A 72089-nucleotide genomic window follows, 5' to 3' on the forward strand; every position below is an offset into this window, starting at 1 on the left:
TCCTGACACCGCCCAACCTGTCCCTCCACCCCCACTGCTTCCTGCAGAATTTACAAACATGAACTCTGTGGGAACAGCCTGCAATCTATTGAAATTATGGAGAAATTTTTCTATCTATTCAATGGGAGCCTATTAAAAATTTAAAGAACATTGTCTCAAGTAAACTTTTCAGTGATGATTGGTTTACTCGCATCCACCAGTTTCTTTCTTATTAAAAAAACCTCGAAAGCTCTCTTCTAAATTCAGAAATCATATATTCACTACTCTTCTTTGGTTTAAAATGTGTGTAGATATAACCATACAAAAATCGTTTATTTCACTATATTGACATTTTGAGGGGGGAGGTGTGTATTAGGAAATACATGTTAGGTCTGGAAATTATAGTCATAATTTATTCTAAGTTTAACAAATTCAATACTAGATTTTAACTTTCTAGAATTATATTTTTTTAATCACCCAAAATTTAGAGTACAGTTTTTTTCTTTTCTTTCTTTTTTTTTTTTTGCTTTGTTTTTAAAGAGTAAAAAGATTAATTTACCTGAAATGTTGAAATCTCACACCTCGGTCTTGGCTCCCACAATCTCATTGCTTAAAAAATGCCTGCTTGCTGCTGAAACACTGTGTTAAGTGTCATGACCTCGATGAGGGCACCAATGATCGTACGTACTACTAAGTCTTATCCTACTCACTCCCTGACAACATTCTGTTTCCTGAACTGCAGTATCTCATTGGGAAAGACAGACATGCTAGGCACCTACTCTGTGTCAGGAACTTGCTCAACAGTGAAACCTCAGAAAAGTCTTAAGTTGAGATAAAGAGCGTCATTTTACAGATTAAGAACTGAGTGTTAAATTATATAAATAACCCAGGGCCTGACAGTTTGTAATATGCAAACACAGGATTTAAACCTCTTACTAGTGAGCTGTTTATATTTATTCATCCACTTAGAGCTCTGTCAGCACTAAATAAACTGTTCTATTTATCTGTTTATACTCAACTCCAAGTGCAGCCCATGACACATAATAATTACTTGATGAATCTTGGGTGATTGACTGAATGAATGAAGTTTTTTTTTTTTCTAAATTGAAGTCTTTCACAGTAAATTTATAGAGATTTACAATGTGCTAAATCTCAAACAGATAACATTTATTTCCAGTACCCCTATCCTTCCTATTTCAAGGTTTCCTCTAGAGGTTAGTAGTTTTTTACCTTTGACACCAAGTTAACACATAATCTTCTTATTGTGAAAAAATGGAAAGGTTATCATGACATTTGATGGAAAAAGTCAACTGAAATAATACATTCTGTGAAATACAACTGTCAAAGCAGAAATCCAACACTGTTCTTTTATTTCTTTGCAAAACATATATACATTTAGCTACAGATAATTAACATTTATAAAAGCCATAAAAGCTCACTTGCAACTTTTGGCAGGTAATTAGTTGGATGAATTGATTAATGTACATCTTAATCACTTATAATAGAGTGGCTTAGTGTGGATGTGTACCTGTTTTGCAACCCCGTACAGAAAAATTGTCACAAGTTTAGTGTTATGTCAGTCCAGCTTCTCAAAGAAACCCATGAAATCTTCTATGATTATGACTCATTGCATAAATATCTTTTCAAACATAATACATTTGGGACATAAAATCTGAAGTGATATGTGCTATTAGAATTCCAAGTTAATAGTGAACATAAAATGATGGTATCCAAAAGCGCATATGTTAGATTATGCTACCAAAAATTAAGTGATATGTCACTTACCTTGTGTCATTTCCATTGAGAATTTAAGAATCTATTATGTTTATATGCTATGGGCTACTGAAGGCATGTTAAAGACTCTATTATGCTTATATGCTATGGACTACTGAAGGCAGTTAAGATAATTTTTGAAAATGGTTTTAAGAAAGGAATTCTTTGAAAATTCCTAAACTTGGTTTTGGGCCTTTCCAGATATTTTCCTAGAACTTAAAGATATTTGAAGACTCCTTGTAGATGAATATATATATAAAGTATTTAATGGGAAGCTAATTACTGAAGAGATTTTTAGAAAGCTAAAATCAGGACTTTCATAAAACTATTCCTAAAACCTGGGCCAAAGATTTTATTAAATCATTAATTAATGAGGGAAACACTAAGATGTCATAGCTGCCTGGGAGGGGAACCCAAAAAGCACAATTATATAGGCAGCCAGAAATTGTGACAGTGAATTTATGATTATTTCCACAATTAGATCAATATTTACAGGACAATAATCAACAGCATTCCATGAGATAGAATTCTTGCATTTCTTTGCATTGGAATTATCTCCATTATTATCAGATTTCTATGACTTGCAGAGTTGTAAATAGCTCAAGGACAATAAAGATAAAAAATATGCTATATGGTAAGCTTGACAGGATACTACAGTCCGTGATGTTTTTGCTCATTTCAAAATCTTTTACAGTATGCCCTGATACTTGAATAACACATCTTGGAAAAGTATTTTTGGTAAACTATTAGTTGAGTCTCTGTGGGACATGGGGTGTCAGATGCTATGAAGGCTCTAGAGAAGGCAATGAGGCTACTTTGCATGAGATAAGAGAAGACTGCATCTGGCTTCTAAAACACAGTGTTTGAGGTAGAAAAATGGGGGAGCCCACGAATGGGGAAGTTGTAATGCTCAGTGGGCTCCCCTCACCGACTTTTCTGACGTCTGAGTTTCAACACACCGAATAAAATGACAATACTTTCTGTGTCTGGATTTGCAGGAAGAACCAGTAAAAGAAGAGTTCCTAGTTGTGGTGGTGTAGGAGAGGGTCAGAATGGGCGAGCTCAGAGATAGAGGAACAGAAAGAACCTTGAGGGAAGGATTGGCAAAAATCTGGAGGAAGTGTAAGGCTTATGAAGGACATTGTGGAATCAGAGCTGTGAGGTAATCCTGCTGATATCCAAAGGATCAGAGAGGTGCCAGTATACATTTGGATTAGATATAAAATGTTGTAATCAATACCTATTACACAAGTTATTTGAGTGATAGAAGCATGCATGCTTTTTATAGTTTTGAAGGGGTTACATGGAATACTTTCCATGTAAAGTATCTCCTATACTTTTTGTAGGTGGTTTGTTTGGTACACACGAGGCCCTTAGTGAATGTAAATGTTCTCCCTGGAATTTCCATTTTCTTTTTTTTTTTTAAGATTTTATTTATTTATTTGAGACAGAGAGAATGAAAGAAAGAGAGAGAGAGAGCACATGAAAGGGGGGAGGCTCAGAGGGAGAGGCAGACTCCCTGCCGAGCAGGGAGCCCGATGCGGGACTCAATCCAGGGACTCCAGGATCATGACCTGAGCCGAAGGCAGTTGCTTAACCAACTGAGCCACCCAGGCACCCTCCATTTTCTACCTTGATACTTTCACTGTGCCAATCTCAGGACGCTTGCAATGCTTTGCCTTCTCCTCTCTGCTTATCTAGTATCTTTCAACCAAATTCTGGAAGCACCATGGAAGTTACTTTAGTGGACTTTAATCTTTCAATTGTCTGAAACTTTGTTGCCCTTAGAACAATACAGCTAATGATAACAGTGTGCTCATCCCAGTTAGACCATAAGCTCCTAGAAGGTACAGAAGTACATGTAATATTATTTTTGTTCTTCAGTAATATTTATTCATTTGGGGGTATGAGTCCTTATGAATAGACTCTAAAGAAAATGACAGTCATGGCCAAACAAATATCTGTTCCTTAATCATAAATATGACAAAATAAAGGGTTTGCTTCCATAAATTTGCATCATAAAGGGTTATTTAACATTTATTAAACTTATTTGTTATGTGATGTCTGTATACTAGACATTGTCACATTCATTATCTCACTTGATTCTGTTTCTTTTCTTGGAAGTGCAGTTTTCAAGAGATGAAAATAGATGCAAAGTTCAAATAGTCATTAAGGGGTCATGCAACTGTTGAGTGCCAGTGTCAGAAGTAGTAATCAACACCTCTGATTTCTGTTCCCTCCCTGCTACATTTGGATTAAGTTTGAATAAATAAATGGCAATCTCAGGGCATGGTGGATTGTGTATCTAGCAGACAATCAGCCACCATAATAGATACCTTTGTATTTTTCTATTCCCTTTCTTTTTATTCAATATGCCTCTTTATTTTCCCTTCACCAACAAGATAATGTGAATGAAAACAAAAGCAGGATTCTAATGATAAACTTTATATTTGACCTTAAACAAATCAATTAGCTTGTGTGATGTTATCTGGAGAATCTCAGCATCCTTAGCTGGATCAGGATGCTAGTGATAAAACATACCTCAGGAGTATGTTAATAATCAACAGGTGTGTGGAAATCCAAAGAATTATTTTTATTTTCCCATGTTCACTTTCCTTTCTCCTTTGTTACTCTTTATAGCTGGGTCTTCCAATGCCACTGAAATGGACTACCTAACTCTCTGCTGACACTTAGAACTTAAATAGTTTAGATGATGATCTAAATTAGCCTTGGACTGTCTCAGTCCCTAGAAAGTGTTGAGAGTCTCCTCTAATTGTTGCATTTCACAAGATGTATTCTTTGAGTTGACATCTTCCATCGATTGTCATGCTAACCTTCTCATTCTTCACAATGAGGAGATAATTATGTGTTAACCTGGTGTCTAAGGTAAAAAACTGCCAACTTTTAGACTGAAGCCTTGCTATAGGATGTATAGGAACCTGAAAATTAATGTTCTTATCAGTTTGAGGTTTAACACTTTGTAAATCTTTAAGAAGTTACTTTGAAAAGGCAGACAGATTCAAAACACTGAACAAAAGTCGCTTCAAATGCAGATATTTTAATTTATTTTTAAAATAGAAACTGGTTTATTTACACAGAAGCATTTTTTTAATGATTTTATTTATTTATTCATGAGCGACAGAGGTGGGGAGAGAGAGAGAGAGAGAGGGAGAGAGAAGCAGAGGGAGAAGCAGGCTCCCAAGGAGCAGGGAGCCCAATGCGGGACTCGATCCCAGGACCCTGGGACCATGACCTGAGCCGAAGGCAGACGCTTAACCATCTGAGCCACCCAGGCGCCCAGAAGCATTTTGACTATAGTGAGTAGTTGTTTTGATACATCTATCAAATCATGTAAGCCATTATTCTAAAATTCAAAACAAATTAGGGCAGTAGACCCATAGCATATGACCTAAATCTAATCTGAGTTTGATTGCTGGCCGTGCTGATTGTAAGTCCTGTGGTTTGGGAAAAGTCAACCTAAGCTTTTGGGTCTCCATTTCCTCAACTGTAAAAATGAGTAACACCATTAACTATTAGATTTCAGCTCTAAATTCCCAGGCTGCAACAGAGCAAGTTTTCCACGCCCTAAACTGTGAGTAGTTTGACATATGAAGTAATAGCCAGAGTCTTGAATTATCAGTTTGTGTGACTTCAGCCTCACTTGGGGTCAGTGCTCCTTTTTCGTCAAATGTCCCTTGGGGTCCCCATCTACCCTCTGCTTGACAAATTTTCTTTTCTTTTCTTTTTTATTCTAATTACCGTTTTGTTCTACTTGGAATGCTATTCTACCCCCACCCACAACAATGCTTCATCTTTTTAACTAACACATTCCTCTATTATTATTTAAGAAGTTTAAATTTTTGTTCTTTGTAAGCATGTTTATGTATATGTGTGTTTGACTATAAGAAATGTCCTTCTGCTTTACATTTTTGATGCCCAAATATACAAATTTACTCAAAATATTTCTTTTGAACTCTTAAAGCAGTGGTAGTTTCATTACAAAGTATGGTGTGTTTTAGTTTTCTATTGATGCATGACAAATTACCAAAAATTTAGTAGCATAAAACGACACATATATATTATCTTACCATCTCTATGAGTCAGAAATCCAGGCAGAGTTTGGCTGGACTCCCTGCAAGACTGCAATCAAGATGTCTGCCAAGACTGGATTCTCATCTAAAGCTTTCTTAGGTCATGTGGGAATAATTGGTTTCCAAGTTCATGTGGTCTCTGGCAGAACTCAGTTTTTTGTAGGCCGCTGGAATGAGGGCCTAAGTTTCTTTCTGGAGGTGGGCCAGAACCCACCCTCAGCCCCTTGCCACCTGGTCCTATCTATAGGGTAGCTCTCAATGTGGCAGCTTGCTTCGTTAAAACCAGGAATGGCGAGCATCTCCTAGCAAGACAGATGTTGGTCTTATGTAACATAATCCTGTCTACCTAATTGCATACAACCAGTCACCTTTACCATATTCCATTGGTAAGAAGCAAGTCACAGATCTTGCCCACATTCAAGGGGAAAGGATTATGCAAGAATACCAGGCAGCTAGAGTCTGTCCACCACAGTGAATAAAGGTAGGACATCTCAAAAGTTAAAGATTATTCACCATATTTCTTTTTCATTGATTAGTGAAGGCCAGATTATTGATAATCTTATAAATTCCATGGAATAGCATGAGCTATATTAAAAAGACAATGACATGCCATTGAAGGTGTTAGGTAACAAGATATCAACACGGGCCTATATCTTAGGAGGATTGCTGATTACTCTCTGAAGAAAGTAGTTGAAGGAGGACAGACTGGCAATAGAAAAATCAGTTATACTGCCCATCAATCCATGGAAAAGGTAGTGTCACATCAGATCAGGGAGCGGTTACATAACTGACAAAGAGCAGATGGAGTGAGATGCTGTTCTGAAAATAAAGTTGACAAGGTTTAGTAAAGAAGGTTGAACATGTTCCCAGACTAATATTGGTATTAAGATGAGTGAAAAGAACAGAAAGTCAGGAAAGGGGATGAGAAGTGCCAGTCAGAGAGAGGAAGAAATCTTACAATATGAAACCTATGGATGATAGTGTTTTGAGGAGCAAAATGCCACAATTGTTTACTATGACTGAGATATATAAGCAAGATAATTAATGCAGAATCCATTGTTTTACCAATAAAGACATTTTAGGTAGACTTCATTAGTGCAGATGTTTCTTACATTACAGTTCTAAAGCCCTTCTGAAGTTATTTATAAGTTCAAAAACCTAATATTGCAAATTAGTTCCTACAAGTACGATCTATTTTCTTCAATTTATGGTGAAATTTCACTGTAGGACAATTCCATCCAGCATTGAATCTTGAAGATCAATCTGCATTGGCACCTCAAAAAGTTGTAAATGCTGCACAGCATTTTAGGAAACAGCACAGTTGAAACACAAATTATTTGTTCCTCTGGAGATTTATTGGGGATCGAAATTGCCATTTGTCCTATAGTGACAAGTACAAGTCTAGCATTTCTCTTTGAATTCTCTTGCAAGCTTTTATTTAAGCGATTACAATTGCAGCATAAGGCATTTCTGGAGATTAATGACTGCCTGGGAGGGGTTGCTCTCTGGTCCACTAACTTCAACCAGTCATTAATTTACATCAAAGGTCCTGCATGAAACTTATTATTACTAATATGAGCTGAAAATAAAAGAAACATACAGTAAGTGTATTGATTTCACCCTCTCCCCCAGGATGATGCAAAGTCATTGCATTTGTATGAGGATCTTCAAGAAAAATGAGGTCCCTGCAAATAAGCCAATCACTTGGCTTAGTGCTATTCTTGCCAATCTAGTTTTGCTTACATTGAAACAGTGAATTTAAAAAGGAAATAGGAGAGCAGAAGTCCCCAGACCTAATCCAAGCATCTTGATCCTACCAATATGTGTTAATATTAACTATAAACTTTGTTAAACAGAACAGATTAAAAAAAACACATTGCCCTAGTTTATACTGAGATCTATCCTCAATTTGCCAGAAATATTTCTATAAGATGCATATTTTGGTTTTATCTTTTAAGAGATATAAGCTATTTACTCACTTTAAATATACTAAGTCCTAAATTAACCTATGAATGCTAAAAATAACTTTTGGTCCCAAATATTTAAGTGCTTTTTAAAATGTTTTCCATAATACTTATTGCTAGAAATCATCATGAGAAAGTGCTTCTAAAAAGCAGAATATAATAATCAAGTTTCATTCTTTAAATAGATCTTAAATATTTTTTGGACTACCAGATACTTCAATTTATGGGATAAAAGTCCTGGACAAAAATTTTATATGATCTCTTGTACATGTGTGTGTGTAGGGCGGAGAGTAAAGAAGGCTGTTATATCCTATCTTTTTAAAATAGACCACGATATATTTCAATAACATTAAACTTTCATCTTTCATCTCATAAAATATTTTATACCTTCAAATTTCTCTTTACAAAAATTAGCATTAAGCTAAATATGTGAGATGCCAGAACACTCATGCTTTTATCTTTTACATAGAAAATTTTAATTATGAGACCTGATGATATTAATAAAATATACACATGCATATAGATATCTAATCCACACATATATCTGCACATGTGTAGACACACACTTGCCTGCATGTGTCAATGTGTATATATGTGCACATGTGAACATGTATACACACATTTACGCAAACGTGTTTAATTAACTCCAAAATGCCCAACACACACAAGCTACATATTCACTGAAATCATATTAAGTTTTGCACCATAGACTTCATTTTATACATAACTTATATTCAAAGTCACATTTGCACTGATTTATTACAAATCAGATAATCAAAAATAAACATACATTTAATAATTTGTTATACGATATAAAGTTAATTTTTTAATGACTGTATAACTTGAATTTGATACTTTCAATAGTTTATCTTTTAAAATATGCTCTCTATATTTTTTAAATGCTTATTAACATGTTCATTTCAATTAAAATATGGAATAAGTTGTTCTCTAATAGAAAGTGAGTCAGATTCATCTGATCAGTTTAACAACAAAGATTTCCTTAGACCTATAGTTAAAATAACAATTATTCTCATACATGGAAAAACCTAAATCTGGAGCTTCACAGTATTGCAGAAATGTATTTGAAACCTATGGTAAGATAAAAGTATTTTGTCAAAATATATCATGATGGTAAAAGTCTGTTGAAATTAATGTTTAGATTTTATAAACTCTTTCTGATTATATAAGATTAAATGAGATGCCCCAGAGTAAAAAAGTCACAGATGTATTTAAATAGCCATTTGATAAGATCTTGTTAAGCATTTTTGATAGAATTTGCAGAATCTAAGAAAAGAAATGTCATACTAACTTGGTAATAGATGATTTTGCAAATAATATGGTTTTCAATTTTCTTTCCAAATTATTAAAGTAGATTCTCATCATTGTCTCTCAAAAGATCATTACAAAGAGTTGTGATGATAATTCATACTCATTTTGGCTCATAACTTGGAAAAAATTCAAAAATTTGATTGGCATTGCTATAACAAAACTCATTCAATTTAGATCCATTGATTTCCATCAATAACTTTTCTTAGTATTTATATCTATAAAAATAAAAACAATCTCATTCTAAAAATAAAGAATAGGCAACCAGGGAACACGTTAATCTACGAAATAAAAAATATAGATATAGTAAACAAGATTAAAAGAGAAATAAAAACTGCACAAGTTTATTTGAAAAGAGTAACAAAATAGATAAAACTCCAAAAAAATTGATCACAGAAATACAAATAAGTTCAAATAAAAATTATCACAGACAAAAAATTGGACACGTTGACAAAGTGGGTCTAGATGCTTATATTCAGCCACAATTTTAGACAAATGTGATGACATAATAAAAAAGCCTCATGCATATAAGTTTAGATGAGGCAAAGATTAAAGAAGGACATAACTGCAGGTAGCCAAGATTAAAATATAATAGGTATTCTCTGGGCACCTGGGTGGCTCAGTTGGTTAAGCGACTGCCTTCGGCTCAGGTCATGATCCCGGAGTCCTGGGATCGAGTCCCACATCGGGCTCCCTGCTCGGCAGAGAGTCTGCTCCTCCCTCTGACCCTCTTCCCTCTCGTGCTCTCTATCTCTCATTCTCTCTCTCTCAAATAAATAAATAAAATCTTTAAAAAAAATAAAAAAAATAAAATATAATAGGTATTCTCTATTTGAGTTTATCTCAACAATTTTGAAAACCTACATGAAAGGATAAGAAATTTTAGAAAAATGTAACTAACCAAAAGTGACTAAAAAATAGGATGCATCAATAGTAGTATATATAAGAAATTTAAGGTATAATTAAACATCTCCCCACAAAAAGAACACCCATCCAGAGGTTTAACAGGACAGTCCTTACAAGTTTCAAAAGCTAAAAAGACATATAATACTCATGTATGGGAAGAGTTAATAGAGTTAATTTAAAAGAGTACACTGAATAAATACATCACATATCTTCACATTTATCTTAAATTTCAACATTATTTCAATAAAAATCTCAAGTTCGTGGAATTTTTCAAAATTAATTTAAAATATGCATGGAAGTCTCAAGGCCTAAGTATAGCCCAGTTACATCTATGGGGGGGAGGGATTATTGAAAAGCATAAAAAGAGATATTTGTCCTATCTCTAGTGCTATTTATTACTAAGAAATTACTGACATAGAGATAGAGAAAGTGATGAATATTATGATAGAATTAAAAGCCCAGAAACAAACGTACACATCTATAGAACATTGGTTTATGCGGGAAGAGACAATGTCAGATCAGTGGGGAAAAGGAAGTCTATTCTACAATTTGAGCTAACTAAACATCATTTTCATATGAAAATCCAAACAAACAAAAATGATTCCTATCTTTTTTTTTTTTAATTTTTATTTATTTATTTGAGAGAGAGAGAATGAGAGATAGCACGAGAGGGAAGAGGGTCAGAGGGAGAAGCAGACTCCCTGCCGAGCAGGGAGCCTGATGCGGGACTCGATCCCAGGACTCCAGGATCATGACCTGAGCCGAAGGCAGTCGCTTAACCGACTGAGCCACCCAGGCGCCCAAAAATGATTCCTATCTTAAAACATACATAGGTATCAACTGCAAGCATATTACCAGTTAAATGTCAAAAGCAAAATGTTTTAACATTTAGGAAAATACAGATAAATATCTTCTAGCTTTGTGGTAAAGAAAACAATCTTAACAAAAAGGACTAAAATACAAGAGAAAAGATATACTTGACAATATTAAAGCATGAGCCTTGTGTCCATCAAAAGACACTTAAAATAACTAAAAATAAATGCTATAAACTGAGAGAACACATTTATATAACATATATAACTAACAAAAAGTTAATATCGAGGAGCAATATGCAGCAGACTATTACAGAAAGTTAATGCAACAGAGAAAGGAAATGGGCAAAAGTATAAATATACATTTCACAGAGGAGAAAACACAAATGACCAATAGAAATATGATGAGATGTTCAATCTTGATAGTAATCAGGAAAATGAAAATCAATATCATATTAAGGTATTTTATTATCACTCAACTGGCATTAGCAAATATTAAATCTGACAATATAAAGGTTAAAGAAAATGTAAATCAACAAACTCTTAAGATAGCAGGTAGAAGCATAAATTAGTGTAACGGGTTTGGGATAAGTATTTGACATCATGTAAAGTTCTATAATCACATGCTTTACTAACATCTCTACTCCCGAAAGAAACTTTTGCAAGGTGTTTATCAGGAGACTTGTTTAAGACAGTTCCAAGAATAATACAAAATATGAAAGTAACACACCTGCCATTGGTAATATAATGAATAACAAACTGTGATATATTAAATCAATGGTTTTCAACCTTTAGTGATTTTTGTTCCCCAGGAAGTTTTGGCAACATCTGGAGACATTTTTGTTTGTCACAACTGGAGGGGATGCTACTAGCATCTAGTAAGCAGAGGTCAGGGACGCTGTTCAACATCCTATCTTGTTACAGGACAGCCCCCCACAGCAAAGAATTATCCGGTATAAGATATCTGTTGTTCCGCCAATGTTGAGAAACCTTGCATTAAAGCAATGAAATATACAGACGAGAAAATAAATGAACTACAATGAATTATACCTACATTACAATGATATGGATGAATCATGACAATATAGTATGGAATGGCAGAATTGTAGACCCAAAGATTATTTATAATATGTTCATGTTTTTTATAAATTTTTAAAACATCAAAAACTAAATAATACATGTGTATGTGTGAGTAATATATTCATGTAAAAACTGTATAAAACAAAAGCAGAATTATGAATGTAATTAAAAAATGTATCAGTTGGGAAGGGGAGAGGGATAGGATGGGAACACAGAGGTAGATATAAGCCAATTTGCAAATATTGAAGCTCTCATTATTGGTGATGAACTCACAGGTGTTCATGAAGGAGACAGAAAGCCACCCTGGACCTGTTAGGAGAGGACGTTATTAACCGTTATTAACAAGGATCATGACTCATTCTAACTTTCATTGTATTTTATTAATATCCCCCCACTTTCACAATAAATTCATACATTTATTCACTCTTTGCCTAACATCAAAATACAGAAACACTGACATCAAGAACACTTTGTTAGCTTGGAAACAAATAAACATTAGTGAGATGTTAGATCCTTCAAGCCTCAAATTGCTTTTCTAACATTTGTCTTCTCTTTAGTTTGTATATAAATTATTTTTGGAAACAAACTAGTTAATACGATGACTAGTATATACTGATAATGTCTATCATGTTTTATTTATTTATTGAATCAGTCAGCTAGTCTGACTTTCCTTACACGCAGAATTGGAAACTGAAAATCTGGAGGTTAATTTATTTTTCCGACCTAAAGATAATTCCTTTGGTCTAGTCACCAGTTGGTGGAAAGACCATAATTCCTCACTTGGATGCTTTTGTGCATTTGTCAAAAACCAAATGAGCATACTGGTATGAGTTTATGGTTTTCTTTAACAATACTAATAATCACTTAAAAGATATTAAAATTCTGTTGAAATATGGTTTGACACCAAACTAAACTTAAACTGTGTCAGGTAAGTTAGCTTACTAGAATTTGTAAAGCAAGATTTCTGCCTAAAACATAACCATACAATTCATTAAATGCACACCCCAGTCTTGGGTGAACAAAACTCAGCCTGAATTAAACAAGTTGTTTGATTACTGTCCATGAACACAGACAGTTGTCCATTGGTAACACCCTTGGGACGATTCAGAATTCATTTTATTTACTGAATGGCACCCAAAGTATTATTGTATATTTATTCATTTCAAATAACTAAACATGATAAAATTTTCTAAATGAGTCGAGAAGTATGGCATATTATGCCCTGACTTTACTAAATTCCAGATTTGATTTGATTTTCCAGTGGGTAGGGGAGGGGGGAGCGTGTAAAATCTAGGAACAGTTACTAAATACTAAAATTACCCAGACCAGAAGTGCCAAGTGAATTTGTGTATGCTCCAGATGCAGAAACAACAATAATAACAGGAGCATGTCAGGAATGAGACAGGAAGGATTTTCTTTTTACAATAGAATAAGAGCTCTCTAATGCTGGAGTACTTTCAAAGGCACCTCTTCTTGTTACCTTTTATTAAAAGGTAGAAAGAGAGGGTTACGTGCATTACAATAGTTTATTAAGTTTACTTAATGACAATTCTGACAGAACCAGGATCGGAAAAGAGTGGCACCTAAACTCTTTCATTTATGAATCAACAGCTAAAATATTCCAGGGATTGTGGCCTTGAGACAACAACCTTGCTATTTTCTCTATGTTAAGTGTCCACACCATAAACCTTTTCTTTCTTAATATTTGTAGGTTATGATTTTTTTTGCTTTCTATTGAAAGGATAAATATGCTTTTTAGTCAAAATTTATATGAAGATCCTCCAAAACATATTTCAATAGGTAATAAACATTACTCCCCACTAAGCAATTTTTCACAGTGACTTGGAGAAACAATTTTGAGTTATCACATGGAGTCATGTTTTCATAAAATTTATTTATGCTTGAAATAAGGTTCTGTCACTTAGTCCGTTTATTCTATTCTTAGATTCCCTCTCCCCCGTAAACATTAGAAAGGCAACATATGACTGGGTCTTTAACATTGAGCTCAACTTTGAGTATGATAGAAAAACCAGTGCAAAACTGGGATGAGAAGGCTGTTAGGGCAAGCTCTACTCTGATACTTACCGTAAGCACAGGGATTTTTACATTTGTGAGTTATTGTGGTCATGTTGCCAAGGGCAGCATCTTTAATAAGGTAAATGCAGGTTGTGGGTTATAGTAAAGAAGATTTCAGTTCTGACGGGGAGCTTTCTAGCACTCCATCAAAGACAAGGTTGTCTGTGGATATATCTCCATATATGGAGATGTTCAAGCAGGAGTTGGAAAAATCACATATTTGCGAGAATTAAAGGGAAATTCTGAGACCCTTTGACTTCCTGCTGCAATTTATTTTCCTTTCTCAGGAGAAACAGATGGGATTAAAAACCATTGTCTGCTACACTTAAACAAAGCACATTATCTTCATGCACCTACCTAGGTAAGAAATGCATCTACTAATGAACTATCTGCAAACTTTCTAAGAATTAGCCTTCTTTGGTTAGAACTCAAACTTGAATTTTGTTGTGGTTCTTGCTGTTGCTGTTAATCAGTGGGGAGTAATGTCACTGGTGTGCTGAATGAGGTAAGAGACTTTTGACTGGATGCAACTCTGGCTGTACAAATTCTTCTCTACGGAAGAAAATCTGTAGGTTTCCAAATCCAAAATGATTGTCCCCATGGGGTTTTGGTCTAGGCTTCTGGCAAAATCTTCAATGTCCACCTATCTAGATCCAAAACATCTTCCACTTTTACAGCTACTCAAACTTAAAGAAATTTGTCCCAGACTGGAGACCTTAGATTTTGGCAATGAGCCAGTGCTCATTCCCAGTCTGGGCTGTGCTGACTCATAAATAAGATGCCTTTCCTCTAAGAAAGAGAATGGTTATTGTCTATACATAAAGACAAAAGTACAAACTCTCTCCACAAGAGAAATATCTGGCCACCTTGGGTTTCTCAGACTGTGGAAGTCCTTAAGATTATTTGGTTTCTAAACTTTGAATTTTTAGCATCCCTTTATAAACCGCATTAGTTTCCTATTGTTGCTGTAACAAATTACCCCAAGTTCAGTGGCTTAGAACAATGCACATCTTATTCTTGTACAGTGTTGGAGGTCAAAAGTCTAAAAATGGCCTCACAGGGTTGCATACCTTTTAGAGGCTCCAGAGGAGAATCATTTTCCTCACCTTTTCTAGCTTCTAGAGGATGACTCCCTGCTTTGGCTCATAGCATCCCTTCTCCACCTTTGGCATCTTTTCTCCTCTCTGACCTCTGTCTAAATTTTCTAAGACTCTGACTCGTCTGTTTCCTTCTTAGGACTCATGATTACATTGGGTCCACCCATGTAATCCAGGATCATCTCTACCTCTCAAGATCTTTAACTAATGCACCTCTGCAAAATCTTCTTTACCATGTAAAGTTAGGTAACTATATTAATAAGTTTTCTTTCCTTTTTTAAGGATGATTTATTTTAGAGAGGATGAGAGAGAGAATGGTGTGGCAGCAGGAGGCTGGGGAAAGGGGTAGAGGGAGAGAGAGAGAGTCTCAAGCAGACTCCAGGGTGAGAAAGGAGGCCCACGTGGGGCTCGATCTCATGCATCTGTGACCAGGACCTGAGCTGAAATCAAGAGTTGGATACTTAAGCAACTGCGCCACCCAGGTATCCCCATGAGGTTTTTTTTTTTTTTTTTTTTTTTTTTTTTGCTTTGTTTTGTTTTGTTTCCAATACTGAGCTGTAGTCAATGCAAACTGAGAGGTGCTAACAACGTTATTTGATTATATGTGGGTAAAATCTTGTTAAGGTGTAAAACATATGCCCAATGAAACTGAATTTCTCATGAGAAAATAAAATATTAGCAACTCTAAATATAGTACTGCCTATACTTTTTAAAACCTGGAAAACCCTTTAGGGGAATATAAATAGTCCATTTGGCGAGGGAGCACAACATGGAGGGAAAGGATTCTGATTCTAAGAAGGAATTCTAGTTAAAGTCACTGAATGCAAAGAATAGCAGAGAGACTTGGAAAACAAGAATTTCATGGCAACGATGCCATATCGCAACTGCCTTTAGGTGCTATGCATTTACTTATCTGTAAAAGTGTGATGAGAAAGGGACAAAATGTGCTAGAAAAAAAATTAAGTTTAAATAAAATTCAACAAGGAGGCAAATTGTGCATGCCAAGATGTGCCCCTTTAGCATTTTATGCAAACTTTCCTGTGCTTCCTAGTTATAGGGTCTTCTATAGAAAGTATTGCTATTAATGTGCTAATTTAAACCATGACAAACACATAGACATAAATGGGAGTAGTGCAGCCCCTATAAGGGACTTTCTGCATAACGCTTATATTACACTTTTAATTTTGTCCCTGAAACAATATTACAAGATGAGTCTGTTTACTGGCTATTAGGCTGATACACATATAGTAAATGTAAGCAACATCTCACATATGTTATTGTGTGTACAGTATTAAAGTGTCTTCCCTTAGTAGTGTCCAATATTTTATAAAATCAGCAGTCTGAGTCTGTAACATAAAAGCAACATTAAGTACTTAAGGTTTGCTAGTTGCAAGAAAATTATAAGATGTTTCATTTCTTGACAATAGTCTGGAATCAAAGAGTGAGTTCTATGCAGCACAGCAGATGATCATACACTTAGAAGTTTAAAACAATGCACATTTGTCACCTCACTGTTTCTGTGAGTCAGAAGTCCAGGCACAGGCTAAGTGTGTCCTCTGGTTAGGCTGTCAGAGGCTGCAATCAAAGAGGCGGGCAGGGTTGGGTTTTCAGTAAGGTTCAATTCAGTGAGGTGTTGCTACTAATCTCCTTCAGCCTGTTTGCAGAATTTATTTTCTTATAGTGCTAGGATTCATAACAGCTTGTTTCTTCAAAGTCTATGAAGGAAAGAAAGAGAGAAAGACTATGGCAATCTTCTTGCAAGACAGAGATTAGTATCATCAATGGAGTGACATCCCATCACCTTTGGTATGTTCTATTGTTTGGAAGTATGTCACCAGGTCCACCCACACACAAGGAGAAGGGGTTACACAAGACACCAGGAAGTGGAATCAGGGGGCCACCTTAAAGTCTAAATTCCACAGGGAGGAAAACTAGACATAAAGGAAAACACAAAACGCCAACACCACGGCTCATGTTTCCTATTGAAGAATTTGTATAATTTCTATAATTTGAAAAATGCATTGTTAGCAATGCAAATGTTGGTTGCATATTTTGGCTAAGTCTGTACTGGAATCATACTTTCTGTGAGTCTGTCTTGATGTGTTGGGGAGTACACTGAGAAGGAAGGATTTAGGAAGATAAGAACATTCAAAACATATTTTTCAAAACGATGTCCTGTAGTAGATTCTAAATATCTAACTTTGATAAATTAATTCACTTAATAAAGCCTTTGATTTTCTCTAACATAATTTTTGTCATCTTAAGAGGAGTACCTTAAGAGAGAGTACCATCTTAAGCTCCTGATATTCTTTTATATCTTGATAATGAGTGGTGAATTTGATGAACAGTTTCTAGAAGACAGAACCAGTGAGACAGCATTAGGCATGCACAAGAGTGCAAGAGGGAAAAACAGAGGTTTCCAGGTGCCATGATCATGCTGTTTTCCTTATCTTTATATAGTAGTTGATGATATGTAAGGAGAGTTCCTTCTCATTATCTCTAAACAAAATTCTAAGCCATATAAGAATATGATTAGCAGGGGCGCCTGGGTGGCTCAGTCGTTAAGCGTCTGCCGTCGGCTTAGGTCATGATCTCAGGGTCCTGGGATCAAGCCCCACATCGGGCTCCCTGCTCGGCGGGAGGCCTGCTTCTCCCTCTCCCACTCCCCCTGCCTGTGTTCCCTCTCTCGCCGTGTCTCTCTCTGTCAAATAAATAAATAAATCTTAAAAAAAAAAAGAATATGATTAGCAGTCAATATATTCATTTATTTATCCAACAAATGAGTCTAATGGTGGGAAGTGAATGTAATGTGGAATATTAACAGAAACTGTGATTTAAGTACAAAGAGGTAAATGTAATTTCTGCTGGAATCCCTAAAAGGGACAATGAGATCAAAAAGCCTAGGTACCTGGAAAGACTTCAAATGATGAGGACATGCAGAATGGTCCAGCTGATTATTCAGTGGAATGCAAACAAAATGAACAAACACTAACTTTACACTTGCACTGTCTATTCTTGTGGACTGGGAAATATCCCAACATTCTTTCCTAAGTACTCAACAGGGTTTTTTGTTTGTTTTGCTTTGTTTTTAGTTTCATAGAGGTAGATTCAATAGGCTTATAGGGACAGAATGAAGCTAAACTTTTCAGTAGATCAAGCAACACAAACCTTTAGGTAGAGGTAGGATCTGAAATCAATGGGATTCTAAGACTAGACCTCCACTGCACTGCTCTGCTCACCAGCTTCTTAAATACTTTCAAGCAAGATCAAAGAATCATGTAAAATATTTTTCAGTAGTCAATATAACTGGAACAGGATTTCAACAATAAAAAAATTGGTTCTAACATTCTTATGCAGATGATCATACCCTCCGGTATTAGTTTATGTAGCAAAATATTTTTTATTTTTTTAAAGATTTTATTTATTTACTTGAGAGAGAGAGAGCACAAGCGGAGTGAGGAGCAGAGGGAGAAGCAGACCGCCCCACTAAGCAGGATACCTGATGCAGGGATCTATCCTGGGACTCTGGGATCCTGACCTGAGCTGAAGACTGACACTCAACAGACAGCCACCCAGGCACCCCAGTAGTGGAACTGGACTTTTCTAGTACAGTCACCTCTGGAGTTTGGTCTCCAAATGGTATGATAGTCATAAAGATAGCAGGGTTGTTTGTTTGTTTTTTGTTTTTTGTTTTTTTCCTTCATGGTCTTGCATTTGCTACCAGAAAAATTAAAAGACCTGTATTTTACAATTGTATAGAAAACATTTACTGCCTAATACGATGATATATATTCTCAATAGAAAATAAAGTGAAATGATAATAAATTCCCATCTCTGTTAGTGGTCATTTTCCACAATGTCATTCAGCAGAAACAAAGACACTTGAAGATATTGAAACATTTATCTCAACAAATATAAGGTAATTTCAAAACAGTTTTTCCAAGAGCTGACTTTTCAGCCTAAGAAAATAAAACAAACAGCATAGATAATATAAACATTATACATTTAAAATTTATAGGAACCACACTTTAAAAGCATTAATTTTTAGTTTAACGAAATCACAATGCAGTTGTATTAACATAAACCTTAAAATTTCTGAGTAAAGTGTTATTCCTCTTTGAAGCAGTTGGCCAGGCAATACACATCCTCTGACCTTGGCTAATGATTGTTTTGTATACCAAATTGAGAACTCGAATTTTCCCACGTGATTCCATAAGCTAAAGTCATTGAAGGTGGGGAGGGTAGTCATTTTTCAACTTTTAAAATTTTACCAGCAGCATTTCACTGTTTGTGAATTTGTTTAATTTAACTGTCTATAAAGGTGTTTTAGGAAAACCTCAAAGGCAGAAATGAAGAAGTATTTTATTTCCTGTTTTATTTTTCTTATCCCAATTCATACTTAACTGCCATTATCATTACTGACATGGTTCAGGTTGGCATTTAGCCATGTAGGGAGCAATAAATCTGTGATTTGAGCAGATTCTTTGAAAGCAAACGTGAAGAATTTTTGTGAATTTACTGGGACAGACATAAAGTGAATATCATCTTAAAATACTTGGGAAACGACCAACATATTACTAAAGGGGAATGAGAGAACAAGAATGAGCCTTGGGTAAGCAGAGAACATCATAAATCATGTAACATAGTTCTGTGCTTTTATCCTTGGATCCATATGTTCTCCTCAAAGAAAACCGATGTATAACAATTTAGCATTATTTTACACAGCCCAAAGAAAGCCTGGAAATTCCTTTATAACAGATAAGTGATACCATTTATAAACTATAAATACATTCTGGTTTTCTCTTCTAAGTTTTGTTCAATTCCATTTTTAAAAATTACTTTAATCTTTTTCAAGAAATACTCTGATCTTGAGGATGAGGCAAAGGATATTAAAATGCTTTATTAGAAATTAATTATTTTATTTTTTAAACATCCTCCTTTAATAAACTATAAGGACCTTGTGGACAAAGAAACTAAAATTTGTATTTTGTGGTGATCCTTCTACCTTGTTATCTTGTATATATAAAATATATCATTGATTTTCATTTGTATAATTGGTAATTATAATGTATGGTATATTCATACACACATATATATGCATATATACTACATACAAATATGCATTTTTAAGAATATTTATATCACTTCTTTCAATAACATCTGTCACATGTTTATCAGTGCAAGTCATCAGATCCAATGGACAGTTATTCATGGTCATCAGTAATATTTCTGTTTTTCTTCCTTCTGGAAACAGGGTCCAATTAGGCTTTTCTGCTCTCTTCAAATGGTCATGTGCTTGTTTTGGTCAGTGAAATGAGAAGAGAAGTAAAAACATGTATTATTTAAGAAGAGAAATGTTTGAACAAGTATGTGATTCTTCATATACCTTTCCCCCACCACAACCCCCAATGGCATTTCAACCAGTGACATGCTAGTCTTTATTAGCTAGTCTATGAATAAGACATGGATCAGAGTCCCTCGTCAACCCAAGGTGAGGATGTAGGAAGATTGAAAATTGTCAATCTTTTTCTTTTCCTTGAGAATTTTCAGCATTTTAACTTTAAGCTTCTGAAATTTTGGCTTTGTTTCTGTAGCATACCTTAAACCATACAATGACCAATGATCAATACATGCAAAAAACTAACCAACCTGGTTTAAAATATATTAACTTTATTCCACTGACTTCTACAAATATTATCTTATGGTCCACATGAGCCTTGTATTCATCTCTTAAGTCTGTTAAGAGCAACAGTCTAATCCCTCATTTCATTTTCTCATGTCTACCATTTTAACATTAATATAGTTTGATACCCACATGGTTGAGTTAGTTAGGAATCCACAAAATCATAGTACTTAGGAAAAAAACTCTACTAGATTTGGTGGTGAACCTGTGTTAAACTAACATTTTCCTCATATTCCCAGAAAAAATTACTTCACCCCAAGGAGATTTTACAGTATTTCATACCTTTGTCTAGTCTCTACTTCTGATACATTTTCTTCTTTTGAACACTGACAAGGACTCACTCAAACTGCTAAGCCATATAGACAATGGAAGTTTCGAATTGTTAGCTGCAGAAACCTCCCATCTTACCATCAACTGATCTCACATTTATTCTGTACAGATATTTGTAGAACGACAGAGGTCTTAGAATTCTCGCCTGGCTTATTGTTGTTATTATTTCCCTTAATTATTATCTTTTTAATGTTTCTCACTTTTTTATTTTCTCATTTTGACTCTTCAAATATTTTGCCTTTAATATGCATTTATTAACTTTTCCCTAAAACTGTTATAATTTACTGTACTGCCTCTTTATTCTGCTTTTAATTATAATGAAATATAAAGGATTATCTAATTTTATGAAATCACCTGAAAGGTTTATAATGATAGACAATTGTAACATATACTGATTTTAAGAAGCAATAAACCTGGGACACCTGGCTGACTCAGTCAGCAGAGTATGTGACTTTTGATCTCAAGGTTGTGAATTTGAAACCCATGTTAGACATAAAGATTACTTTTAAAAATTTTAAATTAAAAAAAATGTTTTAAGAGTCACCTGGATGGCTCATTCAGTTAAGCGTCTGTCTTTTGGTTTCCACTCAGGTCATGATCTCAGGGTGGTGAGATGGAGCCCAACTTATTGGGCTCCTTGCTCAACAGGGAGTCTGCTTGAGATTCTCTCTCTCCCTCTGGCCCTCTCCTGCTTTTGTATGCTCTCTCTCTCCCTCTCTCTCATAAATAAATAAAATTTTTAATTTTTTTCAAAAGAGAGAGTAAACTCTGATGACAACATGAAGCTTACTGTAGTTATACAAAAAAAAAATAATAAAAAAGAGGGGAAAAGAAAAGAACACAACCAAGAACTTTAATAATTAGAAATCAGTTGAATTTCATTAAATTTCTGGAATTTTTCCTTTAACTAACTGAATGTAGTTGATAACTATTGTCTCTTATGTCACCAATCATGTGATATAAGGCTTTTACAATGGCGAGGCCAAGTTGGAGGGCCAAAAGAGCTGGCAAGTTATCAGAATTAAACTTCCAAAAAAGAAAAGAAATAAATAAAGTAAGGAGCCTATTGGAACAATTGCAAGTATATCAAGCTAAAAAATGCAGGTACTTGATTCAAGGGATCAAAGAACTAGACAGGAATGTGGTGATGAAATGTTGGTCTTCAAAGAAGGTTGAACTTGTACTAGGTATGAAAGCAGAAACAAATATTTCTGGTATAACCAAATTCAAATTTAGAATATCCAGGCCTGAAAATAGATCCAGGACACTCTGCGAAAGAATAGCCATGAATCTCTGTTGTTATCTTTGAAAAATAAGCAAAAAATCAATTAGGTGAATTCCATCTTGGAAAAAGTTTTCTGAAGTTTCTCCCTCATAAACTGACAAAAATTGTCTTCTATTTGTTCAGTGTTCACCCCCACTAATAATAATCATTTGATTTGAAATGACCTCTCACCAAGGAGGTCAAAACATTTTATATATATGACTCAATTCATCACAGGACCTTATAAATAGCCATTAAAAATGAAGTGCTCTACGGAAGTTAAAACATTGTTCAGCCAATACTTTTTGATTTGTGTGTGTGTGTGTGTGTGTGTGTGTGTGTGTGTGTGTGTGTGATTTATATGAGAAATTTTTGACCTCCAGTTACAGTTCTGATCCTTAGGTGATCAAATTTAAGATGAGCATATGATTTCTCCTATCGACCGTCAATTTAAAAGAAGAACAATTTATAACATATCTCTAGTTTATCCTGTATTTCTTAAACCAGAATGAGCTCCATTACACTTTCATAACTCTCTCTGAGACCAAACCTGTCCTTCACTAAATATTCCACCAGAATACCTCAAGGCAGTGGCTTTACCAACAAATGCCTACATGCCTGTTGGACTTTGCCATTCTAGATGGGAGCCCTTAAAATCTGGGTCTATCATCCATTATCAGCTTTACAAAACCAAGATACCTAACAGCACCCATCCAACCTACCAGTTCTTATTTTTGCATAGTTTTAGAGTACCAGCAGAGCAGGGGCAAGGTATCTGGATGTCTGAACATAGCATCTTTAATTTATCACAATGTCCTGCCACATTTGTGTCCTGTGAAATTAAGAATGGTAAGGATAGCGTATTTTCATTTCTGTGGTTAAAAGCAGTTGCTAAAAAATCACAAATAAAGGATTTCCAGGTAATTTCTAATTCAAAATTAATTATGATGAGCTTTTTTTAGTTAAAAGAGATAGAAACCTCATAAAAACTGATGAATAGGATATTTTAATGTCATAGTTAAAACATCTGATTAAAAATACATCAGTGTTTAGGTGAGTATAAAGAGAAAAAAATGTATTTGTTTCATGAACTTGTTAAACTAAGGCTTTGGGAACTGACTAGTCTAGCATGAAAGCAGAATGGCATGTCTAGGACTTAGAAGCAGCATGATTCCATTCGGAAAGTTCGAGCAAACTAAATTCCCTAACCCCATGTTCACATAGACCTCTCTGAAATAACTCATTTAGGTGAAAGGTTAATGAATGTTATAATCTATAAACTCAATTGGGATGCAATGTCATTTCTTTCTCTTTCAGATGCTGTTGATCTAATGGCATGAAATTTAAATTTAGTTAAAATAAATGATAATGGAATTACATAATTCTAATTAAAGTGATGCACCTAGTAAACCTGCAAATGCCCCAAATGTTTTCTTGCAATTGAATTACACTTTCATCAATTAATTTCCATTAATGTAAGGTTAGAGAAATGCTATATTTTATTTGCCCTTTCAACACAAACAGAGACCCATGGTTACGTCACTTAAACTGACGTACTAAGTATGTCAGAACATATGGCAGGGCCTAGTTTGCTGGTCACCATATCCATTTATACTTCCCACAGGGCACAGCTAGACTGCGTTCCCCAGTCTCCCTGGGATTAGGCATGACTACACTAGTTTATAGCCAAAGATATGTTGGCAGAAATTATGTAAACCAATTCCTGACACTGCTCACAAAATCTTCTTATGAGCAATATTCTAGCCATTTCCCCCTTTTGTGGAAAGCTCAGGAATGAATTGAAAATGGCACAGCCTTAAGATTGAAAAACCCAGGATTTGTAATGTATGCTGGTAAGAGAAAATCATGTAGATCAGAAGAAACATGCATTTTGAACTTTATGTGAATGAGATAAATGGCTACTGGGTATGCTGTGGTTTGGGTTTTATTTATTACAGTTGTTACTATTACCCCAACTAATACAGATTGTGTCAACACTTGGGTCCAAAATCTTACCATTCTTTCTATATGGTTAAAGATCCAAAGGTGAATGTCCATGGAAGGGAAGAAACAATTCATTTTTTTTCACTTATATTTCAGGATGCCAGAAATAATTATATTTTTGTAACATATCTTACCTTCATTAAGTTCATTTATGTCACAGTGAAACAAAGCTGCCTTGGGATTTTATCCTCTGAAGTCCACACATTTTTCATCTTTGTGTCTTTGGCACCTATCAGTTGATGAGAAAAATAATTTCTTTTCAGAAAGAATCTAGACTAAGAGTGCTATTACTTACCAATTGCTGTGTAGCAGATTACCACATCAGTAGCTTAAAACAGCACAGGCTTATTATCTCATAGTTTCTGTGAGTCCAGAAGTTGCACATGGTTTAGCTGGTTCTCTACCACAATCTCTCAGAAGCCAACAATCAAAGTGTCTGCTGAGACTGGGGTCTCTTCCAAAGGCCCAATTATAGAAGGATCCACTTCCAAGGTAACTCGTGGTTATTGGCAGTTCCTCAGATTCTCCAGGGTAGTCTTTGCTGACTAATGACTGCTGTCTGCCCCCAATTCCTTGGCCCATGGACCTCTCCCATGGGGCAGCTTGCTCTATCAAAACCAACAAGAGAGAGAGAGACAGAGTCTATCAGCAAGACAGAAGTCACTGTCTCTTGTAACCTAATTACAGAAGTGACATTCCCTCAGTATTGCCATATTGTATTGATTAGTAGCAAATTATTCAAGGGGAGAGAATTACACAAAGCTGTAAATACCAAGAGGCAAGATCACTGGGAGTATCTTAGAGGATTCCTGCCAGAGGTCATTTTTTAAAATCATGTATGATTATACCTCACAAGTAACACAATCAGATGTCACAGACTTTGGTAAGGGTTTCTTTCTTGTTAGCTTTTCCTATTGCCATTAGCCAGGTTCTGTAGAAAAGACAGGGAGAAGAACACGAAAGAAAAAGAAGATGAAGGGAAAGAGTAGGAAGAGAAAAGACAATTTGGAAAAACTACGTGCTTCCCTTTCTATCATGCAATTGTGTCTGTCTAAATCAGTAACACGATGGGTACTATTAAATCCTGAGAAGGTGCTGGAGCAGAGCTGGCTTCGTAGACTGACAGGTTTGTAATGTGAATGCATAATAAGAGTCAGAAATACAAATAGCTGTGAAGAGAACAAGAGATGGCACTTTTACAGAAATCAAAAAGCATATGACTGAGTTTATTTAGGGGTACAGTAACAATGCATTAGATTATGGGAGTACTGTCAGATGAGCTTGCCAAATTGTGTGATTTTTTATCGCTCTAATAAATCTCACTTGATATCAACCTATTTTAATGATGAGGTCAGACTTATATGAAATAATAATGCTTAAAATTTATATAGAATTTTATAAACTGCTTTCATATGCATTATCTTATTTTGTTTTCATAAAGCACCCCCTCCTCTCAAGATATACAGATTTGTCACGTTATCCAACTATTAAAAATAGCTTTTAATAATATAATGTATTGCCATCAATACATTATATGTATCCATTCTCTGGAGGATAAAGTCCAGAGTCCTTCGACTAATGTACAAAATCATTCATGGTTGACCCATAGCTGACTTATCACTCTCCTCTTTCCTGCTGTACACCTCATTCCTCTGTTCAAGGCACTGGAACTATTTATTTCTTGCACTTGCCATTTATCATGCATCTGTGTGTGCTCTAGGTTAGAGTTTCTCAACCTTGGCACTACTGATATTTTGGACCAGATAATTTTTGTTGTGGATTTGCTGTGCATTGCAGGATGGAAAGGAGCATTCCTGGCCTCTACCCACTAGAGGTCAGCAGCAACACTAGGTGGTGTAACAGGTAACAATGTCTCCAGACATTATTACCAAATGCCCCTTGGGGGGGGGGTAAAATTATCCCACCTTGAGAAACACTGCTCTGGGTATTTTTTCATTCTGTTTTCCTGGTCTGGAAAATGCTAATCTGATTTCTACAACTGACTGACTCCAACATGTTCACTAGAAGTTGTCTCCATTGGGTGCAGTTACTATGGAAAACAGTATGGAGGGTCATCAGAAAATTTAAAATGGAACTGCCATAAAATCCAACAATACTACTTTTGGGTTTATATCCAAAAGAAATGAAAAGAAGATATCAAATTATTCACAATAACCAAAATAATGTAATATGCATCAACAGATGAATGGATAAAGAAAATGTGTTATATATTCATAGGGGAATATTATTCAGCCATGAGAAAGAAGTAAATCCTGCCATTTGTGACAACATGGACAGAACTTGAAGGCGTTATGTTAAGTGAAATAAGCCAGACAGAGAAAGACTGTGTAGTATCACTTATATGAGAAATAAAATAAACAAATGATGGAAGGGAAGGAGGGAAGGAAGGAAGGAAGGAAGGAAGGAAGGAAGGAAGGAAGGAAGGAAAGAAGGAATAAAAGAACGACCCAACCAACAAAAGAAAGAAGAAAGGAAGGGGTCAAACTTATAGAAATGGAACTAGAAAAGTGGTTTCCAAAGGCTGAGGGGGAGGGAGTGGTAGGAATAGAGAGAGGTTAGTAAAAGATTACAAACTTTTAACTAGAACATGACTAAATCTGAAGATCTAATATAAAACATGGCTACTATCACCGATGGCAATACATTATATAATTAAAAAGCAAACAAGGGAATAAGTTACCTCTCTTGGAAAGCTTCTCTTTATTCCATCCATACTGAATAAAATGTCTTCCTTGGTCCCTGCCTCTCTCTGAGCCCCAAGCAAAATGCTCAGAAGGATTACTTACATCTTAGTTTCATACAAATTAATTATATGAACATTTTACTCAATCTGCCTATACTTTTTCCCCCTTATCTCTAAAATAGGAGTGATAATATTAAATAATTCACAGTGTCTGGCACATATTCAATACTCAATATATATCAATCAATATTATCACCATTGTAACTTTATTAATTTCTTTTGAGTGAGAGGATGGTGAATTCTAGTTCAATAGTTATTATAATATGAATTGATAAGTTCAAAGTTGGTATCATATTATAGAGACAAATCTAAATAGTAATTGAATCATTTACCGTTTCATATTTCTATAGGAACATGCCCACCTTGGGGGACAAAATCTTTGCTTAATTAAAGGATGATATAGGGGCACCTGGGTGGCTCAGTTGGTTAAGCATCTGCCTTAGGCTCAGGTCATGATCCTGGAGTCCTGGGATCTAGCCCCACATCAGGCTCCCTGCTCCGCGGGGAGCCTGCTTCTCCCTCTCCCACTCCCCCTGCTTGTGTTCCCTCTCTCGCTGTGTCTCTCTCTGTCAAATAAATAAATAAAATCTTAAAAAAAAATACTTCAAAAAAATAAAGGATGATATATATATAATTTTGGAGATATATATGTGTATATATGTATATGTATATGTGTGTGTGTGTGTGTGTATATATATATATATATATATATATATATATATATCCCATGATCCACACTGCTGTTAAACTCAGCCCACAAATACAAAATACTCTACTGGAACATGAATTTTCTTTTTTTATTCATCAACCAATATTGTGAGAAGGGTTCAATATGAACTGCTTGAGAGCAAAATATTTATATAAAGCAGAAAAAAGAAAATAAATGTCAAAACAAACATTTAAAATATTCTTAAATTGGCACCCTGTGTTAACACACCAAGTAGATCAGTAAAAATACATGCATAGAGTAGCACTGTGTAAACATTCACATAGACAAATTCTTGAAAAATATGAAGAATTTGTAAAATATATGCTGCTTTAAACAAAGCATAAAGATACAGAATAACTTGTCTTTATTGAGAATTCAATAGAGAGTGACCCTTAAGAATAAGTATCCTGTGATTTACTTTGAAAGCCACCAAAAAAAAAAAAAAAAAAAAAGAAAAGAAAAGATGGTCAGTGGATAGAAGGGGTGATGAACAGTGGTTAGATGGTACAGTTGACAGAATAATGTGAAATTGTGAATGTTACATCACATGAGAATGGGGTTTTTGCAGATGTCATTAAGTATCTTAAAAGGGGAAGATGAACCTGGGTTATCCTGGGCCCAATATTATAACAAGGGTCCTTAAAAAATAAAAGAATGAAGCAGAAGGGTCAGAGAAGGAGATGTGGCAAGGGAAACAGGGATCAAAGTCAGAAAAAGATTTGAAGATACCTTACTTCTGAACTTGAAGGTGGAGGAGGGGGACCAGGAGCCAAAGAATGCAGGTGGCCGCTAACCGCTGGAAAAGTCAAGGGGATGGATTTTTCCCTCGAGTCTCCAGAAAGTCATATGATGAGAACATAGCCCTGCCAACATCTTCATTTTTAGCTTCATGAGACCTGTTTTAGCTTTCTGACCTCCAGGTTTGTGAGATAATAAATTTGTGTTGTCTTTTTTTTTTTAATTTGTGTTGTCTTAAGCCACTGAATTTGTGGTAACATATTATAGCACTAATAAGAAACTAATAGATTTATGTAATAAGGAAAATATAGTCAAATGTTAATTGTAGGATGCAGATCATGGGTATATGGGTCCAATTTAGCTGTGTATTTGAAAATTTTTATAAAAACGTCTGGAAAAATAAATAAACATGGAATTATACCATAAAAATAAACAGCAAGCGCATTGTGGACAAGCACTCTTAAAAACCAGATTGATCAACAATAATTGATAAAAAATTGTTTTAGAAATAATTTCTACATATGTTACTCATTTTATTATAGAGATCAGTCTTTCCTTCTCAAGTTAATGTCCCTTATTGATAAAGTCACATTCACATTTCAGATTGTTAGCACACAGTAAGTACTAACAGAATATAGTGTAATCGAATATACACCCCAACTGGAATTAAATTGTATGTTTGGTCTGAGTTGAGGTGAACTCATCTGAAGTTAGTGAAGTTACCATCAGAAGCACGATGTAGACATGATTCTTTCAGCTACGAAACACTACATTGAATTATGGAAGGCTACTTATTTATGACTTTCTGAAAGGTTCTCATAACATCACTGGTTCAATGTATGACTCATAACTATTGGAAACGGGGCAGAGTAGACATTGGTTCCTTTTATCTTCTTGGGGATTAGGGACATGCAATAAAATAGATTAGTTTAATTCATTGTTTTTATTTTAATATGCATTTGCACATTTCCCAGGCCAATTAGCCCAGTGGATTTCTTTGTATTCTTGAAATAAAAAAACTGCATAAAATCTTTGCCCTAGTTCCTTTTTTTTTTTAAATTTCATTTATTTTTTCATAAGAGACAGAGAGAGAGAGAGGCAGAGGGAGAAGCAGGCTTCCCACTGAGCAGGGAGCCCGATGCAGGACTCGATCCCAGGACCCTGGGATCATGACCTGAGCCTAAGGCAGTTGCTTAACCATCTGAGCCACCCAGGTACGCTTTGCCCTAGTTTCTATATGTTAAAAAAAGAAAAGAAAAGAAAAAAGAAGAAAGAGAAAGAAAGAAAGAAGAAAGAAAGAAAGAAAGAAAGAAAGAAAGAAAGAAAGAAAGAAAGAAAGAAAGAAAGAAAGGAAAAGAAAGGGAGAAAGAGAGAGAAAGAAAGAAAGAAAAGAAGTGTTGATATAACTCTGTAGCAAATACTTACAGTGTCTTGCTTCTATTCCCCTGGCATAGTGATCTGACTTCCAACTTCCCAAATCTATGGTTTTTATGACTAAGGGCTTCCTTTAGCCACCAGAGCCAGCTCTGCTCAGGGCAGGACTGACTGGAAAGGGCTGGGAATTAGAGTCCCCAGGTAAGTTATTACCCAGTAACAGAGAGTTGGTGGAAAATAGTCTAGCTCCCTATCTCTCAGGTAGAATAACACTGCAACACAGTTGACTCTGATCGTCCACTGGGATTCAGCTCCAGTTGTCTGTAGTGGTAATGTGCTTGGTAACACTTCCTTAATTGGCTTCATCCCATCATTTCCCCAACCCTCTACTGGTGATTCATTTGACTTACCTCTCAGATAAACTAGCATTTCCTGCTTTGAGAGAATTCAAACTAAAAACTAAAAAGTTTCCCACCCTCAGAAAGGTAATATAAATAGAGCATATTTAAAAAATAAATTCTAGAAAGCTTCGTAATATACTGATACACTCTGAAAGCTTTTCTAATTGCCTAAGAATTTACTCCTGTCAAAACTAAGTGTTAACACAATACCTAGATCATGCAATGAAACTGAGTTTTAAAGTCATCATTATCTGTTACCACTTAAACATCTGTTATTAGCAAACAAAAAATCCTTTCAACATCTGTCTTGATTTGGCCACTTAACCATGCGGCTTGAGGTAACAGAATCCAGTGGAAGAGTTAACTATGATGGTCTCTGCATGTGACCTTAGTGATTTCAGATAGCAGTGCTAGAAAATTTCAGACACACCTCGGACCATGGCAGTGAGCTTTCCCCCTGTGCCTTTTGTCCTGGCACACATCACAAGAGTCAGTGATACTGAGATGTTTGATCCTCCTGAGACTAATTCCGCAAAGTATTGTTTGATGCCACACAATTGGGGATGATGTTTCTGTGTGCTAGCTGTGTGGTCTGTTTCATGTAGATCAGCCGTGAAGAATCAGAATAATTGAGTTTCATGGCTCTTTTTAGCTTCTGCATATAGAAAATGAAGAAAATAGAAAGAAAAGTCACACTTTCAAATTTACTTACCAAAGAGGTTTCAACAGTAGAAATTAAACCTGAAAAAAATATTGAAGTGTAATAATGGTGAAAATGAACCCAGAGTTAACTACTATACCTGATATCAGTTACTGGGTTACTGAGGGTGGCTAGTGCATAAAGAATGGTCGTATGCTTTATTGGGAGTTAAGGGGGACCCTGATGTGCTTCATCAGAAAAATACTACAGTGGGTAGATACAGAGGTCACACAGCTCATTCTTAAAATCCCAAGAGTAGTCACGATCATAACAAGATGTCACCTCATTAACCCATTGTATTTTTCAGATAGATCTTTGACTTACTTTCTGGCTTTAAATTCATGACAGCTGTGACAATAACTGGAGCCATAGAAAACATTTATAATTCCAGCCTGGCTGGGCATTCCCCCTTACTCTGGGAAGAGGAACTCAGTTTTCCTTTGGGAGATTTCCTATATATTCTTTATGTGCAGACCTGATGGAGTTGGCAATCAAAAAAAAAAACAAAAACAAAAAGAATCCAGCTACCCCTGTCGTCTAGTCAAGTTTGTAACTCAAAAAGACAGATGAGATTCTGCTGGGAAGGTGGAGACCAAAGCTAAGATGAGGATAATCTCAGAATAAAAGTAAAAATAGGAGACGCTCATCAGCCTGGAAGAGCCTGGATGGTATCCTGACTTGATGTTCCTCACCAGTCTCCACTAAATAAGGGGCCATACCAGGCTGGCCCTGCTTCCTCTTCATCTGGATCCTGGTTTCCTTTAATTTTTCAAGTTCACCCACACATTCAACAGGTCATCAGGGCCATTTCTGTTGCATGAAAACATTTACTCCTAATCATTTATTTTTCCAATACATCACTTGATGTTTTGTTTCATTTAGTTATTTGGTTTTAAAGTCATTTCTCATTTTACCTTTATTATTAATTTTTTAGGTAACAATATCCTAATTTCTCTTTATTTCAGAAACAAAGATTAAATATAAGTGAGTATTTACTATGCCTCGGCACTGTGATTAGTCATTTTCATACATTATCTCCTTTGGTTTTCACAAAACATATAAGGGTATATAGCTTGGTTTTAAAATCTTTTTCTTAATTTATATATGTTCACTTTTGGGGAAAGGAACAGGAAAATTGTAGAGCATTAACTAATGAAAGAGTTAAAGGCACATAAGGTGAAAATCATATACTTGTATATTTATTTATTTCAGTGTTTGGATACATACTAGACACTACATAAGAAGTATATTTGCACACATTACTTAAATTGATAGTCCTTTACCTTATTCTCCAGACCAGTAAAGTGAGACTTGAAAATGATATATAGTTTTTCTAAGCCCATATATAGCATATAAAGAGGAAGTGGCAAAATGAGGATTTGAACCCAGGTCTTTGTGCCTACCAAACCTACCACTGTTCTTCCCAGTTTTTGCAAAAGGGCCTTCTGTAGAGGACCATATTCTCTAGATTATTTATTATCTTTGGATATGATCATGAGACTTGTATTACATTTTTTTGACTATAGGACTATTTAAACTTAAGGAAAACAGGAAAGAAGAAACTTTATAAATTCTCTATGACCTTTAAAGTAGAAACATCTGTTGGGTTACCCTGATCTTGAGTGAACAAAGACAGATCTTTCAGGTGGATGGACTGTAGGTTGCATGTGCATTGTCATCTGACTCTTTGAAAAAATCTTGGAGAAAGCTGTGGGGAATAATTTATTGTATTTTTAATAAAAATAAATGCTATAATGTAATAATATAAAGTGACAGTCCTTGATTACATTCTCTGATGAACCTGGTTCCTGAATTTCTGTTAATAGTGATAAATAATCCCAAGGGAAGTCAGTGCAGGTCCTCATCTTTGAACAGTTTCCAAAAGCTGAGTAATATATGGATTCATTTTGGGAGAATCTACTCATAAACCTCTAGTGTTGACTTAAAATATTTTAAGATACTGTTATATAAACAAATACAGACATGGATCCAGTTTTAAATTCCTTATGCTTATAGTTCTTATATAATCGAAAAGCAAACACACATATAAACATTAGCTATAAGCTGAACTATAAAGCCAATGCACTTTAAATTTATAACATTAATTTAATTCAAGGGAGGAGCCTATTTTGTGGAATTTAAATTGCTGTCTATCTGAGTACTAACTTCTGTAGTTAGAGGGATTCTTTTTTCTTTTTTTTTTTTTAAAGTTTTATTTATTTATTTGAGAGAGAGAATGAGAGATAGAGAGCACGAGAGGGAAGATTGTCAGAGGGAGAAGCAGGCCCCCCTGAGCAGGGAGCCCAATGCGGGACCCGATCCCAGGACTCCAGGATCATGACCTGAGCCGAAGGCAGTCGCTTAACCAACTGAGCCACCCAGGCGCCCTCTTTTTTCTCTTTTTTTAAAGATTTATTTATTTATTTGGGGCAAGGCAGAGGGAAGGAACTCAAGTGGACTCCCTATTGAGCACAGAGCTGATGTAGGGCTGGATCTCAAGACCCTGAGATCATACCTGAGCTGAAGTCAAGAGTCAGATGCTCAACCGACTGAGCCACCCAGGCGCCCCGTAGAGGGAATCTTGAATTTGTTTTGTATTTACTACCTAGCACTGGGGATAATGCCATTTCCCATCATATTTTCCTATTCAAATTCTTGGGCAATTTAAATTCAAATATGCTGTGAAGTCATTTTTTCAATGACTTTCCAGGATTTTATCATTCTTATAATAAGCCTGTTCTTAAAATTATTTTATTATTATCATTTTTAGCCCTCTGCAATTTGACAGAACTATTTGGCAACCAAGAAGACTTTAATAAGGAGATTCAGTGTCTTAGTCGGGGCTTTTCCAAAGCCAACTCTGAGGCAAAGGTTAATCTATGAATGGTTTACTAGGAAATGTAATTTTAGGGAGCTGACAGAGTAAGAGTAAAAACTTATTCAAAACTACGTTATTGAACTGGCTACCTCAAGGGAATATTGTTTGCTTGATCCAAAGGTATTCTAAGAAGCCTTCTAGTGTGTTTCAGACCATCCAGCACAGGAGTAAAAAGGGTAGTCATTCATCTGTTGGTTCAACTTCCAACACGTAAGCATTGTGCATATGTGATTGCCAAACCTTGGGCACACATACTTAGTGTCAGAGAATCTCTGGGCAGAAAGTCAGAGGACCCGCTGTGCGTTGTGTCAAGCCGCTCAAATCCTGTGTGAAACTGTCCACAGCAACAGTAGACGGAATAAGATATGAGGCCAAGAAGTCTTGAAGCCATGCACAAGAGGGTTTCCCATTCATTCACTAACATCTTAGCTAATTTATACATATTTATATAATTAAAATAATCAGTAGACATTTAAAAAATTGTCATTAGAAAACACACAGACACCCTGTTGAGAAACATTCTCAGTATATCTCATTCATGGATGTTTTAGACAATCATTCTAGGAGTTTAACAATAGTTCCAGAGATATCTATACACCGATTGCTTTACCGATGTTTTGTCAGTGTAGACTCTCAAAAAAGGGATAGAATTTTTCTTTCTAAGTAGCTTATTCTTTTAACTCAATTCAACATATTTTGTCAAATCTCTCTCTTCTATATTCTGCTACACTCTGGAAATTCAAACATGATCAGGCCACAAACACTAGAGGGTCCCAGAGTCTTTTGGGAAGTCGGGAACATAATTCCCAAATCTAATAAAGTTCTACAGTTGACACATGTTCACATGTTTTCTACATAAAAGAGCATATTTCTGATATACAATTGGCATTCAAAAACTGGATGGCTTGGGGCACCTGGGTGGCTCAGTTGGTTAAGCGACTGCCTTCGGCTCAGGTCATGATCCTGGAGTCCTGGAATCGAGTCCCACATCGGGCTCCCTGCTCAGCGGGGAGTCGGCTTCTCCCCCGACTCTCTTCCCTCTCATGCTCTCTATCTCTCATTCTCTCTCTCTCAAATAAATAAATAAAATCTAAAAAAAAAAAAAAAAAAACTGGATGGCTTAATTTCAAATGTGTGACAATAACAACTGGAGGGAAAAATAACAGGATTTTCCCTGGCCAATCTATGTTAGAATTTCTATCTGTGGCCCTTGAAATTGTGACAGTGGAATTGTTCCCTCAATCTAATGGCATAGTAAGCCTGGGCATGTCATAGAAGGCTAGAGGTTGGAAACCGCTCCTCCGCACAATTCAAGTTAAATTAGATTAAGAGAAATGACACCGTGAGCTTTTAAATTCATTCTTAATCCATATTTTCCACATAAAATTAGCTGAACATGCAAAAAAAAAAAAAACTGGTATAATTTTTGCCTTGAAAATTTTTTCACATGTTTGTATTCAGACAAATGTGTGTCATTCTTTTTAATATTACAAATTCATTCAGTAAAAATGAGCCAATAATTTTGCTTCTTTACCAAAAAAGGAATATTTTCCATCATACTCATGTTGGTTTTGCCAAGATACAAATAGATGCAGAAACACACAGACACATATACACATGAATACATATGTGTGTAAGACCATATTTCCAAGCAGTAATAGATACTAAGGGCAAAAATGCTCTTTTAGGTATAAAGATTTTTATACATAATTAAAAAAAAAAACTCAATGGAACTATCCTGCCTCCAGGCAACATTAAAGCCTAAATCAAAAGCCTAATGAAGCATAAGAATATTGAATAAATTAATTCTGTTTGTGTTTTCTTTAATATGGATTTGACAGCCAACTGCTTTCAAATACAACTATTTGTTCTCACTATGTTACTTTGTACAAATAATATGGTGTTATTGCTATCACTCCATGCTTTTCTGATGGCATTTTTATGCATATAAAATAATCTTGATCAGAGCAAACTTCTATGACATTATGTCTTAATAATAGAAGTATGACACACATTAAAATTGAACAATTTCAGGATTTCTGAGCTGGTAATGTTCGCCTATTGAAACGCAGCTTCTATCACATATGCGAATTTTGGTCAAATCTGTTTCAAGAATCTAAAGGTATGATTATGTTTCTTACTATTTTGGGGTACTGTGATTTGTGTGTATATTTGTTTCTTTCTATATCTGCTTAAGCTAAAGCAAACAAACAAGGAATCGGCCCTTAATGCTTCCTGTCTTAGTCTGCTTGAGCTGTCAAACAAAACATTATAGACTGGGTTATTTAAAAAACAGAAATTTATTTTCTCAGAGTTCTAAGGGCTGAGAAGCCCAAGATTAAGATGTCAGCCAATTTGACCCCTAGTGAAGTCTCTCTTCCTGGCCACCTTCCCACTGTGTCCTCTTATGGCAAAGAGAATGAGCTCTGTCGGGTATCACCCATATCAGGTTAGGCCCTCACCTATATGATCTCATCTAATCTCTATCACCTGTTCATAGGCCCTGTCTGCCACACCAGCGACCTTGGGGGTTAGCGCTTCAACATATGAATTTGGCAGGAGCAGAGGCCCAGTTCAGTCTATAGCACTTTCTTTTATTTTTTTAGGACTCCGTGTGCAAGGGGTGGGGGAGGGGCAAAGTGAGAGGGAGAGAGAATCTTAAGCAAGCTCCATGCCCAGCACAGAGCCTGACCCAGGGCTCGATCTCACAACCCTGAGATCATGACCTGAGCCAAAATCAAGAGTCCGATGCTTGACTGACAGCCACCCAAGTGCTCCATAGCCCTTTCTAAAATTTAAAATTATTTTCTAATAACTTTTTTTAAGATTTTATGTATTTATTTGACAGGGAGAGAGAGAGAGAGCACGAGCGGGGGTGGGGGCAGCAGGCAGAGGCAGAAGCAGGCTCCCCGCTGAGCAAGGATCCTGATGTGGGACTCTATCCAAAGACCCTGGGATCTTGACCTGAGCCGAAGGCAGACGCTTAACTGACTGAGCCACCCAGGCGCCCCTATTTTCTAATAACTCTTAATACTTACCTCCTATATTATTTAGTCCATAGTAACATAGTTTATTCTTGAGAGACCCTTATTTTAGTAACAATTCATAATGGTGAGGATGAAGATTTTGGTAACTGTTGGGAAGATGCCTTGAAATAACTACTGTCTGTTTGGCACCTCTAGTCTGCCAGGTACTCTGTTCTGTATCCAATGCCTCATTCAAACCTCAGCACCTCCCCATGACGTTTATGCTATTCTGTACATTTTCCAAATGGAGAAGCTAAGGTTTAAAGAGGTTAATTGACTTTTGCATAGTCTGAATCATGATATAATAAATAACTCCTCTCTTAGTGGTCTTTCTTTAACATTTCTGCCAATGCCAACATGTTTAAAATAAGAAGAACTCTGGGAACAATGTTTAGAACTCTCTCTGGGGGGAGGTTGATCTGCTAAATTGTTACATATTTCACCTTCAAACTGATTTTACAAATCAGACCTTAGTCCATTTTAAAGATGTAGAAGTATATTATAAAATATAGTCAATATTTAATAAGACATTTTTTAGAAATCCCTGTTTTTTAGGGGCGCCTGGGTGGCTCAGATGGTTAAGCGTCTGCCTTTGGCTCAGGTCATGATCCCAGGGTCCTGGGATTGAGCCCCGCATCAGGTTCCCTGCCTGGCGGGGAGCCTGCTTCTTCCTCTCCCTCTACTGTTCCCCCTGCTTGTGCTCTCTCGCTCTCTCTATCAAGTAAATAAATAAAATCTTAAAAAAAAGAGAAATCCCTGTTTTGTATCCTTTTAATGATTTAGTATGTATAAATAATGTCTGTGTGGGGGGAGATTAGATTTGGCTGAGTCTGCTATGTTTAATGTTTGAAAACTCTGACCTTGAACTTCTTCTGAGGCTTTGGTTCTCCCAGGTATATGCTTCAGATGGCTCTCTGTGATGCGATAAAGTAAATTCATCTTCAACATCAATATGTGCCTTGAGATGAACTGCTTCCCTTTGTTTTGAAGCAACAGAACATGGCTTGTGGATTATTATTTCCTTGGTGAGATTTTTTTCTTTTCACTGTAATTTCTCCAATATTATCATTTGGGAAAAGGAAATTTGATGGCTCATTTTCCATCCATATATTGCCTACTTCCACCCCAAATAAAACAGTTGACAACTCACATTATATACAGCAATAGGATACCCAAACATGGAACCCACCCTTCAGGAGGGAGATCAAGCAAAAACATTCCAGTGTAGGTAGGATTAATCACAAATGACAATTTGAGGTTTGAAATGAATCATCAAGTTATTTAGACCCATTCTGGTATAAAATGAGACTGTAATCACTTTAGTACCAAAAACGCAAAGTAGATGCTAAGTACTCATTTGTAAAAATTAACTATTGTTTTCATTTTCCAAAACTTAAGGGCTTCTGTGTCCTCCCAAATGTAATATTGTGATATGCTATGAAATTCCAGTATTGAGTTAAAATAAGATTTTCTAAAAAGCTGGATGCATGAAATTCTGTATTTTCTGATGCAAGAGTTAGATTTGGTTCCTAGTAACAAAGTGACCTTGCCTATTGGCTCTGGTCTACATACCCAGGACAAAAGAACAAACAAACAAGCAAACAAAAACAAGAAACCTGTTTTTCAACAGCTGTATTAGTCTACTGCAGCTGTCATTACAAAATATCATAGACTAGGTGGCTTACATAACAGAAATTTATTTTCTCACAGTTATGGAGACTGGAAATCCAAGAGCAATGCCAGCACAGTTGGGGGCTGGTGAAGTTTCTCCCCTTGGTGTGTGGATGGCTGCCTTCTTGCTGTGTACGCACATGACCTCTTTGTGCATACTGGGAAAGAGCACTGACAAGCAAGATCTTCTGTGTGTATTCTTATAAGGACATTAATCCTCTTGGATTAGAGCCTCTCCACACGAAAACACTGCTTATGATCTCACTGAACCTTAATTACTTCTTTAGAAGTCTTATCTCCAAAATAGCCACACTGGGGGTTAGGGCTGCGACATACCAATTTTGGGGTGGATACAAACATTCAGTCCAATACAACAACCAAAAATAGAATGCACAGCTAGTTAATTTAGGAACCATCGACTCCATCTATTCTATCCCAACTTAGAGTTCTATGCTAGATATGTGTACTCAGATACACACACGCAGCCAATTCATTTTCCCAAAGGTGGTGAGCACAACTATAAATAATTCCATGACGTGTCTGCAACCACGTGGTGATTTATAGACAAAACTACTTCTGTAATCTTAGCCTCTGTGTGGACCCTTAGCAACCCTAAACAGCTGTCTCTGTTTCTGTAACCCCGTGGAGGTGTGGACAGCTACATTTGTCCTTTTAAGAAGGAAAGAAAATCATTTTTTTTTCAAAAGTGTTTACAGCACAGATGCTTCTAATGAAGAGGTTTGTGTTTACACTTGGTCTGACGGCAGGCAAATATTTGGTTTGTTCAGGAAACCAAAGAATGGCTCAAACCCCGCAGTGTGGGAAGGAATTTAGAATAATGATGGCAGGCATTTTCCTAAGTAAGTATAGTTGGTTTCTAATCCTGGCTCTGGTTTTAATTAATTGAGGAACCTTGCTTTAGTTTTTCCTGATTCCTCTTTTGTCCCCCGCAGGAGATATACTTCACACAGCAGCTGGAGTTTTGCTTTAAAAATGTAACCCTGAGCACACCACTTACCTGCTCAGAGGCCTTGAGTGTCTTCCCGTCACCCTATGACCAAAGTCCTTATCACAGTCCTGGGATCCCTGCAGGATCTGGCTTTGGCCTGTCTCAACCACATCCCTAAGACTCATCCTGATTAACTGGGCCATGACCATGCTGGCTGTCCTGCTGTCTTTTTTTTTTTTTTTTAAGATTTTATTTATTTATTTGACAGAGAGAGACAGCGAGAGAGGGAACACAAGCAGGGGGAGTGGGAGAGGAAGGCTCCCCGTGGAGCAGGGAGCCCGGTGTAGGGCTCTATCCCAGGACCCTGGGATCATGACCTGAGCTGAAGGAAGATGCTTAATGACTGAGCCACGCAGGCATCCCCTTGCTGTCTCTTAATGCATTTCTTCCCACCTCTGTCTTCTCTCTCTCTCTCTCTCTTTCTGCGATGTAAACTGCTATTTTCCCAATGCGGACAATAGTGGTTAGTGCCTACAGATATTCAGCTGACACTGGATAAATGCTGAAGTGACATTGTTGCTAATGAAAAGTATCACAACTGAAGAGGCTAACCTAACGGGAGTTATCATTATTAAGTATCCTTTAATTTAAAAGCTTCCTAACTAGCATAAACAGTTGCCTTATAACTTCCAGCTGAAAAAAATATTTTTCTTTATGTTTTTAAATTTGCCTATTATTATTAAAAGACTCTTTAAGTAGAATATAAATGGGAAAATATATAGGATGAATCTATACCTTTACATACTGTATTTTGTTTATATAAAATTAGATAATGCCTCAAGAAATTATATTTTGTTTGAATAAGTTTCTATATTTAGTCCAAAGAGTTCTGCTGAGACCTGGCAGCTGCCACGTAATAAAGGGAAGTCCAGGGAAGAATGCATTATGTCCAGGGCTGCCTGGGGGGCTCAGTCGGTTAGGTGCCCACCTTCAGCTCAAGTCACGATCCCAGGGTCCTGGGATCAAGTCCTTCATCCGGCTTCTTGCTCCGCAGAGAGCCTGTTTCTCGCTCTGCCTGCTGCCCCCTTGCTGCTCCTGCTCTCTCTCTCTCTCACTCTGACAAATAAATAAATAAAATCTTAGGAAAAAAAAAAAAGAATGCATCATAGCCAAACCTTTCCATCCATTGCTTCCAAGAGGAATGGATCAGGATTAGGGAGCAGGACATTTGCACCCCATCATATAGAAGCCATGCACAAAACACTTGGCAATGACACTCAGCTTGCCTGTGATGAGGATTCAGCTAACTGAACCTGTGTGCAGCCAAGCCTCCCTTTCCCTGGGTAAGGGTGCAGTTCCCTAAGCCGCTGGTGTTTATCATTATATTTCTAGGGCCTCTCTGATTCCATCTGATTTCTTCTCCATCTCACTGATACCAGGCTAGCTTTTGATAGAAGAGTTACCTTATTTTTCTAAGCATCCCCTGTGCCTCTTCTTGATGCTCTCTCTGGCCTTTTCCAACTTGCTCTGTGTCCCAGGAGGCTTGTCTGTGTGGACTTGTATGTTGTTTTCTTGTCTGACATCATTTTCTCACCTGTAAAATATGGATGGTAATAATATTTAGCGGGCAGAATTATTCTGAAAGATGATCTATATAAAATATTTATCAAAATGTCTGGCAAATACTAATTATATAATAATGGTAAAACATAGTTTTTTTTTTTTATTTTCCTGACTGTGGTGGTTAATTTTATGTATCAACTTTGACTGGGCCACAGAGTGCCCAGACAGTTGGCCAAACATTATTCTGGGTGTGTCTACAAGGGTGTTTCTGGATGAGATTAACATTTCAAAATCTCTTGAGTAAAGTGGATTGCCCTCCTTAATATGGGTGGGCCTCACCCAATCAGTTGAAAACCTAAATAAAACAACAAATCTGAGTAAGAAGGAACGTTTCATGCTTGACTGGTGAACTGGACTTTGGTCTTTTCCTGTCTTTTAAATTTAACTAAAAAGTCAGCTCTTTTTGGTCTCAAGCTTGCTAGCTTTCAGACTGGAATTTACACCTTTGGCTCTCTTGGATCGCAGGCCTTCAGACCTGGAGTAGAACTATACCATTGGCTCACAGGCTTTTGAACCACACAACAGGTCTCCTGGTTCTCCAGCATGCCAACTGCAAAACTTTGGACTTCTTAACCTCCATAATCATGTGAGCCAACTCCTTATTATAAATCTCTTTACATATACAGCCACACAAATGTATATATAGACATCCAACTGGTTTCGTTTCTTTGCCAAACTCTGACTAATAGAGTGACCTAACTTCACATCAGAATCACCCAAAAAAACTAAACAATTCCCTCAAAATTTACCCCCAAATTTTAATTTGTGAGTGAAGGGTCCAGAGAGCTGCCTTATTAACAAGGTCTTCATGTGATTTTACGCAGATGACCAGCACCAGTCTATGAATTCCCATTTGGGAGATACTAAGTAAAAACCCAATTACGACTCCCCAGTCACACAAGCTGAAGTTTGACTCAGCATTCTAGAGGTGTGATCTTGTGGCAGTTATTTAAATTTTGCACATCAGCATCCTCATCTAGAAATGATATCAATTATGCTAAAAGCTTTTATATATTGTCTTGTTTAATTCATGAAATATGTACCATTCATCCTGGAGAAAAAAAATCATGTCTTGATTCATAGTAAATAAAACATGTGATTTAGCAAATCATTGGGGTTTTTTGCTGGTAATTTTATTGTCATTTTTATTGAATTAAAGGTATTTCTTTTACACATGTTAATTCATTTAATAGTTATCAAGTGCTCATTATATGCCCGGCACTATTCTTATGCTGGGGGCACAATGATGAGCAAGACAGACACAATGCCCTGCCTTCAGGATGGAAGGCTAGGCTCCCCGCTGGCTTTTGCTGGTAAGGGCTGGGATGGGGACAGGGGCTGCAGGGTTGTTTGGTTTTGTTTTGTTTTTTTCCCCTGTGGTTTTTGGCTGGAGTAGAGAAGATTTTGTCTAAAATCGTCTTCCTTGCTAGGCTGCCCCTTTCCTAGTCTTTTGGCTAGAAAGAGTAGACATTGTGTCAAAAGAAATATCATGATGGGCATTTCTTTGTTTGTACATGCTGTGTTTTGAGATGTTGGCTCTTTCAGAACCAAGTTTGGGATATGGAGGCCAAAAGAAAAACTTAACTCACAAAACTGTGAGTTACTCTGCATGCTGGCCAGTTATATAACTGAAAAGCATTTTTGTCTTTCTGAATGATATGAGTCTATGTGGTGTTCAATAAGGTGTCTAAGTTGGCCAAAGGACTGGGCTGGTTGGAAGCTCTGTCTTCTGGGACTGACCTCAGAGGATCTTTCCCTGTCATCACCCATGATGGGCCACCTTGTCATTTTTTTTCTCATCCCACATTTCCTATAACCCACAACATTTTTGTCTGAAGCTAATTTGAAAATCATGATTCTAAATTACCAAGCCATTGTACAGTTGGAGAACATGATTAACCTGTCTATGGCAGGAGTATCTCTTTGTTTCATTTCACGGTGTATGGGCTGAAAGTCAAGTGTTTCCAAATCCTCACAAAGTACGTCATTATGGATTTGCAAGTCATGGGCTGTGTTGTTTCTCCAATAAATTTTTTGGGGTCTGTATGAATGTTAGAATTTGAAGTTAAAGTGTGTCCCAGAGCCCATAGTTTACTGGGACACTGTCAAATCTGCATATTTGGGACTGAGATCATCCAGTGAGATGCTTCCCTATAACCATAATGGTAGAAACACACATCAATTAGAAAACTACAGGCTTTATCTATCTACATCTCTACATCTTCAATGTTACTTCTTATTTTCTGGAGTCTGTTAAATGCTTTTTTTTTTTTTTCACACTCACCACATTGGCGACTTTGGAGGGTGATTATGTCTAGCTGCTTTGTTTAACACTGTCAGCCAAATTCTTAATAAGAAAATCTGTCACGTCTTGATAAATCATCTTCTTCTACCACACTGAGTTTCACAGATCAGCTGGACAACACTTTCACAGCTGCTGCTTCCCATTGCAGAATTCAGTGTTGAACAAAATGATTCCTATGGATAGTATCCTTTGGGTATCTTTCGGGAGGAAAATACCTTCATTATCCTTACCATTAAAGCAATTCCATGTGGAAACTGAGTGAAATTCACAGAAAACACAGCTGGCTTGAGAGCATCAGTAATACTAGTTTTATTAGTAGATTTTTTTTTCTGATTATGCACACATTGCAGTGAATTGTTTCCAAATTTGGCAAACCTCACAAAAATCTGTTTTGTCGTAAATCTATCTGTTTTGAAGTAAATGAAAGATGTTGTTGCCTTCAGTGTTAAACCCTATTTCTTTTTCTTTTTCTCTACCCAGATCCACTTGATCCAGACTGAGAAAGTGACTATGGTCAAGGGAAAGCACTCAGTAGGTCTTGGAAAAGCAGAGTAGGTCCTGGAGCTACTCATTTTCATCTGCAACATCTCTCTGGGTTCTACTTGTCTTTCTGAGTTGATTGATTATTGATGAAACCTTTTACATGTGCAAAGTTTCTCTTGGGTACAGATTCCATCCAATCTAAGCCAGTAATAGAATTTTTAAGTGTGGTTTTATATGACTTTCCACTTTCATTGATAACAGGAAAATAGGTGATTTTGAAAAATGAAAATCTCATACAATTTTAAAGTTATTGACTTTCTAAGGCCATGCCAATATGTTTCCACAGCATCGCTTACAGCATACCCATTTTGTCATGTGTTGGAGAGCAATTACACTAACCAGCTACATCGCTACCCCATTCAGGTGTAAAATATTGTACTGTCTATGCTGAAAGAATATTTTTGGACAACTACTCATTTTCCTTTTTAATTATCAGCACTTTGATAACATGACAATAATATCATGTCACCATTATTCTACACAGACGTATTAAATAACATACGCAGAATTAAGATCAAGTGTACTGATGCATAGAGAAGGGTGTTGCAGAGATAGAATCATGACTTAACCACTGATTCAAATAAAATACCATCATTCGGTTGCTCAAAGTCTTCACTTACGTTATTTGAAGAAAATAACCAATTATAAAATTCCTGAAACCCTGTACATAATGTCTCAGGTGGCACACACGAACAAAAAAAATCTGTAACCTCCATACTTGTTCTAAGAAAGTAGAAAGTTCATATATAGACTTGCTAGGCTTATAGTTGAGGTTCTAATCCAAACTGATATGCCAGGTACTCTCTGGGTAGCTGTTGGCAAGTTACTTGACTTGGGAATGTTCATAAGATTTCAGTAAGAAGTGTATCTACGCCGAGCGTAGCAATTTCTAGCAAAAACTATGTACTCAAAATGGTTATTTTTCCCTGTCTTCCTTTTAAGTTAGGACCAAAATAAGCAGAACTAACCCTAACAAATATTCCCAGAAAGCTGTCAAGTGTAACAGTTACTAGAGATATGAGAAACATTTGCAAGCACCATCATCCATGAAAAATAGGCACCCTCTCTCTTTGCTCTGGGTTACTGTAATACAGACAAAGCCTTTTCAATATTAATATGTGGGGGCAGGTCCTTTGGCATTTTGGGTAATATAGACATGCAGAAATTGTAATAGGAATTGTCAAAATGTGAACCTGTTCCAGCAATGCTGGACTAACTTTGTACCTCAGTGAACTTTCATTATTTTGACCCAAAGCTACTTAGAAAAGTTTTTTTTTGGGGGGTGGGGTGTGGAGGGGGAAGGGAGATGAGTATGTGCTTGTCTTTAGGTAGAAAGAACTGAGTTAAAGAATATTCTAAATTCAGGACCACATGAATGTTATTTTTTATGTGTGCATATGCAGTTCCTTGGTGGTCCCCAATCTTGGAAAAACAAATATTTTTGTAAGCCAAGATAATCTGAAACAGATTATAGGGAAATCCATCAGAAAAATAAATACAGAGTGTCTAGTATGACGTGAGGATGTCCATTAGTATAGCTGCACTGCAAATATGGTGAAGGAATTGTTTGTTTTCTTGTAATTTTGCACAGTTGTGTTTTTGTCGAGCTGGATCAATGCTACTTTTGTATCCCAAACCTCCCTTTCTTTGCCTTCCTTGTGAGTCACTGACCATATGGCCCCAGCTCCCAGTCTAGCTGCTGACGAGGAAGAAAAAAAAATAGTCTCGATAAACATGCAGACCATGTTGAGTATGAGGTTGACATAGCTGATCCCTCCAGCACAGTCTCAGGAGAACTGGCACATTGAATCTCATTCATTAAAGGCCAAATGTACCCTGTCCTTATCTATGTACTGAGTTTATCTGCGGGGTCCTTCAAAACCACACTTAAATTTTTTGCCATTTTATTTACATTGCATGTATAAGAGCCGTTACGATCTTTTATGTTGGGAGAAGACATTTGTGTGTCTAGAGAATCTATGCCTCTATGCTTAACTCTGTCCAATAACTTGTCTGGGCCTTAAACATTCCAGTAAATATTTGTATAGCTCTTTTTCAGATGATTTTGTAAGGCAAATTGTATATATTGCATTACTTATTCCCTCTACCAAGAATGTCAGCTTGCTTTAAAAGAATATCACCCTATCTCAGTGGTTATATTTTATATCTAAATGTTGGAAAGGACATTAAAAATTAAAAGGCCACTTTAAATAATGGGTAGAATATAACATCGGTACTATGTAAACTACTTTTTCTACATGAGGTTTCTTCTCAATCCTTTTCTGTTGTTGGTAATTTAGTAAATTTAAGTAAGAATATTTGTATTATAATTATTTTAAGATTACAATTATAAAATTTGGCCAAATGGAAGGGCAATCTTTGTTCCGGAAAACTCATTTTTAAACTGTCTGATGAGAAAAATTAAATATGGTGCTATTCAATCTTTTCCCCAACTTTCTTGAACTTTGAAACAATGAAGATGAGTCACATTTTAAAGACAAAGTAAGCAATAGTTCTCTAAATTCAAATTTCCTCTATATGTTTTTGCTATCAGATAATACCTTGTATAGTGATTTTTTTTTTTTTTTCCTATTTGAGAGAGAGAGACCAAGAGCAAGTGTGAGGGGATGGGGTAGGGCAGAACGTTCAGCATGGAGCCAGACATAGGGCTCAACCTCAGGACTCTGAGATCATGACCTGATGTGAAATGGAGTCAGATGCTCAACAGACTGAGCCACCCAGAGCCTCTGTACAGTGAAATTTTCGAGTGTAGTTGATTTTTTCCGTGTGCTGTTAGTAAATTTCCCCATGCAAAAGTAACATTTGATTCTCTTTGTATAGTAAGATGTATCAAGAGTTCAGTTGCCTCTTTGAGTCACAATCAAGTAGTCCCACACTCCCAGGTTATAAAAGAACATACTCATGTTTTCTACCAGCATTTGTTTTGTTTTGTTATTTGTTTTGGTTTAACTTTATATATTTTTTAAGATTTATTTATTTGTTTGAGAGAGTGAGAGAGGAAGAGAGAGGAGGGGGAGGGATGGAGGGAGAGGGAAGGAGAGAAACTCAAGCAGTCTCCCCATTAAGTGTGGAGCCCCCTGGGGCTGCATCTCAGGACCCTGAGATCATGACCTGAGCCAAAATCATGAGCCAGCCGCTTAACCAACTGAGCCACCCAAGCAACTCTGGTTTGGTTTAACTTTAGATACTCAGTACAATTGGAATTTGTTCTGATATATTATGTGAAATTTAAAACCAGTTTTATTATCTTCCAATACAATCACCTTGTTACAATACCCTTTATTTTTTTAAAAATCCCTCACCCAGGAGCACCTGGGTGGCTCAGTCCACTGGGCATCTGCCTTTGGCTCAGGTCATGATCTAGGGGTCCTGGGTTTGGGTCCCATGTTGGGCTCCCTGCCCAGAGGGGAGTCTGCTTTTTCCCTTCCCCTGCCCCTCCTGCCCCGCTCATGCTCTCTCTCTCTCTCTCTCTCTCAAATACATACATACTACATAAAGTCTTTAAAATACAAAACCCCTGTACCCCAGTAACTTGAGATTCTATCTTTAGTATATATTAAGTTGTCATATATGCTGGAATCTATTTCAGGACTTTCTGTTTTATATTGCACAGAAGATAAGATATTCCTTCACCCTCCTAATGTCTCTGGCTGGGGCGGACAGGACAGATTAACAGGAGAGCATACAGATACTATGTTTACTGGTACATGGGAGCCCTCACAAGGAAAAGGAAGATTCAAAGAAGTGACTAGGCCTGAGCGATTACATACTAGCTTGAACAAAGACGAGAAAAAATGGAAGACTAACACATAGGGAGACACTAAAGGAAGCTGAGAGTTATTTTAACAAGTTCTGTTTGCACGAATTTTCTTGGCCTCTACTAGCCATCTCTGGTGCTAAGAATACTTCTTCCTCCGGATACAAGAAAGACACTTTTCACCTGGAAATTTTATCTCCTTTGTAGTATCTGCAGTGTTTCAAGTGCCTTTGACTCAAAATAATCAATATGACAAAGTGACATATTTTGGGATGCATATCCTGAATTCCTTTAGTATCATTCAGCTGTTCATGCCACAGGAAAACTCCTAAGTGAGCCAAGAGGTTCTGCCAAGTCTCACTGCTACCCTCACGAAACTTGTAGTCAAGATAGGCACATAAAAAGTCATATACTAGTGCTTTTATGAATGCAAGAATTATATAAAGAGATAATCTGTGCAATATTTTATGTCCTTGGAATTATACAGATGACTATACAAGTCATAAAGCAGAAATATAAATATTTATTGCCTCAAGAATATCCTATTTGATTCAAATTATAAAAAATAAAATACTCGATCTACAAGTTTGTTGGCTTTCATTGAATTGTCTTCCAAAATTTGCTAATTGGAGAACTACACATGATCTGTCTACATTCTATTGCATTCTTATGTACCCAATTAATAATATTATCTTACAATGTGTTTCTTTAAGGGATAATATAATAAATTTTAAATTACTATTATTCATATATTTGGAGAACATTGCATACATGCAATAAATTTTATGGAATGATATCTAAAATGACAAGTCTAATTTTTTGCATGTATGGCTTCCAGAACCCATTATTGCCTATTCCTTATCAGTTGACTCAATAGTACCATAATTCCCCATCAACATTCCCCCTCATTTCCATTTCATTTGGTAAAACGTGTATGTGCATGTACATATACCTACATATATATACACATATATGTGCATTTGTATATAACATATTTAATATATAAAATATACATGTGCATGACATATTTTTTTATTACAGTAATTCCATAATGACAATAGAGAGGATCCATAGGAGTCACCATTCCAGCTCTTATTTCTATGTTTGTTCTGACTTCTCTTGCTTGACTCAGTTGCAGGTGGTAGGAATCAGTGAATTTCAGGTTTACCTCCTTGGCCCTTCACAAATACACACACACACATTACCCTGTGCACATTAAAATAAAACCATTAAAAATAAAACCTACTTATACTTTGGGATTACTTCATGTACTGAAAGTAGCCTGCTGCCTCCAGTCTGTGTCCTCTGAGATCTAACGTCGTGTGTTTCTTTTTCTTTTTAAATATTTATTTATTTATTTTTAGAGAAAGAGAGAGAGAAAGAGAGTGAGTGAGCATGAGCGGGAGGGTCAGAAGAAGAGGAAGACTCAGGCCAACTCCATGCTGAGTGCAGAGCTCAACTCAGAGCTTGATCTTGTGACCCTGAGATCAGGATGTGAGCCAAAACCAAGAGTTGATGCTTAACCAACTGAGTCACGCAGGCGCCCCTGCTGTGTGAGTTTCTTGTCACGCTTTTCTATCTAGAATTTTACTGTGACATAAGGGTTAATTCCCGGTGAGCCAGCTGGCAGAAGTTGGCATGCTTCTATTTTTAATGTCTATTATTTTTAGGCTTTTAGCTCCTTAATTTTAAAATCTGAGTGAGTTTAGGTGGGGCATAATCTTACCCCTCATCTTATGCCATGTTTCTTCACATATTTATTTAACTGCTCTGTCCTAAGTCATCTGCATATTTTTAAACTTCTGCTGAAGCTTCCTGTCCAAATTCCTGCTTTTCGCATATTTCCTTCCAACACTGTGGCCAACCAGGACACCTATCTTCATGCACCCAATGGCCAAACATACATGCGCTGCACTTTCATTTCAAGCTAGATTCTCTTCCAGCTTTTCTTGCATTAACTCAGAACTGTGATTCCAGGCGCAACTGTACCAAGATCTTTAAAAGCCTTTCTGCCATGGCACAATCCATCCTGTGAACCAAGCCCCTCAGCAGCTCCCCAAGTCTTGTTGTTTTAAACACCAGTCTGTACACCTTTGGTCATTGGTACTATTTTGATGGGGGCCATGGTCTTCTCTGCTGTACTTGCTAAGCCTCAACAATCTTGGATTAACTGAATTACCCAGGCAAGCAACTTCTAGCACTCATTACTTTCACACCAGCATGTTGTAACAGACACAACTGGGTCTAAGTGAGAATGATGTAAATTGAGAACGAGTTTCTCCTTCTTATGTTGATCAATTGGACAGATTATTTAAATTAATTCTGCCTTAGTTTCCTTGTCTGTTAATAAGGGTAATACCCATATTTTAGGATTTTTTCTTTTCAATGAGAATTAAATGATACCAGGATATGTATAATGATATGAAAATAGCAACCATTTATATTGTATATTATACTCCAGTTGCTTTACATATGTTATCCCTAGTCCTTAGAACAGTGAAAGCCATTTTTCACCACTATAGTTTGTGTTTTTTGTTTGTTTTTTGTTTTGCAAATGAAGCTCCAGAAGGCTGATTTATTCTAAATCACCAGGGTATTGAGTGCCAGAATTAGCATTTAAGGTAAAATACTTGGTCCTATCACCTATGCACAGTTTCATACCATTCTGTCTTCAGAAGTCAGTACTTGGCACATATAAAATGCTCACTAAATGTGATTTTACCACTTCCTTTAAGATAATATAGATAGTATAGTCACGGAAGAAATTAAGTAGAATCACCACAACACTATTCAGAGTATAGATTTTTGAGGCCAGTATTCTTAACTTATTCACAATTACTTCTCTTGAGTATTCAATATACTGTTTCCATGTAGTTGGTGTTCAACAAATATTTGTTGTCTTGCTGACAGATTATTAAATTCAATTTTGATTGGAAAATGACAGCTATAATGTTATTGTGTGGATTTTTATGTGCATAAATCTGGGAAAAATGTTTGAGTGAAATAAAAATCTTAAATAGTATAAAGTCATGATAACTTGGATACATTTAATCTGTGGACTGCTGTGAGAAGATTTATAAGAGATCATTAGCAACGTAACTGAAATGTAACTGAATTCAGGACCAACAGCATCAGTAAGTAAAACTCCAAAATAAATATAAAATTCATATAAAATTCAAATCAGTCATGGTTAGAGTAATTGCTTTTTATTAACTTTTCCTTTTCTTCAAAGCAATTTAGTTCTCTTGATTGGATGTTAGGGACGTTGAGGGTACAGAGAATGAGCAAGAGCTAATGTTCAAGGTGATTTTAATAACATCCCCATCCATTTGGGAAGAAGATAACCTCACACATGGTTTTGCTTCTGTGATAAATGGCTATCACAATGATGGCAGCCAATTAGCCAGAATGCCAACCACAGCCAAAGTCTGTGTATATGTTGAGTTGCAGAGCCAATATGTGTTGGGAGCAGTCAGAAAATGACTTCAGGGACATACAAGTCTTATTGCAGAAGTTAGTGCTTTACCAAATGCTCTTCATTCACAGTGGGCTGAAGATGATGACTATCAATCACCTCAATGAGCTGCTATCATAGAGAAGAATTTGCATCCAAATAATGACACATACATATTTTCCCTCGGATTAATGCAATTGTGACCCTTTGCTCAATTAATATAGAGGTAAAATTTCTTGGTGATATGAGGCATATTTAAATACAGACCTTTTGAGGGGTGCCTGGGTGGCTCAGTGGGGTAAGCGTCTACCTTTAGCTCAGGTCATGATCTTTGGGTCCTGGGATCGAGCCCTGTGTCAGGCTCTCTGTTCAGTGGGGAGTCTGCTTTTCCTCTCCCTCTATCCCTCCCCCTACTCATTCTCTCTCTCTCAAGTAAATAAACAAAATCTTAAAAAATAATAGATATCTTTTGAAAATGATACCAATTCTCAAAGTAATAATCTCCTAAGTATGATTTTGTACAATTTTGGCAGGCAGTAATAGGATGGTGGCTTTACTTAAAGCCAACACATGTACCTGTTCCTATTTCTTTAAGAAATGCATATGGTATCATTTATGTGCATGCTTTGTAAAGATATTTGCATTGAATAAAACAACAACATCAACTGTGTCCTTTGTTTGATTAGCCTGATTAAACAGAAGAATCTACCAGCCAGTCAGTTAAATAGAATATGCTGATTAATAGAATTTTAATTAGTATAAGTTTTGAGAAAAAATAAAACACTCAGAAAAGGGAAAAGGCAAATAAAATAGTTTTATTTTATTTATTTATTCATGAAAGACAGAGAAAGAGAGAGAGAGAGAGAGGCAGAGGGAGAAGCAGGCTCCCAAGGAGCAGGGTGCCCGACGCGGGACTCGATCCCAGGACCCCGGGATCATGACCTGAGCCGAAGGCAGACGCTTAACCATCTGAGCCACCCAGGCGCCCCCGGCAAATAAAATATTTTTGATTTATATAGCCCTCTTTGTGACCATAAATGGAATCTTGTGGTAGGTAAATCCATCCACAAATGAGTACCTATGGTGCTCAAGGCAGTGTTCTAGACACTGCAAGGAATACAAATAATTGTGCTCTGTGATATGATATGGTCACTGAACTTAGGAGAACATAAGATAGTTTGTACATAGGCAGCAGGTGATATTGGGAATGGGGCAACTGACATTTTGAACACTTTCTGCATGCCTGCCACTTTAGGATTCTTCCTCAATCTTGCCCAATATATATCATCTCTGGATTTTAAGATGCAGAAATTCAGACATAGCAAATGTAAATTATTTGTCTAAGTTTGCATAACTATTCATTGATGGAACTAATACTTCAACTCAGACCTTTGTTAACTTAAAGCCCATAATCTTTACAGTGGTATACAATTGTACATCATTTTATTGTATACCATTGGGTGGTTGGAAGACACAAGGGGTGGGAGTGATAGAATATGAAAAAGTAAATTACCATGATATTTTATGTTAAGGAGGAGGAAAAAGAAGGACATGTATTTTTCATGTCTAAAATGGAGTCCTGGTGAATAATAATATTCACCAAAGTATTCATTGCTCTCAATTATTCGCCTCTTTGCTTAGAGGAAATTTTAACTACAATCTCAGACGTAGATCTGCTTAATATGTCACATCTACCTGGAAACATCAACTTCTGTTTTGTAAAATCTTAGAGTTAATAAGGTTCCCCAAATAAGTGTATATATTGAAGTTATAGTGATTATACCAAGATCACACAGCTATTGTGGTAAGGTTAAACACACACACACACACACACACACACACACACACGCAACTATTCTTCTTGTTTCCAGAGAATAATAATACTGTCCTGAATAAAATTTCCTACCAACTAAAGATTTAACTAAATTTTTATTTTTTTATTTTTTTATTTTTAAAGATTTTATTTATTTGAGAGAGAGAGAGAATGAGAGATAGAAAGCACAAGAGGGAAGAGGGTCAGAGGGAGAAGCAGACTCCCTGCTGAACAGGAAGCCCGATGTGGGACTCGATCCCGGGACTCCAGGATCATGACCTGAGCCAAAGGCAGTCGTTTAACCAACTGAGCCACCCAGGCGCCCTTAACTAAATTTTTAATGTCTATGTAATAATTTTCTTAATGAACCTAGTGAGTTAAACTGTTAACTCTTAGATTCTACAAACTGCAGAAGCATAATATTTGCAAAGACTCTAAAAAGCAGCTAATACTTTATTATAAATATAGATTTCAAATTAGAATAGTATTCACCAAATTAAATGAATTAGAATATAATTACCCATAACCCTTTCATCCTTCTTCATAAAGTTGCTTTTAACTTTATGCTATAAAATTTAATAATGTGTTTTAATTTTTATAGAACTAGAACAGACCAATATTCTGTCATATTTATGAACCATAAGGTGATTAGCCTGCACTATAATTTTTCCATTTTTTTCTGTTATCAGTAATGATATTAGAAATATATCCATACATAAGTCTCTCACTCCAACATAACCCTCATATATTTGATCTTTTTTTTAAAGAAGTTCCAGAAAAATATTTACTTAAGTAATGTTTCTATGAATTCATAAAGAGCTGGAAAATTAACAACTGCATGCTCATTCAAAAGAATTATACAATTCTATCAACAACTTAGGAAGGGATTGGCTTTATCATACCATCACTAGGAAATAATAAATCCTTTGTGTCATAAGCACTGTGGTTCTAATGAAGAACATCTGGATAATTAGAAGTGATATTAAGAGGCCTTTGGTTTGTTTTAATTCTTTCACTTTAAAATTTTACGAGTGTAGCAAGTCCATTTTCTAATTTCATGCTTTTCATTCCTTATTAAATAAATTTTGACCTCCATAATTTGTGACTTCCATCGAAGGAACTAACAATGCCTCATTTCTATACTTGTATTGGTATGTGTTGATATAAAGCTGAGTGCATAATTCACATAAGCGCAGGACCAAATATGGCCTAAGTACTCACTAAAGAGAGGTGCCTATTTGAACTGAGTGCAAGGTACTCCTGGCTGATATAAGCAATTCTCAGTAGTTTGTGAAACCAGCAGGTAGGTCTGAGCTCTACCACCCCTCAACTCCCACACACATTCATTCTACATTCATTGGGGAAAAAAAAAATGTTTATTAAATGCCTACTGTATCCCAGGCATTATTCTAAGCAATGAAGGTGTAAGAGTCAGGATCATTTCTGAAAAGGATCTGACATTCCAGCTGAGGGTGTGTCCTGTGTGGGTGAGGCAAAAAACAAACATGAAAACAGTAAGAACAACTAAAATGTTAATTTAAGAGTGGAGAAATACTGCAAGAAAATAAATCGTGTAGTGAGACAGAGAAAGAGGGAGGGGCATTGTTTGAGCTTGTGTGGTTAAGAAATCCCTTACAAAGCTGGGAACATTTGAGATATGGGCCCAGTGACAGAAATAAGCCAGCCATCTGAAGAGTCTTTCATATAGCATGAACAGCAGGCTCACTGTCCCAAAGTTGGAAATATCCTGGGACATTTGAAGAACAGAGAAAGCCAGTGAGACTGATAGGACATGGGGTAGAAGATGCTCCCAGAGAGGTAAGCAGGTACGAGTTCAATTTGAAAATTTTCAAGGTCTTTACATTTGATTCTAAATGAGGGGCCATTGAGTGATAGTAAACAGGGGAGTTGCATGTTCTGATAGATGCTTTAACAATATCGTTGGCTATTGTTTGGAGAATTGAATGTAGGAAGCAAGAGAGAAAGAAAGCAGAACATACAAGGAAGCTCTTACTAGAATCTAGGCAAGAGGCACACGCGTCTTGAACTGAAGTGGGAGTGGTAGAGACACTTAGAGTTATCAGGGGTGGGTTCTTCCTTGGACGGAAACCTTTCTGGCTGTGGTATGCTGGTAATCAGGCTCTGTAATCAATCAAACAAACCTTGATGTGTGATGGTACCAATTTTTGTGCTGTAAATATTCTGACTACGGACATATTCAAGCTACTGGTGTGGTATCACTGAGATGTGGCTGGGAAGAGATACGCAGAAGCAGCTCTTGAGAGCCATTATAAACTGGCTCTAGCACACCACTACTCATATGCCTTCTGTATTTCCCTCAACTACCATCTTCTCTCTTGGTTGGTATCCCACTCCTATTATATCACTGTTCTACCTCGACTGGGATGAAATGTCACTCCATGTGGCAAGAGATCTGTGTTTTTGAGTAGTGCCATAGTGGTCAAAGGATAATTCCCACACAATACCTTAAAGATGGAAATATGAGGCAAGATAAAGCTAGTAAGTTAAAACTCTGCTTCCTTCTTCCCTTTTTTTTTAAGATTTATTAATTAATTTATTTGAGAGAGAGAGAGAGCACAAGCAGGGCGAGGGACAGGGAGAGAGGGAAAGAATCTCAAGCAGATTCCCCACTGAGCACAGAGCCCAACCTGGGGCTCGATCTCAGGACCCTGAGACCATGACCTGACCTGAAGTCAACAGTTGCACACTCAACCGGCTGAGCCCCTCAAGGACCCCTTCCCTCCCTTTCATCATCTGAAGCTAGGTATGGTTTCACTACTGAAAATAATTGCTTTGATGGGCGCCTGGGTGGCTCAGTCGTTAAGCGTCTGCCTTCGGCTCAGGTCATGATCCCAGGGTCCTGGGATCGAGTCCCACATCAGGCTCCCTGCTCAGCGGGAAGCCTGCTTCTCCCTCTCCCACTCCCCCTGCTTGTGTTCCTGCTCTTGCTGTCTTTCTCTGTCAAATAAATAAATAAAATCTTAAAAAAAAAAAAAAGAAAATAATTGCTTTGACTCTTAGTGGCCAATATTGTAACACAACATAATGCACTACTTACATGATTTGTTTCCTGGCATCATTTACAGACTTTGTTATTTCCTCACCCTCCCATCCTTGGGCAGGAATATCACACATAGACTGTCAACCCTTCAATGCTTCCTTGAAGCTCTTATATCTGGTGAATGTAGACTGAGACATGTATGTGTGGAAATAGGGATGAGCCCATGGGAGACAGACATGACTATGCTTGCTGATAGAATTGATGTGTGGGGCGATGCGGAGAAAGACAGGAGTGCCCAACTGTTTTTAAATAACATTTTTATTTTAGAACAGTTTAGATTTACAGAAAAATTGTGAAGGCAGTACAGAAAGTTCTCATATGCTCCCCACCTAGCTTCCCTTTTTATAACCATCTAACATGGTCACAGTTAATGAACCAATATTGAAACATTGTTATTAACTGAAATCCAGGTTTTATTCAGATCTCCTTAGTTTTTATTGAATATCTCTTTCGTCTTCCAGGATATGATCCAGATACCTCACTGCATTTGATCGTCTTGCCCCCTTAAGCATCATCTTGGTTGTGACAATTACTCAGACTGTCCTTGTTTTTGATGCCCTGGAGAGTTTTGAAGAGATCTGCCCAGTTATTTTGTCGAATATTCCTCATTGAGGTTTGTCTGATGGTTTTTATGATTAGACCAGGATTATGTGTTTGTCAAAGAAGATCACGGAGGTAAAGTCCATTTTCATTTCATATCAGGGGTACGTAGGATCAACAGGGATTATGTTGACCTTCATGGTCATGGGTTTTTGTTTGAGCATTTCCTTACTTTCAGGCACTACAAGATACCAAGTTCATCTTGTGTTTCCTGTCCCTATCCTTGGAAAAAAAAAAAAATCAGCCATTTTTGAAGCATAATATTACAAATTAAGATCTGGGAGCTTGGCATGCTAATTGCTACTGGGATGCCTTTGTTTCTATGCTTTCTCAGCTGACAAAGCAAGGAAAAACATGTGTGTACATCAATGTATATATATCTATGTACTTCTATATATATTTCTATGTCTTTTAAGTTAAATATCAGTAGAAATATCAATATTAAGTCCTTACTGATATTTCCAACTCAAATCCATCAGCACATGAAACATTTTAGCCCTCTCCTCTTTCTTGCCTGTAAACTCTCACTCCAGCAGTGAGACACTGGCTTCTACCATCTGCCATCCATTCACTAAGTTGTTCAGCTCCAGTATACATGTGCACATGCATATCAGTATCTGAGCTCTTAACCCATACCCCCATGGGGGAAAATTATGAGCTAGAGTACAGTCCTCATGTACAGTTTCTTTAGCCTTTAGTCTTACAGAAACATTTCATTTCTGAAATTACTTAGGTCAACACCTTTTCCCCCCACCTCCTTTGCTGAGGTTGTTTTATATATTTGTACTAAATTAGATTCTTTTGTAACATTTTGCAGTGCATCCTGGTATTCCCTGATCTCTTGAATTTTTTAAAAATTTTGCACACATTTTCAAATTTGTAATAACTCTTTGTATTTTAAAGTTCTCTGGGTTTTGAAACATATTCACCTTTACAGTATTATACAGAATAGTTTCGCCATCATAAATATCTGCTCTGTGTTGTCTTTTCAATTAACCTTCCATCACTACAAATGCCTGTTAACCACTGATCTTTTCACCCTCTTTATAGTTCTGCCTTTTCTAGGAGGCCATATAATTAGAATCATATAGTATGTAACCTTTCAGAATAGTTTATTTCAGTCAACAATATGAGTTTAATGGCTCTTCTTGGTTTAATAGCTCATTTCTTTTTATCAGTGAATACTATTACAATTTATGGATGTACCACAATTTGTGTATGCACAGTTCACCTATTGAAAGACATATTGGTTGCTTCCAGTTTGGGGAGATTATGAATGAAGCTGCTATAAACATACACATACAGGTTATCATGTAAACACAAGTGTTCAAATATATTGGGTAAATATCAAGTAGAGTAATTGCTGCATTGTATGGTAAAAATAAGTCTAGCTTTGTGAGACACTGTCAAACTGTCTTCCAAAGTAACGATTTACATTCGTACCAGCAATGAATGAGAGAACCTGCTGTTCCACATCCTTGCCAGCTATGGGTGAGTACTATCAGACTTTGGAATTTTTAGCCTTTCTAATAGGAATGTAGTACTATCTCATTTTAATTTGCAATTTGTCAATAAAAATTATTTGAGCATCTTTACTTATGATTAAATGTGCCATCTATTTATCTCCTTGTTGAGGTATCTGTCAAGAGATTTTTGCCCGTGTATTAATTGGTTGTGGTTTATTACTGAGTTTTCAGAGTTCTTTGTGTATTTTGGAAACGAGTCTTTTATTAGATAGTTGTTTTGTAAATGTTTTCTCCCAATCTCTGGCTTGCCTTTTCATTTTTAAAAAAAATTTAATAAGTACTTTCAACTTACCAATTATTTTTCATGGATTATGATTTTGCTGTTTTATTTAAAAACTCATCACCATATACGAGGTCACATAGATTTTCTTACAGGATTTCTTACTAGAAGTTTAAAATTTTGTGATTTATGTTCAGCTCTATGATCAATTTTGAGTTTTTTTTTTTTAAGATTTTATTTATTTATTTGAGAGAGAGAGAATGAGAGATAGAGAGCACGAGAGAAGGAAGAGGGTCAGAGGGAGAAGCAGACTCCCCGCCGAGCAGGGAGCCCGATGCGGGACTCGATCCCGGGACTCCAGGATCGTGACCTGAGCCGAAGGCAGTCGCCTAACCAACTGAGCCACCCAGGCTCCCATTGAGTTTTTTTTAATTGTAAGATCTAAAACTCGTCCCCCCCCAATCTAGATATCAAATTGTTTTAGAATCACTTGCTCAAAGACTATCATTTCTCCATCGAATGCCTTTGGTTCGTTATCCAAGATCAATTGACTATATTTATATGGCTCTATTTCTGGGCTCTCTGTCCTGTTGCATTGATCTATGTGTCTATTCTTTTGCCAGTACTAAACCATCTGGATTAAGTCACTCTATAGTAGTCTTAAAGTCAGGCAGTGAGTGACCTCCAATTTTCTTCTTCAAGACTGTGTTGGCCATTATTAGTCTTTTGCTTTCTCATATAAATTTGTAGAATCAACTTGTCAATGCCTAGAAAATAGCTTTCTGGGATTTCAATCGAACTTATATTAAACCTATAGAACAAATTGGGAAGAATTGACATTCTAAAATATTGAGTCTTCCAATTTATTAACACAGAATATAACCATTACTTAGATCTTCTTTGATGTCTTTCATTAGAGTTTTATAGTTTTCCACACACAGATTTTATACATATTTTGTTAGATATATAAATATTTATTTTTTGGGTACTATTATAGATGTTACTCCCCAATTCCAATTGGTCACTGATGGTATATAAGAAAGCAATTAGCTTTTGTATATAAATCTTTTATATTGCAACATTGCTATATTGATGTATTAGGTAAAGGGGGTTTTTGGTGACTCTGGGATTTTTCTACATAAACCATCATGCTGTTGTGAATAGAGACCATTTTATTTCTTCTTTTCTAACCAATATATTCTTTACTTTCTTTTACTATCTCATTGTACTATCTAGAACTTCTGGTATAATACTGAATAGAAATAAGACTGCCTGGTTCCCAGTCTTAGAGAGAGACTATCTTGCCTACACTGTAATTACTGGATTTAGTATTCTATTATGAAGTTGAGGAAGCTCCCTTGTGTGCATAGTTTCCTGAGATTTTTTTTTAATTATTATTATCAATGGGTATTGGATTTTGTTAAAAGCTTTTTCTGCATCAGTTGATATAATCATAAGATTTTTCTTCTTTAGTCTGTTGATGTGGTGAGTTACATTGATTGATTTTTGAAGGTTGAACCAACCTTGTGTCCTTGGAATATCTCACTTGTTTATAGAGTATAATACTTTGTATACATTATCAAATTCACTTTTCTAATATTTTGTTAAGGGATTTTGAATTTGGATTTATAAGATACATTGATCTGTAATTTTGTTTTCTTGTAATATCTTTGTCTGGTTTGGGTATTAGGGTAACCCTGCCCTCATAGAATGAGTTAGGAAGTATTATCTCTGGTTCCATTTGCTACAATTTACTAGTAAAAACATCCGGGATTGGTGCTTTCTTTGGGGGCTATTAACTGACACAATTTCCTTAATAGATACAAAGTAATTTCAATTATATATTTCTTTGTGTGTGAATTCTGGTAGTTTTTGTCTTTCTAGGAACTGGTACATCTTATCTAAGTCATTGTGTGTATGGGCATAGTGTTGTTCAAAATATTCCTTTACAATCGTTTTATGTTCAGGAATCAGTAGTGATGGCTCTTCTTTCATTTCTGATATTGTTAGTATTATCTTTTCTCTTTTTCTCCTGGTTGGCTTGGTTAGAGGCTTATAAATTTTATTGCTCTTTTCAGAGTACCACTTGTTTTTCAAAGAACTAACTTTAAAGCTGACACTTTTTCTTATTCTGAGGTCTACTTTGTCTAAAATTAATACTGGCTACTCTAGTATTCTTTTGATTGGAGTCAGCATGTCATATCTTCCTTCATCCCTTTACTTTTTCTCCCAACAGAGTCTTTATATTTAAAAGCACCTTTTTGTTAACAACATATAACTGTTTTCCCATTTCTGTGAATTGGTATATTTAGACAATTCATATTTAAAGTAATTATAGATATATTTGGGTTAATACTATTTTTTAACATTTTCTATTCATTGCATTTGTTTTTATTTTTATTTTTTCTCTTTTTTCTGATGTTTATTATGCATTCATCTCAGTTTTTTAACATATCTATTATATTATTTTTAAAAATTATTGGTTATCATCAGAGTTTGCAATATGCATTTTTTAAAAGATTATTTATATTTATTTATTTATTTATTTATTTATTTATCTTGCAGTGATAGAGAGACAGCTAGAGAGGGAACACAAGTAGAGGGAGTGGGGTGGGGGGAGCAGGCTTCCCGCTGAGCAGGGAGCCCGATGTGGGGATGGAACCCAGGACCCTGGGATCATGACCTGAGCCAAAAGCAGATGCTTAACGACTGAGCCACCCAGGCGCCCTGAGCAATATGCATTTTTAATGAATTCAAATGCATCTTCATATAACACTATACTGTTCCATTTGTAGTGAAAATAACTTAAAGTAGTTCCAATTATTCCCTCCTGTCCCTTATGACATTTCTGTCTTTCATTTCCCTTATCAACCTGTTATAATATTCAATATATGGTTACTAACATTACTTTAAAGATATGGCTATGCTTAGTTAATTTGAAATAAGAACTGAAAGATTTTATTTTGTCATCATTTATTCCTTTTTTAACACTCTCCTTTCTTTATGTAGATCTGAGCTTCTAACCTAAGTAATTTTCTTTCTCCCTGAATCACTTCTTTTTATAAGATTGTTATTTATTAATTTGAGAGAGAGAGAGAACGAGTGGAGGGGGGAGGATAAGAGGGAGAAGGAGAGCAGACTCCCCACTGAGCGGGGACCCCGATGCAGGACTCCACGCCAGGACCCGCGATCATGACCTGAGCTGAAGGCAGACACTTAACCGAAGGAGCCACCCAGGTGTCCCTCCATGAATCACTTCTATTAAACATTTTCACAGTGCAAATATGCTGGCTATGAATTCCCATTAGTTGACAATTGTGTAAGAATTATATCTCCTTCACTTTTGAAGTATATTTCCACTGCTTATAGCATTCTAGATTATTTATTTCTTTCAATAATTTAAATATTTCATTCTGTTCTCTTCTTAATTGAATAAATTCTTTTATTTTTAAATTTTATTTTATTATGTTATGTTAATCACCATACATTACATCATTAGTTTTTGATGTAGTGTTCCATGATTCATTGTTTGCATATAACACCCAGTGCTCCATTCAATACATGCCCGCTTTAATGCCCATCACCAGGCTAACCCATCCCTCCACCCCCTCCCCTCCAGAACCCTCAGTTTGTTTCTCAGAGTCCATAGTCTCTCATGGTTCATCTCCCCCTCCGATTTCTCCCCTTTTATTTAACCCTTCCTATTATCTTCTTCTTTTTTTTTAACATATAACGTATTATTTGTTTCAGAAGTACAGGTCTGTGATTCAACAGTCTTACACAATTCACAGTGCTCACCATAGCATATACCCTCCCCAATGTCTATCACCCAGCCAACCCAGTCTTCCCACCAGCCCCCCCCCACTTCAGCAACCCTCCGTTTGTTTCCTGAGATTAAGAATTCCTCATATCAGTGAGATCATATGATTCATGTCTCTCTCTGATTGATATTTCGCTCAGCATAATACCCTCCAATTCCATCTACGTCATTGCAAATGGCAAGGTTCCATTCCTTTTGATGGCTGATTAATAGTCCATTGTATATATATAGAGCACATCTTCTTTCTCCCTTCATCTGTCAATAGGCATCTTGGCTCTTTCCATAGTTTAGCTATTGTGGACATTGCTGCTATAAACATCAGGGTGCATGTACCCCTTTGGGTCCCTACATTTGTATCTTTAGGGTAAATACCCAGTAGTGCAATTGCTGGATCGTATGGTAGCTCTATTTTCAACTTTTTGAGGAACCTCCATACTGTTCTCCAGGATGGTTGCACCAGCTTGCATTCCCATCAACAGTATTGGAGGGTTTTCCTTTCTCTGCATCCTTGCCAACATCTCTGATTTCCTGACTTGTTAATTTTAGCCATTCTGACTGGTGTGAGGTGGTATCTCATGGAGGTTTTGATTTAGATTTCCCTGATGCCGGGTGATGTTGAGCACTTTTTCATGTGTCTGTTGGCCATTTGGATGTCTTCTTTGGAAAAGTGTCTGTTCATGTCTTCTGCCCATTTCTTGATTGGATTATTTGTTCTTTGGGTGTTGAGGCTGATAAGTTCTTTATAGATTTTGAATACTAGCCCTTTATCTGATAGGTCATTTGCAAATATTTTCTCCCATTCTGTCGGTTGTCTTTTGGTTTTGTGGACTGTTTCCTTTGCTGTGCAAAAGCCTTTTATCTTGAAGAAGTCTCAATAGTTCATTTTTGCCCTTGCTTCCTTGCATTTGGCGATGTTTCTAGGAAGAAGTTGCTGCAGCTGAGGTCGAAGAGGTTGCTGCCTGTGTTCTCCTTTAAGATTTTGATGGACTCCTCTCTCACATTTAGGTTTTTCAACCATTTCGAGTCTATTTTTGTGTGTGGTGTAAGGAAATGGTCCAGTTTCATTCTTCTACATGTGGCTGTCCAATCTTCCCAACACCATTTGTTGAAGAGACTGTCTTTTTTCTATTGGACATTCTTTCCTGCTTTGCTGAAAATTAGTTGACCATAGATTTGAGCCATTTCTGGGCTCTCTCTTCTGTTGCATTGAGCTATGTGTCTGTTTTTGTGCCAGTACCATACTATCTTGATGATGACAGCTTTGTATTAGAGCTTGAAGTCCGGAATTGTGATGCTACCAGCTTTGCTTTTGTTTTTCAACATTCCTCTGGCTATTTGGGGTCTTTTCTGGTTCCACACAAATTTTAGGATTATTTGTTCCATTTCTTTGAAAAAAATCTGATGGTATTTTGATAGGGATTGCATTGAATGTGTAGATTGCTCTAGGTAGCATTAACATCTTCACTACATTTGTTCTTCCAATCCATAGCATGGAACGTTTTTCCATTTCTTTGTGTCTTCCTCAATTCTTTCATGAGTATTTTATAGTTTTCTGAGTACAGATCCTTTGCCTCTTTGGTTAAATTTATTCCTAGGTATCTTATGGTTTGGGGTGCAATTGTAAATGGGATCGACCCCTTAATTTTTCTTTCTTCTGTCTTGTTGGTGTATAGGAATGCGACTGATTTCTGTGCATTGATTTTTATATCCTGCCACTTTACTAAATCCTGTATGTGTTCTAGCACTTTTGGGGTGGAGTCTTTTGGATTTGCCACATAAAGTATCATATCATCTGCAGAGAGTGAGGGTTTGACTTCTCCTTTGCTGATTTGGATGCCTTTTATTTCTTTTTGTTGTCTGATTGCTGTGACTAGGACTTCTCGTACTATGTTGAATAGCAGTGGTGATAGTGAACATCCCTGCCGTGTTCCTGACCTTAGGGGAAGAGCTCTCAGTTTTTCCCCATTGAGAACGATATTTGCTGTGTGTTTTTCATAGATGGCTTTTATGATATTGAGGTATGTACCCTCTATCCCTACACTGTGAAGAGTTTTAATCAAGAAAGAATGCTGTATTTTGTCAAATGCTGTTTCTGTATCTTTTGAGAGGATCATATGTTTCTTGTTCATTCTTTTATTAATGTATTGTATCACATTGATTGATTTGCAGATGTTGAACCAACCTTGCAGCACAGGAAGAAATCCCACTTGGTCATGGTAAATAATCCTTTTAATATACTGTTGGATCCTATTGGCTAGGATTTTGGTAAGAATTTTTGCATCCATGTGCATCAGGGATATTGGTCTGTAATTCTCCTTTTTGATGGGGTCTTTGTCTGATTTTGGGATCAAGGTAATGGTGGCCTCATAAAATGAGTTTGGAAGTTTTCCCGCCATTTCTATTTTTTGGAACATTTTCAGAAGAATAGGTATTAATTCTTCTTGAAATGTTTAGTAGAATTCCCCGGAGAAGTCTTCTGGCCCTGGGCTCTGGTTTTTTGGGAAATTTTGGATTACTGCTTCAATTTCCTTAGTGGTTATAGGTCTGTTCAGGTTTTCTATTTCTTCCTGGTTCAGTTTTGGTAGTTGATACATCTCTAGGAATGCATCCATTTCTTCAAGATTATCTAATTTGCTGGCATATAGTTGTTCATAATATGTTCTTATAACTGTATGTATTTCTTTGGTGTTGGTTGTGATCTCTCCTCTTTCATTCATTATTTTATTTATTTGGGTCCTTTCTTTTTCTTTTTGATAAGTCTGGCCAGGGGCTTATCAATCTTATTAGTTCTTTCAAAGAACCAGCTCCTAATTTCGTTGATCTGTTCTACTGTTCTTTTGGTTTCTATTTCATTGATTTCTGCTCTGATCTTTATTATTTCTCTTCTCTTGTTCGTTTTAGGCATTATTTGCTGTTCCTTCTCACGCTCCTTTATGCGTAGGGTTAGGTTGTATATTTGAGAACTTTCTTGTTTCTTGAGAAAGTCTTGTATTTTATTTTTTTTTAAAGATTTATTTATTATTTATTTTGAGAGAGTGAGAATGAGAGAGAGAGAGAGCACATGAGAGGGGGGAGGGTCAGAGGGAGAAGCAGACTCCCTGCTGAGCAGGGAGCCCGATGCGGGACTCGATCCCGGGACTTCAGAATCATGACCTGAGCCGAAGGCAGTCGCTTAACCAACTGAACCACCCAGGCGCCCAGAGAAAGGCTTGTATTTCTATATACTTTCCTCTTAGGACTGTGTTTCCTGCATCCCAAAGATTTTGAACAGTTGTGTTTTCATTTTCATTTGTTTCCATGAATTTTTTAAATTTTTCTTTAATTTTCTAGTTGACCCATTCATTCTGTAGTAGGATGCTCTTTTGCCTCAATGTATTTGAGTTCTTTCCGACTTTCCTCCTGTGATTGAGTTCTAGTTTCAAAGCACTGTGGTCCTAAAATATGCAGGGAATGATCCCAATCTTTTGGTACAGGTTGAGACCTGATTTGTGACCTAGGATGTGATCTATTCTGGAGAATGTTCCATGGGCACTAGAGAAGAATATGTATTCCGTTGCTTTGGGTTGGAATGTTCTGTATATATCTGTGAAGTCCATTTGGTCCAGTGTGTCATTTAAAATCTTTATTTCCTTGTTGATCTTTTGCTTCGATGATTGTCCATTTCAGTGAGGGGGACTTGTTAAAGTCGCTTACTATTATTTTATTGTTGTCAATGTGTTTCTTTGATTTTGTTATTAATTTACTTATATAATTGTCTGCTTCCATGTAGGGGCATAGATATTTAAAATTGTTAGATCTTCTTGTTGGAAGTATGATATAGTGTCCTTCCTCATATCTTATTATAGTTTTTGGTTTAAAATCTAATTTGACTGATATAAGGATGGCCACCCCAGCTTTTTTTTGGTGTCCATTAGCATGGTAAATGGTTTTCCACCCCCTCACTTTAAATCTGGAGGTGTCTTTTGGTCTAAATTGAGTCTCTTGTAGAAAGGATGTCGATGGGTCTTGTTTTTTTTAACCAATCTGATAGCTTGTGTCTTTTGATTGTGGCACTTAGCCCATTTACATTCAGGGTAACTATTGAAAGATATGAATTTAGTGCCATTGTATTGCCTGTAAGGTGACCTGACTGCTACTGTATATTGTCTCTGTTCCTTTCTGGTCTATGTTACTTCTAGGCTCTCTCTTTGCTTAGAGGACCCCTTTCAATATTTCTTGTAGGGCTGGTTTCGTGTTTGCAAATTCCTTTAGTTTTTGTTTGTCCTGGAAGCTTTTGGTCTCTCCTTCCATTTTCAATGACAGCCTAGCTGGGTATAGTGTTCTTGGCTACATATTTTTTCTCATTTAGTACTCTGAATATATCATGCCAGTCCTTTCTGGCCTGTCAGGTCTCTGTGGATAGGTCTGTTGCCAATCTAATGTTTCTACCACTGTAGGTTACAGACCTGTTATCTTGAGCTGCTTTCAGGATTTTCTCTTTGTCTCTGAGACTTGTGAGTTTTACTATTAGGTGCCGGCGTGTTGACTTATTTTTATTGATTTTGAGGGGGGTTCTCTGTGCCTCCTGGATTTTGATGCCTGTTTCTTTCCCCAAATTAAGGAAGTTCTCTGCTATAATTTGCTCCAATATACCTTCTGCCCCCTCTCTCTTTCTTCTTCTTCCGGGATCCCAATTACTCTAATATTGTTTTGTCTTATGGTATCACAATCTCTCAAATTCTGCTCTCATGATCCAATAGTTGTTTATCTCTCTTTTTCTCAGCATCTTTATTCTCCATTATTTGGTCTTCTATATCACTCTCTTCTGCCTCATTTATCCTAGCAGTTAGAGTCTCCATTTTTTATTGCACCTCATTAATAGTCTTTTTGATTTCGACTTGCTTAGATTTTAGTTCTTTTATTTCTCCAGAAAAGGTTTCTCTAGTATCTTCCATGCTTTTTTCAAGCCCAGCTAGTATCTTTATAACTGCCATTTTGAACTCTAGTTCTGATATCTTACTAATGTCCGTATTGATTAGGTCCCTGGCAGTTGGTACTGCCTCTTGTTCTTTTTTTTTTTTGAGGTGATTTTTTTCGTCTTGTCATTTTGTCAAGAGGAGAATAGATGAATGATAGAACAAAATGCTAACAGGGTAACAAGGACCCCAGAAAAATATACACTAAACAAATCAGAAGAGACCTGAAACCAGGGGAAAAGAAAGGGAAATAAAGAAAAAAGAAAAAAAAAGAAAAAACTTAAAAAAAGAATATGATCAAATATGATCAGACTGATGAATAGACCAGTGCCACACACTAGATTTTGGGTCTATTTTGGTATGTTAGAAGAAACTACCTCCCAAAATTTAAAGAAAGAAAAACATATATGTACAGAAATAAGGGTAAATACAATGAAGGGATGGAATATGACTGCTTTGGACCACAGTTTATGGCAACTCAGAGCCGAGAGCCTGCTCCTCGGCTCTGTCTTTGCAGCTGTCTTTTCTGCTCTGATACTTGGGAGCTCTGCAGCACTCAGGCACCTCCAGTGTCTCTGTGACCCCAAGGGTCTTGAGACCACACTGTCCCAGCGAGGGTTCCACCCCCCGCCAAACCACTGGAGAGACGTCCCTCAGCAGAGCCAACTTCTAGAAGTTCTGATTTTGTAGGGGCACCTGGGTGGCTCAGTCTTTAAGCGTCTGCCTTTGTCTCAGGTCATGATCCCAGGTCCTGGGATCAAGCCCTGCAGTAGGCTCCCTTTTCCACAGGAAGCCTGCTTCTCCTTCTCACACTCTCTCTGCTGTGCTCTTTCTTTCTCTGTGTGTCTCTCTCTGTCAAATAAATAAATAAAATCTTTTAAAAAATAAATAAAAGTTCTGATTTTGTGCTCCACTACTCTATCACTTGGCGGTAGTGGCTGACAGAGGCTCCCTCCCTCACCTTCTATCTTCCCGAATATCACTCGGATTCACTTCTCCGCATGCCCTACCTTCCAGAAAGTGGTCGCTTTTCTGTTCAGAGACTTGCTATTATTCTTTTCTTCGATCTCCTTTTGCGTTCTTAGGTTTTCAGAATGGTTTGATCCCTATCTACCTGAATTCCTGGAACCAGATGAAATTTAGTTCTTCTACTCCTCCACCACCTTTTTCCTCCCATCATTGCTTGAATAATTTCTGACAAAAAGTTCACTTTAATTTTCAATTTTGTTGCCCCATAATAAGGTATACTGTTTTCCCTCTAGATTCTTTCAAAACTTTCTCTTTGTCTTTTGTCTTCTGCATTTTGTATATGATATTCCTATGTGTCATTTTGGTAGGTAGCTTGTGTGGTGTTGCCTGAACTTCCTTGATCTGTGGTGTGGTACGTGTCATTGGAAATTTCACAATATCATTACTTCAAACATTTCTTGGACGTTTTTCTAACTTCTATTTCTGATAGTTCAATAATGTATATGTTCCACCTTCAAAAATTGTCCCACACACTCACAGTTCTTTGATGTTTTTTTTTTTTTTTTTTCTTTTTCCTTTCATTTTTTCTTTGCCTCTTTGCATATCAGTTTGGTATTTCTATCATCTTTCATCAAGCTTACTGGTTCTTTCCTTGGCCATACTGAGTCTACCATTGTGTCAATCAAAGACCTCTTCATTTCTGTTACAGTATTTAACATACTAATCACAGTTACTTTATATTTAGGTCTCTTATCTCTGACAATCTTTATCATGTTTGAGTCAGATTCTGGTACTTGCTTTGTCTCTTCAGGCTGTATTTTTACTTCCCTTTAGCATGCTTGTTATTTATTTTTTGAGTACAGCATGTTTATCAAGTAATTGGAACTTGGAAAAATAAGCTTTTAGTGGGAGGATTTATGATTATCTGATGAGGTGTTGTGTTGTCTTTGATATTTGCTGTAGCTTTAGTGCCAGAGGTTTCAAATTCTTCTAAGCATCTCTATTTTCTCTCCTCTGTTGACTTTGGACTTCTCTAAATACTCCTTCTTGGAATCTTGCAGGTATTTCAGCTGAAAACAACTATTACTACAGTAGAGCTCCTTAGATGTGGAGGAAGGGAAAACATTCTTTAATTTTATGATATATCTCAGTCTTTCAGTAAGCCTGGGTCTCTGGGTTGTGGCCTTATAAGAGTTTCTTATCCCCTGACCCCATTTTATGAGACAGGATGGCTAGAGGGACTGACTGGATAAATTAACATAAGGAGAAAAATAATTGCCATAAGAAGATGAATATGAATACAGAGGTAAACAAAAACATCCTTGACCTTAAGGATCTTCCATAATGGATTAGCATATTTACAGATATCTAATACATTTGTTCACACCAGGGTGATTTTATATTTGATGATGAGAAACAGCCATTAAATAGATGTCTTTAATGACATTTGTTTTAAGATTAAAGTGTTGTCTTTTTGGTTGATTAAGAAGCAGTTGGCCCTTCTCTACACTTTTTCACCCAGTATATATCTTCAACACTTTAGCGTAAATCAGAGCTATATGATAAAAGGAGCCTGGGTCCTGAATTGTTAATGTGGAAGATCCACTTGCCAATGAGAATCAACAGAACTGTTATATGAGGAACAATTACACTTCTATGAGACCCATTTATAGGCTGTTTAAAGGACATAACACTTAGTTCTATAAGTTAATCTCCTATAGTTTCGTCTTTCATTAGTCAGTCTTGCTCATACTTTACATTTGTCAAAGTTAGATTTAGTGCTTCAGTAACTATGATACTAATCTGTGGGGAATACAAGTAGAGTGCATGGTTTTGTTTTCAAACACCCTTTTCCAAAAAAAACTTATGAGAAAGCTTATTATGTAAAATTGATTCAAATGCAGTTGTTTGGGTTCCATAGTGGCCGGGGTGTTTGAACCGCATCCCAGTGGTGCCACTCTATCTGTTCTCTGTGTTGACACCTGAGCTTTCAGCTCCATACCCTTAGGAGTTTGGAGGCCACAGTTTGAAATACATGAGGACACTTATATTGAAAATCATGCTGGAGACAACAGATATGGTCTTTAGTCTAGATTTTGTTAGTTACTTGTTCTGTGACAAGGAGGAGTCATTTTTGTCACTGAATTCAGTATTCTTAAATATGAAATAAGAATTCCAATATCTAAAAACGTAATATCTGTGAAAGAGTTTTTAGAAAGAAACTAGAAGTATTCTTAAAACGTTGCTAGGTGTGGGGGCACCTGGGTGGCTCAGTCATTAAGCATCTGCCTTCGGCTCAGGTCATGATCCCAGGGTCCTGGGATCGAGCCCCATTCTGGGCTCCCTGTTCAGCGGGAAGCCTGCTTCTCCCTCTCCCACTCCCCCTGCTTGTGTTCTCTCTCTTGCCGTCTCTCTGTCAAAAAATAAAATCTTTAAAACAAAACAAAAGAAAACAACAAAAAAAAAACCACACACAACATTGCTAGGTGTGAGTTTAAGCCTAATCTAGAATTTGTTTCTAAAGTTATCAGTCTAATAAAAATATGATCTAACTACATATTTCAAGAGACAGAGATGTCTGTCTGACTGAATATTTAGGCCATTCTGATAGCCAATTCATTCAAGGAATATTTGGATTTAATTTATCCTGCAGTAGTCGGATTTGAAGAAAGAGCTCTTTGGAAGAAATTTTGTGTGGTAGAAGAGACAAAAAAATTCTGATAAAAAGCCAAAGCTGTTTTCTACGGAATACACATTTAGCAATGATCATTTATTAATATCTCAGCTGCAAGTATTGCAAATAATCAGGTGAGTAGCTGTAGCCAAGCTGGGCATTGAGAAAATGGAATTGTTTTATAGGCCATGGCCAAAAGAACAGTCTCAGGCCACCAATATTTAACAGACTTTTTTTCCTTTTATTTATTTATTTTTTTTAATTTTATTTATTTATTTGACAGAGAGAGACACAGCGAGAGAGGAAACACAAGCAGGGGGAGCGGGAGAGGGAGAAGAAGGCTTCACGCCCCGAACAGGGAGCCCAATGCGGGGCTCGATCCCAGGACTCTGAGATCAGGACCTGAGCCGAAGCAGACACTTAACGACTGAGCCACCCAGGCGCCCCTCCTTTTATTTTTTATGTTCTCTCCTCCAAATGTAGTATAAGAAAACATTGTGTATCTTTCCATCTCTTTTAAAATCCCCAATGAAAAGTTGTTTTGCCATTCTGCCATTCTGCTCTGTGAATTTTCTTTCTCATTGGGTCGTCTACTCTGATCCCCTATTACCTTTCCATAAAAGAAGTAAAATAACTTTTTCCTGGAAGTAGCATTTTTACAGTGTTTCTGAGTTTGAAATGCTGTATATCCATCTTCTCTTCCTATCTTCTTAATTCACACTTAAATTTGCATAATTAGTTTCAGTTTTTAGAAAGGACTCACAACAACCAAGTAGCATTTTTAATTTCATTTAAGAAATGAAGGCTCATCTGGTATATTAATATATTTATTCTCTTCTTCAGACTAATTTTCACTTTATTTACTACAGATAGCAAGTAAGTGTTAAATGCATATATATATATTTTAATTTTTCAAATGGCAAAGGGTAAATTTTCCCCTATTAAATCACTGTTTTTGTATCCATTTCCTGCAAGCATGAGCTCAGGAAGTGATAAAGTTGACACAGTTGCTGATGGTTTTTTCAGCAGCTCATGCCAAGTTGTTTCCTGATGCCAAACACAATGGAGCAGGAAATATGGCACGTGACCAGAAAAATCTTATTGTTTTAAATAAGTTTTCTCTCTCACTATG

The 72089-nt window shown here is 36.5% G+C and overlaps 1 long non-coding RNA gene across 1 annotated transcript in view; it reads right to left on the reverse strand.

The window, feature by feature from the left end:
* The window catches only part of LOC141373187 (uncharacterized), an 11383-nt gene extending 10760 nt beyond the window's left edge, over positions 1 to 623 (reverse strand). The window contains exon 1 of the long non-coding RNA XR_012378891.1: positions 539 to 623. This is a non-coding gene — a long non-coding RNA (uncharacterized lncRNA). The remainder of the gene's footprint in view (positions 1 to 538) is intronic.
* Between the last annotated feature and the right edge of the window lie 71466 nt (positions 624 to 72089).

This window comes from Callorhinus ursinus, unplaced genomic scaffold (genome assembly GCF_003265705.2).
Source record: "Callorhinus ursinus isolate GAN/ISIS: 27379988/994484 unplaced genomic scaffold, GSC_fseal_2.0 scaffold8, whole genome shotgun sequence".
In the NCBI taxonomy this organism is placed as follows: Eukaryota; Metazoa; Chordata; class Mammalia; order Carnivora; family Otariidae; genus Callorhinus; species Callorhinus ursinus.